The 68,422-nt window shown below is 36.4% G+C and overlaps 2 protein-coding genes across 3 annotated transcripts; one reads left to right on the top strand and one right to left on the bottom strand.

Moving 5' to 3' along the window:
• Window positions 1–15,800: 15,800 nt before the first annotated feature.
• On the top strand, window positions 15,801–23,546 carry LOC136201506 (protein LAZ1 homolog 1). Of its 2 annotated transcripts, none has more exons than XM_065992186.1 (9): window positions 15,801–16,004; window positions 16,680–17,185; window positions 17,395–17,451; window positions 20,849–20,957; window positions 21,068–21,252; window positions 21,333–21,421; window positions 21,632–21,887; window positions 22,513–22,758; window positions 22,913–23,546. In XM_065992186.1, the coding sequence occupies exons 2-9, from the start codon at window positions 16,892–16,894 to the stop codon at window positions 23,192–23,194; spliced, it is 1,518 nt and encodes a 505-aa protein (XP_065848258.1). In that variant the 5' UTR covers window positions 15,801–16,004; window positions 16,680–16,891; the 3' UTR covers window positions 23,195–23,546. The 2 variants fall into 2 exon arrangements, with proteins under 2 accessions (XP_065848258.1, XP_065848257.1); XM_065992185.1 differs by having other exon boundaries at window positions 15,801–16,105.
• An 11,296-nt stretch (window positions 23,547–34,842) lies between these two features.
• Window positions 34,843–36,064, bottom strand: LOC136201366 (acyl-CoA--sterol O-acyltransferase 1-like). The gene has a single exon (XM_065992027.1). The coding sequence runs from the start codon at window positions 36,033–36,035 to the stop codon at window positions 34,962–34,964; it is 1,074 nt and encodes a 357-aa protein (XP_065848099.1). The 5' UTR covers window positions 36,036–36,064; the 3' UTR covers window positions 34,843–34,961.
• Between the last annotated feature and the right edge of the window lie 32,358 nt (window positions 36,065–68,422).

Raw genomic sequence — 68,422 nt, 5'->3', positions numbered from 1 at the left:
GAGTATATTAAAAAAGGTTACGTACAATTTTTTATATTAAAAGACACTTATCTCTTCTAGAGCTTATCAATTATTCGAACTAGTGAGAATCCTCACTTAGATGAGGACATTTTGACGACGTAGTTTTGGTGCTTTTAATTAAAGATTAAATAAGAAAATGAGAGTAGAGGGATTCGAACCTGGGACTAGGGCATAGAAAGAGAGACACGCGCACACCATCTGCCGCTGAGCCACTTATTTAGTTTATTTATTGTATAATTCATTTATTTATATTATTAAGTGGCTCTGATACTAAAAAAAATCCAATACTATATTTTTTAAATAAAAATACATTTGCTTTAGTTTGTTCATTATACAATTCTTTTATTTATATATTATTAAGTGCTTTTGATGCTAAAAAAAATCTAATACTATAATTTTTAAATAAAAATACGTTTGCTTTAGTTTGTTCGTTATACAATTCTTATTTATATATTATTAAGTGCATCTGATGCTAAAAAAAATCCAATACTATATTTTTTAAATAAAAATATATTATATATTTTAATAAAATTTAATATTAATATTTTATTTATATAAGAAAATTTATTTTTTTAAACATACGTTCGAACATATATTTTAACTTTTAAAACACGAACTATGAAGTTTAGAACATACGACATATTTTTTAGAACATACGTTATGTTTTTTAGAACATGCGTTATGTTTTTTCGAACATGAATTATAAATTATATTATAGAACAAATGCAAAAATGATCCAGATATCTACTAATTTTTTTAGAACATTATACTTAATTTTTAGAACACAAACTATAAACTTTAGAACATACGCTATGTTATTTAGAATATGAGTTATATATTATATTATAGAACAAATGCAAAAATGGTCCATATAATATTTTTTAAGTAAAAATATATTATATATTTTAATAATAAGAAAATATATTTTTTTAAACATACGTTAGAACATATATTTTAACTTTTAAAACACGAACTATGAAGTTTAGAACATACGACATATTTTTTAGAACATACGTTATATTTTTTAGAACATGCGTCATGTTTTTTCGAATATTAGTTATAAATTATATTATAGAACAAATGCAAAAATGATCCAGATATCTACTGATTTTTTTTAGAACATTATACTTAATTTTTAGAACACAAACTATAAACTTTAGAACATACGTTATGTTATTTAAAATATGAGTTATAAATTATATTATAGAACAAATGTAAAAATGGTCCATATATTTACTGATTTTTTTAAAACATTATACTTAATTTTTAGAACACAAATTATAAAGGTTAGAACGTATGTAACAATATTTAGAACATCGTCCTTAACATTTAAAAACATAAATTACAAAAAATATAGAGGAATTAAATAAATAAAAAATTGGAGCATGTTTTTGGATTTTTTGTTCTATTAATAATTCATTATTATGCACATTTTTTTTTTCTATTAATTATGCACATTTAATCAATATTAATAAGTGCATGTGTCAAATATTAAACAATAGAAGCTACATGGATAATGGTATATTAATCAGCGCGCTCCATAATAAACAAGGGAAACAATTAGCTCAGTGGTAAGTAGCATGGAGTATGTGTGAAGTGGCTAGGGTTCAAACCCCACCAACAGTATTCCATTTTTTTTAATTTTTCTACTCAAAACGACGTAGTTTTGAGTGGTTCTAACCTAAGGAAGTGTCCTCACCTAAAAAAGGGTTCTCACAAGAGCCATCTCCTATATATATATATATATATATATATATTACATCTTAGGGGAGGAATCAAGTGAGAACCCTCCCTTAGGTGAGAACACTCCTTAGGTGAGAACCACCTAAAACTACGTAGTTTTGACTGAAAATTTTAATAAAAAAACGTTAATACTACTAGGGTTCGAACCCTGACCTTCTCACTTACACTCCACACTGCTTACCAAAAAGCCATTTACTTTCCTTGTGTATTTTGTCGCGCGCTGATTAATATACCAATGCCCTTGTAGCTTCTTGTTTAATATTTGATGCATGCACTTATTAATATTGATTAAATTCGCATGATAATTATTAATAGAAAAAAACAAATATGCATAATAATTAATTATTAATAGAAAAAAAACCAAGAACATGCTCTAATTTCTTATTTATTTAATTCCTCTATATTTTTGTAATTTATGTTTTAAATTGTTAAGGACGATGTTCTAAATATTGTTACATATGTTCTAAACTTTATAATTTGTGTTCTAAAAATTAAGATAATTTTTTAAAAAAATAGTAAATATATGGGCCATTTTTTTTGTTCAAAAAAAAAAAACTCACATTCTAAATAACATAACGTATGTTCTAAAAAAACATAACATATGTTATAAAGTTTATAGTTTGTGTTCCAAAAATTAAGTATAATTTTCTAAAAAAAGCAGTAGATATCTGGATCGTTTTTTCACTTGTTCTATAATATAATTTATAACTCATGTTCGAAAAAACATAACATGTGTTCTAAAAAACATAACGTATGTTCTAAAAAATATGTCGTACGTTCTAACTTCATAATTCGTGTTTTAAAAGTTAAAATATATGTTATAACGTATGTTTTAAAAAATATATAGTCTGTGTTCTAAAAATTAAGTATAATGTTCTAAAAAATCAGTAGATATCTCGATCGTTTTTTCATTTGTTCCATAATATAATTTATAACTCATGTTCGAAAAAACATAACACATGTTCTAAAAAAACATAACGTATGTTCTAAAAAATATGCCGTACGTTCTAAACTTCATAGTTCGTGTTTTAAAAGTTAAAATATATGTTCTAATGTATGTTTAAAAAAATATATTTTCTTATATAACATAAATTATAAAAATATAAAGGAATTAAATAAATAAGAAATTGGAGCATGTTTTTGGATTTTTTTCTATTAATAATTCATTATTATAGACATTTTCTTTCTTTCTTTTTTTGACATTTTCTTTCTATTAATAATTCATTATTATGCAAATTTCTTTTTTTTTTCTATTAATAATTTATTATTATGCACATTTAATCAATATTAATAAGTGGATGCATCAAATATTAAACAATAGAAGCTACAATGACATTGATGTATTAAGCAGTGCGCAACATAATACACAAGAAAAGCAAATGGTTCAGTAGTAAGGAGTGTGGAGTGTAAGTAAGGAGGCCAGGATTCGAACCCCAGTAGCATCAGCGTTTTTTATTAATTTTTACACTCAAAACTACGTAGTTTTGAGTGGTTCTCACCTAAAAAATGGTTCTCACAGGAACCCTCTCCTTACATCTTATACATCAAAATTTTGTATTACAAATTGTAAAATAAAGCAAAAATTATATCATATTCGATGTAAGCATAAAATTTCTAATTATCATATTTAGATTTAAATAATAAATAAATAACAGCAAAATTGGTTATATATTGATAAGGCGCAACAATGCCCTCAACTTCCCCTCTTTTGAATAAAAGAAAAAATAAGGAAAGTGTTTGTTTTTTTTAATATCCATGATCAGTGGCTCAATTAATCCAGATTCATGTAAAGAAACTTGAAGAAAAGGAAAAATACAAAGAAAAAAAAAATGCAAAATGAAATTGATAAAAGAAAAGGTATTTTTGTAATAATGTAAAGCTACTAGACATGATATTATGGATCCATAGAGATAAAAAAAAATTGGGATCTCCAGGTCATGAACAAAAATGATCCAAGAATTAAATTCTAAAAACCCTATTCGAGAGAAAAGAAGAATATAAGAAGTGAAAAAAATATAGGAGAAAGTTTTTCTTAAAATTTTATTTCTCTTTAACCTGTGCTTCTTCACTTTTAGCCTATACAAGATAATTATTTATAGTACATGAAAATGTAACTATTACAAACCTAATAAATAACTCTTAACAACTCTTAATGACTAATTAAGTATTTAACTTAACTTCACATAAGTTATTCTAAAACAATTTAAGTAACTCTAATTTATTTTGCTAACAAACCCCACCATCTTCATCTGGTTGTGCTAAAAAAAATAGAAGGAGAAGAAGAAGTAGTAGTGTTGTTGTTTTATAAGGAGATTTTGTTACAGTTGTTGGACATCCATTTAGACAGCATGAACTCAGTTGTTCTCCATGGAGGAATATGCAGTCCCTTCTCTTTAAGTGAGTCTTTAGCTGCTGAGCATAACAATGATATTATCTTGTTTAGTCTTTCTTCACTTCCAACAAATATTGAAGGTACTTTGCTTATTAGCTCTTTATATCTCTGTGTTGGCCTTGCTAACTTAAACTGTGACTTCAACTCCATTTCTACTATCAATCTTGTTGATTTGTTCATCACTTCTATGTACTCATGATCATCTTTAGCTGGCCCAAAACTGGTAACCCAACTAGTTAATTTACAAAGACAAGCTTTGTACCCATCCATTTGGAGTCTATTCAGCACCCATTTCAATTTCAATTTCAGACTGTTGGGTTGTTCCATCTTTGTAATATAGTCCATCACTTTTTCTAGAATCTCACTTTCAAAATCAGTTGCCTCCGAAAGAATATCCTGCTCATATCAAATTCCATATCTATATTATTGGAGAAAAGAATTTTAACAAAAATGAAATAGGTAGCTTACCTGTAACTGTAATATGGATTGATGATGGAGAGGTGGTGGTGGATGAGATTGAGATTGAGAAGGAGGAATGTTATTGGATTCGGATGATTCATAATAGTCTCTGACCATTTGGTCGAGTTCTTCATCTCCTATGCTGCTACCCATTTGGTTCTTAGGAAAATGGACTGCCTGGGATTTTATATTCAAAACAATTAAGTCAACAAAAAATGGCTTATCTTATCATTTTCATTTTTGTTAATCGGAAAATCAAACAAGATGTTGTCATTTTCTTATATATAATTTACATGCATGTTCTCTTTGTGCTCAAGACAAAGTTTAGGGGTATGGTTATTACTTTCTACTATACGAATTATGAAATTATATTATTATTTTTTTAGTTAAATCAATGTATATATAATACATCAACTAAAAATTTTAATTTTTTTAATTGTACAAATCATATTTTTTTTTATTGTTTTATATTTAACAAAGATAGAGAAACACAAATAATAAAATTACAATAAATTAAATATAATAAATCTTAATATGAATTAGATGAACGAAAGAAGAATATTTTGAAACCCGATGAGATCAATCTCCTTAGGACAAATTTTTCCGCAATGGACAATGGTCTTCCAAGATACAATAAAACGGTGAGTCAAACTCTAACCTCGTGTGTTGAATTATCACGAGAAAACCAACAAAATGAGATAAACGAATCGAAATAAAAGTTTTGAAACTGGCACAGAGGAAAGTTTTAAGATGAAATGTCTATTTGTTTCAAGTGAGCCAAAAATCTCTCTTATAAGAAGATAATTGAAGTGTTTTTTTCCCTCAATTAATTCATTTAATAAAGAATTAAACTTACTCATGTAAATGATAATTAATTCCAATGTAACTATTAAAACTTTTACAGAATTAATAATGAATATCAATTCCATTAATGAAATTTAATTCACTAGTAACCACCATTCAGTTTTTATATGTTGTTAATAGATTATCAAAGAGAAAAGGGTTAAGGTACAAAAATACCTCTAATATTTTGGGTCAGAAGCAATTTTACTCCTAACGTCTAAAATGGTGCAATTTTACCCCCCTAACGTTGGAAGACAAGAGCAATTTTACCCCCTAACGTTAATAAATTGGGTCAATTTGAGAAATAATTCATCAAACTGTTTTCTCGATCATGAATCTTGTCATCTATACTTCACATGTGCGTCATTTTATCAGTAACAAATCACAAACATATGTTGGGATGTGAAAAAAAAATATAATTAATGTCGTTTATACAAATTGGACAAAAAAATTCAAAAAATTCACCGAATTTATTAATATTAATCTCAAATTCTATTATTAAATTATAAAAAAATATAAAATCATTTTTTAGAACGAATTGATATGCAATTGGTGCAGAATAAGGAATAAAAATATTTGTGTTATATAATAGGGATAAAATTGACCAAAATTATCAACGTTATGGGAAAAATTGCTTTTGGCTACCAACGTTAGGGGAGTAAAATTGCACCATTTTAGACGTTAGAGGTAAAATTGCTCCTGACCCAAAACGTTAGGGGTATTTTTTCACCTTAACCTAAGAGAAAATGTTGATTTTTACTTTTTTTTTTTGACACATCAACATTTGCTAATTTGTCACTTTTAGAAATGATATATGGATTTTTATAATCTAATTATAAAAAACTTTAAGCAATTAATAGAAAAATAGAATAATAATTTTATTAAATTGAAAAATATAATAAAAACTACAATAAATTGGAATACAATAAACCTTTGAATGAACTGAATGAACAGAAAAAGAAAATTCTTATATCTGATGAAATCGGTCTCTTTAAGACAGATTTTGTCGCAATTGATAATCGTCTCCCAAAATACAATAGAAGTGTGAGTCAAATTTTATGTTCATTGAATTATCACTAGAACATCAACAAATATGACGAATAAAATGAAATAAAAGTTCTAAGAGCTGAACAAAATTTAGCATGCATGAAGAATTTTTTTAAGATAAACTGTTTATATGTTTCAAATTAGCAAAATATCACTGTTATAAACATACTATTGGAATGTTTTTTTCCTCAATTAATTCAAGAACCAATTCAATTAATGAGAAATTAATATTACTTAAATAATTCAGGTTAATAACAATTAAAATCATGTAACCACTAGTACATTTTACTTTACAGAATTAATAATGAACTAATATCATTTTTGTTACAATAAGCAAATTTTTTATAATTATACTAATTTTTTTCTTTATTTCACATATTATTTGGACAACATGACATGTTCATAGTTTTTTCAAACAAAAAGAAAATTTCAATAACGAAAGTCACAATACAATATAGAACAAATAAAATCAGGAGGTCTTAAGAACCATTCCATCAGTCCTAACATAGAGTAGGCAGCCCGAGCAAGCTCAGGAGCTACACTATTCACAGAACGACTAACGAAATTGACATTAATATCATTTAAAGAACTTAACATACACTCTTTTAATTTAGAACCATAAGCAGACCTAAAAGGTCATTCCTTAAGATCAACTACCGCAGTAGCATCAGATTCAATCTCACATCTTCTCAAACGTTTATTTTTTAACCAACTCAGTGCTCCCCTTATACCCACTGCTTCTCCATCTCTGACTTGATAGTTGACTGGAAGAAGTTTAGAAAACGCACCACAGAACTGGTCTTCACTATTGCGAAGCACATCCCCAATTTTTTTTAACATTGTTCGCAAACCAATCTGATATAGAGCAAGTCGCTTTGGCTAACACATTAGCAACATTGATTGCAAACCGTTTTATAAAAGATACATTACTATTCTCAAGATCCAATAATATGGATTTACAATTAGATACAATCACACCAAAACTAGAAACAGGCACATCTTGACAATGTAAGTTGACACATCATATTTGGATGACATGGCATGCTCATAAAACATTTTTAAGTTGAGTTTTATATAGATGCTAATCGAAGACCCATGCAATACACGAGATATGAAATTTTCTAATATTTTAAATAAAATTGGTCTCACGATTGAATCGAGGCAAGGAACAGTTGCGAGCAATGTTTCCAAACCCTCAACAATTATGATATGTAAGATGTTTCCTATGCTACTGCCCGGTTGATGAACTAGATGACTGAGATGAACCTGAATGGTGCCTGCCAACTAAAATAGATTGTTGTACAACTGAGAAGGGCTGCTGCTGCCCAAGAGAAGAAATTTTGCCTATAGCCATAATTAGGTTGCCCACCTCGGTTGGTGCGGCCACAACCTCGACCACCATGGGAAAATTGATGTCCAAAAGAAGTCTGGGATGAGTGTAATGTAGTTGGTTGAATAGATTCAATAGTTGTGTCATGAGCAGTCTGACGTTCCTAAAAAATTAATAGGCCATAAAGATCATCAAATGTAATAAATTCCATTTTACCTTAAATTACACGAATGAAAGGACGATAAGAATTCCCAAGTCCCATTAAAATAGCATCAATAAGAACGTTGTCACGTCCGTGTCTAACTTTTCAACCCAAAATAATAACAACAATAACCGCAACAGATTTCTCAATCCAAAAACAATTCGTAAGAAATCGTCAAATTCATTTTGTTCAATATAGATAAATATTGAAACCAAAAACATATATGTATATATGTAAATCAACCAAATTAAGCCTTAAATCAACATAATCAAGTAAAATCTGAAATTCACATAGAAGTATAATCAATAACTTCATTTGAACCGTAATTTCACAATAAAAAGCAAAATCATGAAAAACCTCAATTTTACAAAATTCCTGCATAACCCTAAAATATCAATTCGGAAACGTCTTTGATTATATATATATATATATACATAAAACTCAAAATATAGTTGATAGTTACTTACCTTGGTCACTAATTGAAGAAAACACACCCGTTCAATTCTCCTCTAAATTCTGTCTAAGACGTTTCCCCTCTAAACACTGCCGAAACTCAAAAACTCTTCGATTAGGACTTAGATCTATGTATAAAGATGCTAAGGTTTCAATTTTGAGTGATTCGGACAGTCGAATCTCCGTAAATCAAAGAAACGGTGGTAAAACGGTCGAAGAACGATGAACTGACAGAGAAAAGAAAAAAAAAGGAAAGGATAATCGTCAACCACCTCTTGGATTTGGATTATATATATCCAAATCCGGCAAAAATCTCATTTGATCCTCTATCTTTCTATAATCTTTTAAAATAACTCTAAACTTTTAATTTACACATAAAACCATCGAATTAACCCCAAACTTTTCCTATAGCACCAAATTAACCTCACACACCCAATAATTATCATATATACTAATATAAAAATATAAATTTTAAAAAGTTAGAAACGGACGTGACAATTCTGCCCACCTTAAAAAATTTCGTCCACGAAATTCATACTCTAATCTATCTTAATTTCCTTCCGAAACCATTTTCAAGATTACGAAGTTATTTCAAATTATCAAGATTCCTCATAATCATAATAAGACCACAAATTCTAATGTTTTCCTCCATTAACTTCATCATTTATCCATATCCACATCACTGTAACAATTATTTATACATAACTCTTAGTAACTCTAAATTTCAACCTAGTTAATTTCATCACCATAATCCACAATAAAACTTCAAATATCAGTCATATCTTCCTAACATACACCAAATCTCACTTTAATCAATTTAAATCACAATTGATTCCATCAATTGCATATATATCAAATATATTTCACCTATCTCCAAATTCTACAGACTTCAAAAAAAATCACGTTTGAACTCCTAATATGTACGATATTATATTTTTTTTAAACTTCAAATAATCTGAATCAATGATTTGCATCAACATATAATCTTACTTCATCATGATAATAATACTTATATCTATAATTTTTCACTCCAATCATGATGAATACGAACTCCAAGTCATCATCATCATTCAAATATAAACCTTATATCGATAACATATTTCCTCTATGAATATCACCTTGACTTATTTATTTTCGTAAAACCTCTATAATCAAATCCTTACAATAAGAAAAATCAATATAGATTATTCTTATACCCATCATCCTACATCCTATTAATAACTCCAAATAAATTTAAGTTTCTCATCAAACTATATAGATAACAAATACGATTTACTTAAATCACAATGTGAATTTTTTTGAAATCTCCAAGCAATATCCTCAAACACAATAAAAGCCTAAAATTTTCCTAATGTCATTCAATTTCTTTATTTGATCTATAACTACTCAATTTGATCTTTATGTAAATTTAGACTATAATCCTCGAAACTTCAATCTCTTCTCCAAACCATAAAACCGTATACCCAAGGAAGATAGAGTACCTAAATTAAGATAATCAATGTTTTTTTTTCCTCCAAACTCCAAATAATATCTTTACACCCATAAAAGTCAATAAATCTGTAAATCATTCAATTTTCTTATTTGACCTATAAACACTCAATTTGATCCTTATATAAACTTAAACTATAATCACACAAACTTATGATCTTTCTATTTCACGCCCGATGCCGATTGAGGTCGTCTAGGGTCGGGTGTGACAAACGTCTTCTGGAAGAAAATATTCATATGTTGCTAACTGATAAAATATGGATTTAACACAGAGCATGTAGGTGGAGATATCACCAGAACCCTAGAGAGAGCCTGTAACTAAGCACGAAGGTTACTTATGTGGGATCTAGAGCCAATAGAATAAGTTTTAATCAATTTGGTCTATGCTTCAAGAGTAGTTTTAACATTGGCAATATGTGGAAGAAGTCATTCAGAGACAAACTTAGCAGCACATTGAGCACTTGTTGATCTCCCTAGTCCCAACTCACAAAATTAGGTTTTCTCGAACCATCAAAAAGCAATTCAGTGGAGGCTGGTCTGTGGAATCAATGTGGTACGCTAATCCACTACCACAGATAGCAGATAATGTTTGAGCCTTACAAAGAACAAAGTTGGTAGCCGTCAATTTCACCGTAAGTTGAATATGGAGGTTTGGTGTATGAATAAGCGGAGGCGAATGTAGTGAAATGAAAGTAGGAGGTGGTTATGCATGCGGTATACTAGACATGGTGGAGGTTGCCGAGAAAGGATTAAGGAAGGTGTATGGTGCCGTAATGGACGACGAAGCAGGCAAGCAAACGGATGTCGGAGCAATCACAGAAGCAGACGTCGAAACAGTTGTTGAAGTATACGTTGAAGTAGTAGTAATAGACATATTAAATAAACGGTAATCAATAGATTGAAGATAATAGAAAGAACCAGGGCAACAAAATAGAGAAGAAGAGAGACAACAGAACCAAAAGATAGACGCATAACTAGATGACAAATGATAGTGCGATTTCAGTGGATGAAGAACCAGTAAGAGGCTGAAGATGATCGATAGGAGAAGCAATGATGAAATCAACGCGACGGAATTAGGGTAGTGGAGGCGGCGGTATAACTTAAGGTTTGGGTAAACCTGTCTCTGATACCATAAAGATAACTGTGAAACTTAATTATTTATTAATAAACATATGTATTTATAAAAATGTAGGCCAAACCCAAACCCTAACGCTAGAGTGTATAATTACAAATATAATCTTAATATATATACACCTGACATTTTCTTCTCATTAAAACTCAATTTTTTTGATAGTGTTTTCGTTCTTTGTAAAAGATACGTTCTTTCTCCTATTTCTATTATAAGAAAACATAAAAAAATTTCTTTCTACTCTTGGATATCTTCTTTGTGATTGCAAATCGAAGTTTCACTTCAGAGATTCTACAAGAAGTATTTATACCATGAAAACATTTTACGTAGTTTGTCAATTTATCTTTGATGCATTTATGTAATTTGATTAATGTTAATTATTTTTGGAGAAAATTACAAAATTGGGCCAAATTGAAGGCCTATTTACATATTTAACCCCATTACAAAAAAATTACATATCTAGACTCTTTCACTTAGGAATTACCCATAATATCCTTCATATATATATAACAACTTGGACATTTCCCTTCTTCATTAGGAATCATTCATTTTCATATATCAATCCAAGATCCAAGCTCTTTATGTAAGTGTTATGTACATTTAACATTCATAAATTCTTTTGGAACCATAGATTTTGTGTATTTGAAGTTAGTTTTGTGTATTGAACCTTTATTTGGAGTTTTAAGATTTTTCCCGGATAGCTTCGTGGTTTGCGATTTTACTTTGCAAATCGCAAACTGTGAAGCCTCGTAGGCTTCCGGATCATATAAAACCGCGAAGCCAGAGCATAAAACTGTGGATCTTTAATATGCTCTTCCTTCTGCTCTCCCATCATCATCTTTTGCACCATCTCCGCCATATCCCTCCTACGCTCCTCCCTTAACCAAATCATCTCCCTCATATGCTCTTCCCTCAACAATATCATCTCCATACTATGCTTCTCCCTCAACAATATAATCTCCCTCCTATGTGCATCATTCATCTTAGTCATCTTTCCCATCAACTCCGCAGTCACTTCCTCCGTCACTTCCGTCTTCAACTTTTGAAATTGACTCCGCGTCCTTGCCCGTCTCTATTCTTCATCCTTTTCTTGTTCAACTACCCTAACCTCTTCATTCTTCTTGGTCATCTTCTCACTTTTTATCCTCTCCTCATCTTCATCCTCATCCTCCTCCACCTCCACATCATGTCCTACGACCTCCTCCTCCTCCTCATCCACCAACTCAAACTCCTTGTACATCGCGAATAGTGCCTCAATATCTACGACTTTCCCATCTAAATAATCCTTGAGTGGCTTATACCATTCACACGTTTCTTCAAGATCCTCAACCATAAGTTCAGCTGTTGGCACATCGGATAACTGAAAAACACAAAACCGATAAATATTGAGCAACACATATTACTTACATCTAAAGTTACTTATGTAAACAAAACATATATACTTAAAATTAAAATGTCTGATTCTCCTTTAAAAGTTGGATTTTTGGAAGTTATCCATCTACTTAAAAGAGAGAGCACACTCTTGTCTTTCTTTATATAGAATTTACGAGGCGCACTCCGTAGCTCAAGTATCCAAACCTATAAAACATTCAATTCAAATCAATCCAGTTGAAATCTAACATCAAGTAGATCAAATAAATATATGAAGCATACCTGAAAAGTTGTCCTAGACCAACTAGCTGATATGGAATGACGTTGTTGTACGTACCCTTGTGGAACGCCTCGAATGTCGCCTTTTTTCTCTTAGCAGACACACCCTATTGCAACGTCTTGTACGTCTCTTCCTAAGCATACACCCCCAAGGAAACTCATTAAACAGCTTAGGAAAATCAGTGAACTCCATGATATTGGAATCAACCAAATGATTTAGATTAGTGGTGAATAAAAGCCTATATATAATGTACAACATAGCCATGAAGACCGCATCACCTACATCATTCCATTCTCTACTTTTGAAGGTCTCGTATATTTGTTTGTGAGTTAAGCTCGGACTACCTTCGAAGTACAAATTTCTCAATCTGTTTACCTTTTTGTAGCCACTCAATCGTTCACAATTGGTGCCAGATCACCAAATCTCAGTCGGGTGATGAGTCCGAATTCACGATCGCCGAATTTTAGTTCAACCCCTTTGATGTTGAACCACATCTCTCTATGGTTTGGATTTTCTCGAGAAATCTCTCTCGTAAGGACCCTATGGCATAGAGGCATGGATAACGTACGCACATCCATATCCAAAAAATGCCCAAAGCATGTTTTCTTAAACATAACCAATTGCTTTGTTGATAATCTAGTCTTCACTTTTTTCATCAATTCCCAGTCAGTCCTTACTGTGATTGATGCTTTTGTACTCAAGCTATATGGATACTTTAAAGTGATGCATTTGGTATTGTTATCACTTGATACCTTCTTCTTTTTCTTTGAATCAACCTTAGATGGATCAACCTTCAACAAAATGTAGCTCAAACTAGTCAAATAATGAAATAAAAAGGCTTCACGGTTCCCTTGTTTGCTTCGCGGTTTCTAAAAATGTGAAGCAAATTAAGTGTAATTCCCTTTGTAGATTGTCAAACCGTGAATCAGGAGAGAAATTTCAAATTCGCAAATCACTCATAGCTTTGCGATTTTTCCTAATCTGTGAAGATTTGGCTTCGCAGTTTGCGAAAAACGCGAAGCAAATTCATATCTATGAACTCGGTTTCTATGCAAAATGAACTCTTCACTATCATTTTGAACTATTTCTAAGTATCATTTCACAAAATATAGCCATAAATTAATGAAAAAACACAATAAAAGACTAAACCCTAACACTTAGATGCAAAAACCGAAAACGATAAGTGAAAACCCAAAAACCCAAGTCAAAAAAGCATAAATGCAATAGATATATACCTTCTTACCGCTTTTTGCCATTGAAATTGAAGAGAATAAACTAGAAGTAGGAAGAAAAATAGAGTTTGCAGATGTTGAAAAGCACAAGAAAATCGAGTTCGTAGATATGTAGAGGAAGAAGAAGGTAGAAAAACGTCTAAGTTGTTATATATATATATGAAGGGTATTATGGGTAATTCCTAAATGAAAAAGTAATGCGTTTTGTAATGAGTTTAAATATGAGCCTTCAATTTGGTCCAGTTTTATAACTTTTCCTTATTTTGGGTATGATTAAATACGTTTTAATCATTGTTGAATCAATACTCTGCAAATTCAGACTATCTAAGTTTCAGTATTATTCTCATTTTTTAGCTTTTCTGACTTAAATATCAAAATGGATCGCCAGTCCCCAATTCATTTTTTTATCATTTGTCTGGTTTATCTCAAGCATTAAAAAGATACTAGAAAGCTCACTTGAAATTATCCCACATAAATAATAATAATAATAATCATATGGAGTAGTTATTTATAATTCTTATAAGGGATAAGGTAACAAAATAGGCCTAACATTATTAGGGAAGTATCAATTTAGGCTCCACGTATAAAATATCACAAATGTAGGTCTAACATTTAAAAAAGAGTATCAATTTAGGTCTCGATTGTGAAATTTGATATGCCATTTATATTATTCCGTTAAGTTCTGATTTCTCCCTCCACATACAATTGAAAGAACTTAACGGAATAATATGAATAACGTCTCATGTTCCATTATTGAAGCCTAAATTGATACTCTTTTTTAAACGGTAAGCTTACATTTATGCTATTTTATATGTGGAACCTAAATTGATACTTACCTAGAAACCTTAAATCTATTTTGGTACCTTATCCATTCTTATAATTCATTATATCATTAATAAAATAAAGATAATTATAGATTTTTTTTTTGTGTGAAATGTGAGGGTTAGCATGCCAAAACAAAACAAGACTGCTAATCCGAACAATTCAGGAAGAAATAGTTCTACAATCATCGAAAATAAATAAATGGCTTAATGCATCACCAGTTCCATGAACTTGTTCAAAATAGCATATTAGCTTCCTGAACTTTACATGTGTCTCACCAGCTCCCTGAACTTGTTTATTTCGTATCACCGGCTCCATAAACTTGTCCATAAAAGTAGATTAGCTTCTTAAACTTTGCAAGTGTCTCACCAACTCCCTAAACTTGCTTATTCGGTAACAACTAAATACAAAAATTTATTAAATCTAAATTCTAAAAATATGTCTTCATCTATTCGAGAGGTAGTTTTTTCGTTTCTCCTATCTTTCAACCTATTATAAGAGTTAGTGTTGCAGGTTTGAGAGATTGAATGGATGAGGATCGAGAGTTAGTATTATGGTTTTTATATTTAGGTGTTCAGAAAGCTAATATACTTTTATGGACAAATTTAAAAAGTTGGTAATACGAAATAAACAAATTTAAGGAGCTGATTAGATACCTGCAAAGTTTAAGGAGCTAATTTACTATTTTGGACACATTGAAAATAAATCATTGCATGTCTTTGGGCGGGATATAAAAGTTTTTGGGAAGTTAACCAATGCTAATTTACGTGGAACCAATTTGGAAGAAGTAATTTGGTTTTGCGTTGATGATTAGGTAATGGCTTTCTCAACTCAGCTGCCTTCCGAGCTGCAAGTCATTGCCTACGTGGACAAACAAATACATACTATTCAGCATCGCAGCCACATATCACCGCCGATGCCTTAATGCTATAGACAAAATCCCAAAACTGGACCCATAACCAATTTCAGTTTAAGGGCTTGTCTCTTGCCTGTCATCTTCAATTCTGTAGTTCACAGTGAGATTAGCCTTTTCTTTTTCTACAATAATCCATAAGCTCTGCTATACGTTTTTTCAACCGCCTAAAACGACTGCGGTTTTTCTCAATTTTCTCCTTCCTTCATCAGAACAATCCTTTTTTCTTTTCTTTCTTTCAGAAAAATTTAGATTTCTCGAGAAAATATCGACCAACAGGTGTTAACTCTTTCATCATAGTTTTTTTAAGTTTTAACATCCTTTCTCACGTAGGTTAGCTCTGCGGTTTATTCATGGTTTCGCTCTCGTCTTTTAAGAAGGTAGATAATTAGCCTAGGGTTTTGTATGTCCTCTGCTTTGCGATTTTGTTATGATAGCATGTTCTGTTGAATGTGTGTTGTTGTTCGGTACTTTTTGATTTCGAAATTGAGTTAAGGAGTGGTTGAAATTTCGTTAGGCAAATTACTCTGAATCAACTATCGTTTACAATCATAAGAGTATAGTTCTTGAATGACCCTTTGCTTTCGTTCCGTAAATTTTTAGCTGGATTTTATGAGCTTTATTGGAGTGAATTGCTGATGGGTTTAGTGAGTTAAATATTTGCTATCCATTTCTTGAATTTGTGCTATTTATTTATACACAAGGATCGATTGGTCACTTGTGGGCTTATTATTTCTCCTCAAGTTCTTAAAAATACAATGTCGTTGATGTCTAAAATTGCAGTTGATTTAATTACTTAATGTTGCACTAGTGCTTATAAGTTAGCATAGCTTGCAGCTTTCCAGTTTTTTTCGAAAAGTTATTGATGGAGATTTATCTGGTGCATTCACCATTCTACTAATGCACCTTCTAATACTTTCTTATTGATTCCTATTGTTTGTGTTATCCTCATAGGCATTATAGTCCTTGTCTGGGAGCTTCTTTACTTGCTTCATATGAAGTAGACAGTTTCCCTTGAAGAGACGCAATAGTATTGACTGGTCACTGGCCCTTGCTGCAGCTGGAACTAAGACCAAGATCTAATGCATGGTGTTGTAATGAGATTGCAAGTATACATGCAGAAGCATACAATATGTTTCACTTACATTCCATTTAAATGAAGTAACATGTTTGCCTTTCATCAGGCAAGCTATTTATTGACTTCTGAAAAAAACATTTATTTTATAAGCTGCTCCATGGGATTGAAGGGAGCCTTTTGTTCTTTATTTTTTCTTTTCACACTGGTTGAGTCCACAAACAGTTCTGGGAAGTTTTGGACCGTAAGATTTGGTGCAGATTCTGTCAAAAATATCATCTGGCCAAGCTGGCCAATTTTCAGTGCTAGCATATTCGTGTTTGTTGCTCTTATCCTGTCCATGTATCTTCTCTTTGAGCATTTAGCTGCTTACAATCAGCCTGAGGTTTGTTCATGGATCTCTTCATTTCTTCTTAATTTTGGAGTTTTCTTTCATGTTCATGTACGATGCCACGTTTTATATTCGCTACCCGCGCTGCTATATATGATTTGGCCCAACTAGAAAAAATAATATTTATTTTTCCCCTTTTTTTTTTATGTCAGTTTATATTTTTCTTTGAACTTAACAGAGTTGAGTTTGGTTTTTAATTTCAGGAGCAGAAGTTCCTTATTGGACTCATTTTGATGGTTCCAGTCTATTCTCTTGAATCGGTATGGTGGAGCAATATGTCATATTAATTTTTCTCTTCTCCTTTTTGTCTTGTTCATAATCACATTTTAAAAATTTATAAGAATTTAGCTTTTTAGGTGGGATATTTTTTCCTGGATACAGCAGTGTTTATGTTGGATTGCGATATGCATTTCTTATTTGCTTTATGTTAAAAGTTACATACATTTTGTCATTACTTTTTTTTCTTTTCCGCGAAGTATATAAATGTTCCAAGGTTTTTTCCAAGATTTGTTGCTCTGTCATTGTTAAGGCCCAAGAATAGTTTTTATATTAATCTCTGACACACCCCCTCACGCGAGTGTCTCCTGGGCTTGAAGCGTGTACAACACAGGCCCATCTCACCATGTGTTTTTAGTTCCACCAATTAATGAGGCTGTCAGGATTCCATCCCTTAACCGCTTGGTTTAAGAGGCTCTGGTACCATGTCAATGAGCCAATTGAACTAAAAGCTTAAGATAGTTAAGGCCCAAGAATAGTTTTTATATTAATCTCTGACAAAACACAACACAATTGGAATCCATAATATCTTGTTCTAATGCTATAGTGGCATGGTAATGAGGGATTAATTATTTTCGTTTTCTTCTTTTCTTCTGCTACAAAACCATATTGATCGGAACTATTATTGGGGAAACAAATGATCTAATAAAGAATGAGTTAGATATGGCTGTGTGATGTTGCATGATGCTGCTTTAGGATTGGACCTATTATAACTTGAAATGGTGCTTCTTGTCTTTGTGTTCAGAATAAATCATCCCCTTTCTTTTCTTTTTTTTTTATTATGTTTTTTCTAAAGAAACTATGTTTATACTCTAGTAAGCAAATACGTCATGGTTATAGGAGTCTATACATCACATGTAAGGTTGGCATAACCATTGAGGTATGAGAATTGGGCAAGCCCTACCAGCTACTAAGTAGACTTTCTTAATTAACCAACAAATCTTACAAGACAGAAGTTGACTTAAATTGAATTCCCCTTGACTTCATGGTTAGAAACAAACCTCATATGACATCTATCTCTAATTGGAACTTTTCATCCAACTTTACGTGTTGGATACTGATGCTTAGATGGGGACTTGATTACTGCACACATTGTTAAGGAATATTTCTTATCCCTTTGAAGTTTTTTGTTTTGTTATGTTGACAGAAGTCATATTGTCAGGATGCCTTGTTACTTCTCACAGAGATGCTAATTTTTTGTATACCACAAAGCTTATTGTACTTTATTATACTATGTAGGGTATGTATCATATGTCAACAGGTCTTAATGTCTTATGGTCAAGATGCATTTCTTTCCTGCGCAGAGATGCTAACTTTTTGTATGCCAGAAAGGTTATTATATTTTCTTATACAATGTAGGATATGTATAACCACCTTTTAGTTCTTTGCAAATGGATGCTTATGCCATTTTTACGCAAACAATTTCCTATACATCATCATGAATAAAATTGGACTTCCTAAGTGTTGCTTTACTTGTTTATCTGTTACATGTTTTCAGGTACTAGAAATTATAATTGATTTACTTTTGGATCTTAGATTCAGAATGTGATTTTTCATCCAACTTAATGTGTTGGATACTACTGATGCTTAGATGGGGACTTGTTTGCTGCACACATTTTTAAGGAATATTTCTGATCCCCTTGAAGTTTTTTGTTTTGTTATGTTGACAGAAGCCATATGGTCAGGATGCCTTATTACTTGTCACAGAGATGCTAATTTTTTGTATACCTCAAAGCTTATTGTACTTTCTTATACTACGTAGGATATGTATCATATGTCAACAGGTCTTAATGTCTTATGGTCAAGATGCATTTTCTTTCCTGCACAGAGATGCTAACTTTTTGTATGCATAAACGTTATTATATTTTCTTATTCTATGTATAATATAACCATCTTTCAATTCTCTGCAAATGGATGCTTATGCTACTTTAACACAAACAATTTCCTATACATCATCATGAATAAAAATTGGAACTTCCTGAGTGTTGCTTTACTTGTTTATCTGTTACATATTTTCAGGTACTAGAAATTATAATTAATTTACTTTTGAATGTTAGATTCAAAGTGTGAAATTTCGTCCTACTTTACATGTTGGATACTGATGCTTATATGGGGACTCGATGGCTGCATACATTGTTAAGGAATATTTCTGATCCCTTTGAAGTTTTTTGTTTTGTTATGTTGACAGAAGTCATATGGTCAGGATGCCTTGTTACTTGTCACAGAGATGCTAATTTTTTTGTATACCACAGCTTATATTATACTTTCTTATACTATGTAGGATATGTATCATATGTCAACAGGTCTTAATGTCTTATGGTCAAGATGCATTTTCTTTCCTGCACAGAAATGCTAACAATTTCCTATACATCATCAGGAATCAAAATTGGAACTTCCTGAGCGTTCCTTTACTTGTTTATCTGTTACATGTTTTTAGGTACTAGAAATTATAATTAATTTACTTTTGGATCTTTGATTCAGAGTTTAGTAACCAAAAACGTTGTGAAGGAGCTAGGAAACTCTAATAACATCTTAGCAAATATTTTGCTCAAATTTGCTCAGAAATCTGGCTTATAGTTTCTAATATGGATTTAAATCATTGAAAATTTGGCTTATTGAATTTTTGTGTGTGTTCTGCATGTGTCTCAAGGGACATATTGGTGCTTGTTAGCTTTCGTTTTAGGTTTTAGTGCTCACTTTAGCTGCTATCAGCAAATCATTGTACATGGTATGAGGAGTCGTTGTGTATGGAAGTGGGAGATATTGTAGTGTAAAAGATATCTCACATGTTTAGGAGTAAAGACCAAATTTGGCCCTAAATATAGTGTAGATTTAGCCTATGGTGCAAATTTAACCCTAGCATTTCCAAGCAAGATCAATTTTAGTCCTACCTGTCACTTCAGACCTTCTAAATATTAATTATGTCTAAGATATTTAGTGTATTGTACTAACAAAATTACAAAAATTCTGTTAAAATACTAAAAACTAAATCTGCTACATATAAGTTAATCACAATTTTCTTTTGTCAAACTGTCTAAAATATTTGCTGCGTTATTAATATAGTTACAAGAAACCAACAAAAAATGTACAAACTACTTCAATTTATCGACAAACTTGTTTGGATGGTCCAATGTGACAGTTAAATAATAGTCAAACCAGTCTTTTCAAGTTTTTGATAGCGCAAGGCTAAATTGATCTTGCTTGGAGACGTTAGGGTTAAATTTGCAGCTTTTCATACGTTAGGGCTTAAATCTGCACTTTGCTTGAAATGCTAGGGTTAAATTTGGCCATTATCCCTTATGTTTACCATGTGGCACAGTAAAAGCTATATGCATTTGGCTGACTAATCGTGAACTTCTGGATTTAATTTCTCTTGGGCAGTTTTTATCTTTGTTGGATTCTGGTGCTGCTTTCAACTGTGAAGCAATTAGGGACTGTTATGAAGCTTTTGCGTTGTATTGCTTTGAGAGATATCTGATAGCCTGCTTAGGTATTACTTTTACTAATTTATTTACTTAGGCTTGATAGTCTTGCATTATTTATAAATTTTTGTACCATCTATTGTTTTTTCCTTTTGTCAATTTGGTTTGCTTCTTTAAGGTGGGGAAGAAAGTACAATTAAATTCATGGAAAGTCAAACTGAAGTGACTTCTAGTCTGCCACTTCTGGAGGAATCATATGCATATGGAGTTGTAGAGCATCCCTTTCCATTGAACTATTTTCTGAGGGATTGGCAACTTGGTGCTGACTTCTATCATGCTGTGAAAGTTGGCATTGTGCAATATGTATGTTGTTTTTATTAAACTGAAGCATTCTCATTGTTAAGAAATCAGCAACCAAAATGCTTATAATGTTTTCTGTGCAGATGATATTGAAAATGATCTGTGCACTCTTTGCAATGATTCTTGAGAGTTTTGGGGTTTATGAAGAGGGAAAATTTGATTGGAGATACGGGTAAGTTATCCTGAATCATTAACACTGTCTGCATCTTGAAGCTTGCGGAGTGTGACACTTCATTGTTGTTGTTGTTTTTGTTTACTGCAAATGCATCAGTTTATATACTTCCTTAGTACTTGTATCTGTTTTCCCCAATATGTAATCTTAACCATTGGAAGGAACCATCATTTTGTTTTCACTTGTAACCTGAATGAGAAATACTTGCAGCTATCCATACCTGGCAGTTGTTCTCAATTTCAGTCAAAGCTGGGCCCTCTATTGCCTTGTGCAGTTCTATTCTGTAATTAAAGACAAGCTGGCTCCAATTAAACCATTGGCGAAGTTTCTGACATTCAAATCAATTGTTTTCCTGACTTGGTGGCAAGGTCTTGCTGTTGCATTGCTTTTCTCTATGGGAGTTTTGAGAGGGTCTTTGGCCCAGGAGCTGAAAACACGCATACAAGACTACATTATCTGTATAGAGGTGCCTGGTCTTCTTTCATTTGTAAATATATACACAATCTTTTTTGCAATATGATACATGACAACAGTGGAATTTTGTTTACTAAGTTAAATTTAAAACAAATCGTTTTTGTGATGATTTGCCTTTTCTAGATGTGGGTAGAGGAGGATGTGCAAGATGCATGTTTGGAAAGGAGAATTAGACTTGATATTAATGTTAAATTATTCTTTTATTCAACTTTAGCAGGAAGCCTAATAATTATTTTAAACAGTGTGCTGAGATTGATAGGTTATTATCCTAAAACTAAATATGGGACTGAGACAAGCATGCCTTTTGATGGATATTTCTGCAATATGAGTAATCCTATCACTGAAACGATTAGTGTCCTTGGTAACTGTTTGTTTGATAGTTTTGCTTCTTTAAGGTGAATCTGAAACTCCTGAGGAACCCATCCAATGAGTTTGCCCCTCCCTTCTTAATAGGAGTCATATATTAATAAATATATATGTTGAATAACAAATGAGTAGCGCTGCAATATAATGCATTTCTTTAAGCAGTATAGTTTCTGATTGGTCCATATTGCAATGAAGTGTTACATTCATGTTTTAAAATTCGAGTCATCTGATCAGCAAATTTGGTGAAGCAGATGGGTATTGCAGCCATAGTGCATTTGTATGTCTTTCCAGCTGTACCGTACAAGCGTGGAGAAAGATGTGTTCGTAATGTAGCTGTGATGACTGACTATGCATCTATTGGTTCGCCTCCAGATCCTGAAGAGGTTCAGGATTGTGAAAGATTTAGTAAAATACGCCTAGCTAGGCACGATGAGAGAGAAAAAAGATTGAATTTCCCCCAGAGTGTTCGTGATGTGGTACTTGGTAGTGGTGAAATTGTGAGTCACTTGTTCCCTGCTCAAATGGACTCAATTCATTTCTAACTGTTCTTTTTCTTATGATTATGACATATAGGCTAGATGATCAAGTTATTAGTTATGACACATTACAGTTGCTTTGTTAGATGCTTATTCTTCCTTTACATGATTTCAGATTGTCGATGACATGAAATATACAGTTTCACATGTGGTAGAACCAGTCGAAAGGGGGTTTGCAAAATTAAATAGAACCATTCATCAGATATCTGAAAATGTGAAACGCCATGAGCAGGAAAGGAAGAGTACCAAGGATGACAATTATCTTGTCCCATTGAATTCGTGGACAGCGGAGTTTTCTGATGCTCGTGACAAGCTTCTTGAGGGGAGTGTCAGTGACAGCGGTTTGTCTAACAGCAAGAGACCTCTACAGCAATCCAAGTTAAGGTCTGGTAATTAATGTCCAAAAATATGGGATTGTATGAGAGACAATTCGTCATGGCCTTTTGAGCAAACATTGTTGGCGAGATTGTTAAAATCCCACGATTTTATGCATGCTGTCTTTGCAGATGAAGAGCTAACTAACCCTGACGAGTCTTCAAATTTTGTAACTGAAAATGTACAGAAAAGATGATACTAATTCTGTCATTGGTGGAAGCTCCTCTATACCTGGCTGGAGTTGAAACAAATGTACAGAAGTTTTAGATGGTGGTACATTACTAGGTTCAGAATCTCCTCATTGTAACCTCAAACTTACTGCAGCCCTTGTCCTGGAAATAAAAGAAAGAATTCAATTTATACATTTCAGTTTACGTCGATATGAAACTGAGCCGTTTAACTTGTATATATATATATATATATATATTATGTTCCGAATAGAACTAATGTAGTATGAAATGAAATTGTTGAAATTTAATGTTATTTGTTTGAGATTCAGATATGTTATTCTGTTTTGTTTCAAATAGCTAATAGAAGAATGTTTGTTTAGAATTTGGAAATAACTATTTTTAGCTGTTTTAAAGTAGATAATAGCTTTTCATAAAGTTCTAATTTGGAGGTTTTTTTTTCATTTTACAGATCCTGTTCATTTGAACTCCACCCTTGGGGTATTTTAAGCTGTTTTGGTTCAAATAGTTCGAGAAGGATGTTTGATTAGGATTTAGTTTTGATAAATTTATATTTTTCTTTTTGCTAACAAAAAAGGGGTAAAGTAAAAAAAAAAAAAAAACTCATGTATTCACGTATTGTCAATTGTTATTTATTTGTTTTTGGTGATACAGGAATACAAAAAACAGAAACAAAGCAAACAGCACAAAACTAAAAAAAACTAAACTAGAAAGCTAAAAAAACACAGAAACAGATGCATCAACACTATGTAGTTATACTTCTGGAGAGTCCAGCCTCATTCTTATCATCTTGCACCAAGGAATCCATCCCCTCAATTGGGACATTTAAAACCAATATCCCCAATGGCAGAGAGTGTGCTTGTCTGGCTAGAAAATCTACACTTTTGTTGCACTCTCTGTATATATGTTGAACCTGTATATTCTTGAAAATATGTTACCAGAGCTTTGATTGCTAGATCAAGGACTTAGAAGGATGATGGGGGGAGCATTTATTGTTGACAACTTTCACCGCTTCGATGCTGTCTGATTCCACAATCAAATTTAGCAATGTTATCAGGCTCGGACTGGTCCAACCGGAAACCGGCGAGGAAACCGGTCCGAGCCTGTCCGGTTATTTCAATGTTGAAATAACCGAAGAGATCCAGGGTTGGCCCGGGACCCGGTGTGACCCCGGGTCTCTTGAATAAAAAAAAAAAAATTCAGCGCTGGAATTGTTTAGGTGGGTGGGTTTTTTTGAAATCCGAAATGTAAAGGCGGGCTGCCTGGAAATGGGAGGCGGGCTTGGGTGGAATGAGATAATTTGGGCGGGATCTAGAATTAATTCAATTTTAACAATGAAATATGGGCTAGAATTAATTTTAAAACAATGAAATTAAAAATAAAAGGTGTGTCAAGTTATGGGATCTAATTTTGGTGCGGCATTCGCGTCACCCACGTCGTGCGGGTGCACCCCTAATCCAATGGTTAATCGATTGCACCCCTGCGCGTGAGAGAGCCTTTTCCCTAGTAATTGGTTAAAGGCTTGTAAAACCCATTTACTTATAAACCAGTTAAGTTTCTCATTTCTTTCCTATGTAGGATGTAAATGTTTAATTTCATTTTATCTTCTTCTAAACCATTTCAAATGGTTCACTTTGAACATCAATTTCTCGCTCATTATTTGTCCGTTTTGAGTATAATATATTTTTAAAAAGATCTTATGGCATAGAATACGTTGATATATTTCAATATATTCTGAATTTAATTTATTCGTTATATATTTAAGACTCAAATTAACAAAAAATAACAAACCAAAATTGTTTATAATTTATTTTGGATATATATAATGTATAAAAATAATTTTAAATTAATTATATATATTTAATGTATATAAATATATATTTATTTATTACGTCATCCGGTTCGAGCAATCCGAGCCATCCGGTCCGACCAAGTGACCCGTGACCCAGTCATCAATCCGGTTTGATGTCCGGTCCGGTTCTGATAACATTGTTATTTAGAATATTTTTTTGGGTAAATTCTAAAAAAATCCCCATGTGGTTTCATGTATTTCAAAAAAAAGCCCTTGTGGTTTGTTTTTACAAAAAAAAAAGGGATCGTGTGATACGCCGTTACCCGAAAAAACGGAAAATGGCTTAACACCGTTAGTTTAGATGATGTGGCAAGGGGTAAAACGGGGAAAACCAATTTTTTTATACGGTGTTAAGCCATTTTCCGTTTTTCGGGTAACGGCGTATAACACAGTCCTTTTTTTTTTTTGTAAAAACAAACCATATGGTTTTTTTTTAAATACATGAAACCACATGAGATTTTTTTGGAATTTACACTATTTTTTTCCAAACGGTCAATGAGTTTCTTTGTTTTGCTAAAAACGAGAATCTTTTAGTTTGACTCTATAAAAATGATCATTAATGACTTCAAAATAGAAAATTGTAAGAATTAAAGTTGTTTAGTGTCATATTTACAATGGAACCAAATGTTTTATCTTTCAAAATCATCATTTTTAGAGTTTTCTTTCTCTAAAATATTTATTTTTCTCTCTCACCAAACCACCTAAATGACCTTGAAATTAAAAAATTGAAGAATTAAAGTTGCTTAAGATACCATTAAGTCTATGATTTTTCAATTTTGAGAATAGTCAATGCACATTTTAATTTTAAGATCATTGTTTTAGTAAAACGAAAAGCCCCAGTCATCTCCTTTAGCAAAATGAAAAAGCTCAATCACCGTGGTTTGGATAATTTTTTTTCCAGATATCAGTTTGAAAATAGAGCTAATTACTAGCCCATTTGAAGGGGTTCATTTACATATCTAACCCACTTTGCTTCCATCTCACCAAATTAGATACTTTCATCCACTTTGGACAAGAATACCCTTATTTCAATTCACCTTCTTCTTCAAACTCTCGACGTCTTCTTCGCAATCCCAAACCGATGAAAAGACGGTGGTTTATAAAGAGAAGAGATTATGTTTCGTTCAACCTTTGAAGAATTAGTGTCTGCGGAAGAAGATTAGGATGGAAAGCTCAAAAAATGAGAAAAAAAATCTAACAATTCAAGTGTTGTGATGTTGCATTTATGACAAATTCCTCACAAATGCGACAAGAGTTGTTGCATTTGTGACGAAATGCGACCATTGTTGTTGCATTTGTGACGAGATGCGACAACTGTTGTCGCATTTGTGACGAGGTGTGACAAATTTCGTCATAAATGTGATAATAATGGAGGAAAATTGAGGAAAATTGAGGAAATTGAAACGATAGCGTTACAGATGAAGAAAGAGGGAAGACCAGCGAGAAAAGCAAGCGTATAAGCTAAAAACATACCATTTCTACGGAAAATTGAATATAATATTTCAATAATCTAAAAAATAGCTAATGATTGGTATCAGAAATCGAAGAAGATGAACCGAAGAAGAAGAAGGGGACGAAGCGGAAGAAGAAGAAGTTGGAACAGAAGCAGATGGATCGATCGATCGAATAGAACTAAGGATAATTTTATCCAAAATGGATGAAAGTGTCTAATTTGGTGAGATGGAAGCAAAATGAGTTAGATATGTAAATGGACCCCTTTAGCCGATCACAACAGTTTGGTAAGAAAACAAAAGTTTAAGTTAAATGATGATTTGAGGTCAAATTGAATGAAAATAAAGGAAGAATGATATTTCATAAAAAAGAGACTTAAAAGGATAGACATTTGATTTGGTTGAGTTATGTACTGTGTCGTTAGTTGGTCGATTGAAGGTGTAGAAGAAAGACAATGTCTTCTATTTGTAGGAAAAATGAGCTTGATGAGCAAGAAAATCAATATCCACTAACTCAAATCTCCCTAATAATTAGCTCACTTCACTCTCCACTAACTTAATTGGCATTACACTCTGTTTACGAGAAAAACATGGAAAAAAACATATGGAGAGTGATTGTAAAAATTCCTTAGAAATAGCTGATCTCGTAATGTCTTGTGTGTTTTCTGTTTCAACTTAAAAAATTCATATATTCTTCATCACTGAACGGTTGTAGTTCCATGAGTAGTTCTGGAAACCTTGAGATGTCTAGTTTTAGGGTTTTGTGGCCTCGATCCAAGATTCCAGTGTTTGATGCCTCAGAAAAATCATCAAAGTGATGGGCTGCACTTAGTTCAAAAATATAAACCAAACTAAACTTCTTTTCTTTTTATTATTTTTATGTATTCCTTATTGTTTTTTTCTCTTATATTTCAATTTCATTTTGAATAAAATCACATGATAAAAATTTCCATATGCTTTTAACATGTATAAATTAAAAATTTAGAACCATCCCAACACCATGTAAAGGGGTAAAGATGAGAAAGGATAATTAATTTGCGACCTGGTCAAATAAATATCAAAGGCTCTTTCATTTGGTAAACCTATAATTAAGTTTTTATATTTTTAAAGTATTAAAGATTTAGCTTCTAATCATTTATTTTTTCTAGATTAATCTTTTGAATTTTCACGATTTTAAAGATTTAGTGTAACAATCTGATCCGAAATAAATTACGTTGGGTGAAAGGTATGAGCAAAAAGCAACCTTAAAGGACACTGACGAGGACATGATTTGAATTGAATATTTCACATTACAGGTGAGGTTTTGGTTTTGGGGAAACTTTGTGTCCATTGGCTTCTTAACATTTTTCGTTCTGCAAGGATTTCGATCTTAACTAATGGCAATGTTAAAGGATACTTTCGTTGTTCCCGAGAGGTTAGGCATGGGGATCCCTTATCTCCCATCCTATTTTGCTTAATTGAAGATTTCTTTAGCAGGTTGCCCCTCAAGGCTATTCAGGATGGCTCTTTAGCTCCTATGTCGTACACGCGTTCCTCTCCCTTCCCATCACATCTGCTTTATGCTGATGATATTTTGATTTTTCTAAAAGTTTCTATTAGTAACATGAAAGCAATTGAGCGTATTTTCAGGTTCTATGGATCGTTGTCTAGCCAGTTGGTTAATTAGGATAAATCTGTGGTAGTTTTCGAGGACAAAGTGGGGCATAATCGTGCATCATCTTTCGTTGCTCTAACTGGCCTTCATGTTGGTAGCATCCCTTTTCGTGGGATTCCGTTATTTGCGGGCGCTCCTCGTGTCAATTTTTTATAGCCTATTACGGATAAAATCCTTACTAAGTCCAGTCTTTGGAAAGGGAGATCTTTATCTATGGCTGGCATACTTACTCTAATATCTTCTGTAATCAATAGTTATTGTCTTCACTCATTTGTTGTTTGATTAAACAGATGAGTAGGTGCATGCGTAATTTCCTTTGGACTGGTTCCATTGATAGTAAAAAATTGATTAGTGTTCCTTGGCTGGTCTGTTGTAAATCAAAGAAGGCTGATGGTTTGGGTATCAAAGATCTTGGGTTTATGAATATTTCTATGCTTAGGAAGTTAGCCTGAGATATTTTGGTTGCAAAAGATTTCACATTAACCGTGCTTCGCGGTCGTTTCTTTGATTCTTTTAGTCGGCCTAAATCATTGCCTATTAAATCATCCATTTGGAGCTCTTATAAGTAACTTTCGCATCGTATTCTATACGATTGTTTTTGGTATATTGCCTGTAACAGCAACCTTAATTTTTGGTATGATCGTTGGCTTGTTCCTCCCTTCGCTTCTCAAATGAACATTCCTTGGAACTCCTCGCCTTTTTCTGATGATTTGGTGCGTAATCATTTGTCCAATGGGATTTGGTCTGGTATTGAGCATCTTCCGAATGACATTAAATTACAAATATGAAACATGAATGGCGGACTGGATTTTGATGAACTGATATGAAATAAAATACTTGGGCAAGCTTTCTGTCAAGGAATTCTATACTAATTTGTCGGATGATGTTGCTCTGGCTGAATGGACGGACTAGTGTTCAATTATTTGGAAAGGCTTTGTGCCTCCTTCGCGGGCCCTAATCTGTTGGCGTTTACTCCAAAACAAGCTTCCTACGCATGATATTCTTCACCGCCATGGTGTTAATCTTTCCTCGCGTTGCTTTCTTTGCTGCTCTTGCTGTGAGTCAAGTGAGCATATTTTCCTCGCATGTCCTTTTGTTGATACGCTTTGGACAACTCTTGGTGGTTTGTTTCAGGTTCGACTTTCTCTCACCACAATTAAGTCTTTTTTTTTCTGAGTTTTGCCGTCTTCAGCTCAGCCTCCAATTGATGGATCTTTGGAAGCTTGGTGTAACTGGTCTCATTTGGACTACTCCTAATAGAGTATGCTTTAGATCAGACTCCCAACATTCATCTCATGCTTCGCCAGCTATGGAGTTTTCTTCGGGAGTCAAATCTATTAATTTCCAGCTCTTTCTTTAATCGATGGTCTGACATCCATGTTATCAGACAGCTTTGTATCAGGGGTAATCTCCTTCGTACGCCGCAGATTGTGGAGGTTCGTTAGCAAGCCCCTAGTCTTGGATGGATAAAAGTTAACTCAGATGGCCCGTCTAGTGGTCACGGGGTGGGAGCCGGGGGTGTATTTCGTAATGGATATGTGGTTTTCCTGAGGGATGCTTCGCTTTTCCTCTCTCTGATGCTCCTACTTTTATCGCTGAATTGCAGGGTGCGATGCGAGCAATTTCTCTTGCCTGGGAGAGAGGCTGGCATCAGCTTTGGCTTGAAGTGGATTCCATCTATGTGCTGAATCTCTTCAAAACCAAGTCAAAGGTGATTCCATGGAGTCTTAGACATGATTGGCTTCAGTGTTTATCATTAGTTTCCCGGATGGAGTTTTTCATCTCTCATGTTTTTCAGAGAGGGTAATCGAGTTGCGGATGCTTTGGCTAAATTCGGATCTTCATTGGACTCATTCATATAGTGGCATGGTGTTCCTGATTTTTATAATGAATTATTAAATAACGATTCTTGTAATAGGGTCTCCTACAGGCTTTCTTAGTTCCTAGTAATTGTGTTTTTGATTTGTTTCATTGAACTCTTTGTATTTTTTTTTATTTTTTATTATTTATATATTTTCAGGTGGTTTGGTTTGGTCTAGGTTCGGATTCCTAACCGGATTTTTCTTCCTATCGCCTTTCTGTTCCCCTGAGCTTTTAATAAAAAAAAAAGTTACTAGGATATATCAATAAAAGCAGGCGACTTAACCATAAAAACATAAATCAAAGTCTTTAGGCCTCGTATATTTTAAGGCTCCAATTTTTTTTTTTTAATCAAAATAGGTTTTTAATCCATAAAAAATCAACTGATAAATAATAAGTTACTGCAATGAATATTAACTTTATGTAAAAAACTCTTAATTATATAGTAATTACTATAAATTACTTAACATTGTTTTAGCTTGCCAATAAGGATTGGTCCGTGAATAATGATTATAATAAATGTTAGTAATATTTAGGGGAAAGTTCAAATAAAATCCCTGTGGTTTCACTAATTTTCAGATAAAGGACTGTGGTTTACTTTTTGTCAAAACGAGGACTGAGGTTTCACACTTTTAATAATGCTATTAAAACTATCTTTAACGACCTGAAAATGAAAATTTTCAAGAATTAAAGTTGTTCAATGTCATATTTTCTATGGAACTACATTTTCGATTTTAGAAAATCATCTTTTTTGGAACTTTCTCTCTCTAAACATTAACTTTCTCTCTCTTTACCAAACATCATCTAAATAATCTCGAAATAAAAAAGTTGAAGAATTAAAGTTGCTTAGAATATTAGTAGTTCTTAAAATATGTCATTTTTGAAGTTGTTAAGGGTGATTTTAATAGTATCAATCGAAAAAAGTAAACGACAGTCCTTATTTTTCTAAAGTTGAAAACCTCAGTCCTCGTTTTGACAAAAAGTAAACCACAGTCCTTTATCTGAAAATTAGTGAAACCACATGAGTTTTATTTAAACTTTACCCTAATATTTATTGAAAGTTAGATAAATTGATATTAGTCTTTTCATCTTAATTTTGATTTGATATAAATATAGCGTTGATTGTCATATCATTATGTAATCATTAGATATAATTTATAAAGGATGAGAGAGAGAGAGATGGGATTTTGAATTCATCACTTCTCTCCTTCATTATGATATGAAGGATGAGAGAGAGAGATGGAATTTTGAATTCATTCATCTCTAAATAAAGCAAGTTATTGATGAGTTGTATTTAATCTTTAATAACATATTTTGTTCACTCTTATATTTTACTATGTAAAGGTGAATTACTATACCTAGCCACTTATTCCTACCTCTAGCCTTGGGAATAGATCGAACTACCTTTTGCCCAAAATTTGAAAAAACACAAAACCTCTCAAAAACCCTATAGACTCTTCGATTAAATCTGGACTAATTTGTGAACCAAAACATGGATCGTGACAGAGGCTGTAAAGAGAAAGCACAAATGGTAAGATTTGCGGTTTTTTTTGTTGATTTACGCTTCGTTTTTGAATCTGTGGGAGTTTTTTGAAATTCACCGGAATCGCAGTCGGGCGTATGAACATCACGCTCCACTTGTGGTTCCGGCGTATGAACATCACGCCCGACCTGTGGTGCGGGCGTGATAGCCTCATGCCCGCACCATAAGTCGGGCGTGATGTTCAAACGCCCGAACCATAGGTCGGACGTGATGTTCAGTTTACCAAAAATTCCGGTGAGCGGAATCCGGGTGAGCGTTTTCCAGCGAGAAAGAATGTGCCCAGAAAATTCTCAAAAAATTTTAGAAAATGTAAAATATTATTTTGAGAAACTTTAATTCTTGGGTCGAAGCGGGATTTCTTACGGTTTAGTCCCAATAGAATTTTTTCTTTAATTTTATCTATTTTACATGCTTCAACAATTTGTTTGGTCAAAACCGTAACGAATCTCGTTTTGAGATAAGAATTAAAGTTTATTAAAATTATGTTTTACATATTTTGAAATTTTTCGATAATTTTCCGGGCACATTTTTTATCCTACTTACATTGTTACAAATCAGTGTACCATTTGTTCCAACATGATACTTATATTGTTCCAACAGAATATATCAACGTACCAATTTTTCCAATAAAATAGTTATATTATTCCAATATAATACTTATATTATTCCAACATAATAAATCAGTTTACCAATTGTTCTAAATCAATTTTATTATCTATCGTCTTCAATTTCATTTTTGTTTTTAGTATTTAATATAATATCTTCAAATTTATATTAGTTAAATTATTTAGAAAATAATTATAATTCTTATATTATTCCAATAGAATAAATCTGTGTAACAATTGTTCCAACAAAATAGTTATATTGTTCCAACAGAATTGTTATATTGTTCTAACAAAATATTCCAACACATAGTGCTGAAAGGTAATGCCAAAAATTGCCTAAAAAATTATCAAAAAATTTCAAAACATGTAAAACATTATTTTAAGAAACTTTAATTCTTGGCTCAAAATGAGATTTTTTACAGTTTTGACCCAATAAATTGTTGAAGCATGTAAAATGGATAAAATTAAGGAAAAAGTTTTATTGAGATTAAATCGTAAGAAATCATACTTCGACTCAAGAATTAAAGTTTCTCCGAATAATGTTTTACATTTTCTGGAATTGTTTGAGAATTTTCTGGGCATTTTCGGGTTTCTCACCGGAAAACACCCACCTAATCGCCGGATTCCATTGATTTGGGACTAAACTGTAAGGAATCTCACTTTGAGTCAAGAATTAAAGTTTCTCAGAATACCTTTTTACATTTTCTGAAATTTTTTGAAAATTTTCTGGATATTTTTTTTTCAAAGAAAAACAGATCACCGGATTCCGTTCAGCGGAATTTTTTTTACCCGAGCTTCTAGGATCTTAAAATGACCGTTTAATTAAGACGAGTCCAACGGTATAATTTTTTTTGGAAAACGAGATTGGAAAAGTCGGAAAAATGCATTTAAAAAAATAAAATAATTTTCTCTTTCATTTTATTTACAAATTTGCCACATTCCCCTACTTAATTACAAAATTGGTCATGTTCACACCATAAGATTTGTCTCACCATAAAAAAAATTGTCACACATGATCTCTATAAAACTTCTCAAAATTAAGCTAGAAAAATAAGATTGAGTCATTTTGAACTAACATAGAAAAGTTTATCGTATATCATATTTAATCAAGTTAGATTTTATATATAAATACAAACTCAATTAGTTAATTAAGTACCTTGACCCTTAATTTGTGGGAGCATGGAGCGAAACCATCCATAGTAGGGAAAGGTCCACCGACTAAAGAGCCGAAACCATCGTGTGGCCGGGAGGACCTGGCCCCTCTAAGCCTTCTCAGGGGGTGTTTGGTTGCTCCTTTTCAGCCTCCTTTTGCCTTTTCACTTCAAAAGGGGGAGTTTTAAGTGTTTGGTTAGTGATCTCCTGTTTGCCTTTAACAATTGAAAAGCAGCATTAGGTGTTTGGTTAGTAATCTCCTGTTTGCCTTTTACACCCGAAAAGCAGCATTTTACAAAAGCAGAGAATCTCTGCTTTTTGGAAAAGCAGTTTTTTCCAACAGCAAACAGCAAACCGTAACAGCAACCGCAAACAGCAACAGCAAACCTTAACAGCAAACAGCAAACCATAACAGTAAACAGCGAACAACAACAGCAAACAGTAGGTAAAACAAACGGGCCCCCAGTCTCCTTCCCTGACTCGCACTTGCAAACTAGAGTTAGTGCTTTACCAACTAAAAGATTTAATTATCCCATAAAAAAGTTAGTTATCTAAAAAAACTAAAAGAGTTAGAGCTGGTTTGATATTATTGTGGCCAAAAGCATCCACCGTTTTAAAATTCTGTGGAAGAATATATTATTATAAAAAGTTAAGAAATGTTTGATAAGTAAATGATAAAAAATTTAAAAGTATATTATATTAAAAGTTATGATAATATATATATATATATATATATATAAAATTAATATAAACGTTTCTAAATAAATTGTGAAAGACAATTTTCTAAAAAGCTATATAAATTTTCTAAATAACTTTAGGAGATGTTGTAACGAAAAAACAGTTTTAATTAGGATTTGTACAAGTAATGACAAACATCTCCCTTGTGTTTTGCTCTAATCCTAGAGAGATTTTATATTGATTAAGTAAATTAATTTATTAATTTAATTCAGGAATAACCTCTGGAAATTTATTTTATACTGATTTGGATCCTCTCCTGTTTAGTCAATAGGAAGGATTAGAATTTGTACTACATAAGTTTTTCTTAAAATAATAAACTAAGACATTAAATTTTTATTTGCTTCCATATATCTTTCGTCTCTCTCCCCACTCAATACCATCTCAGTTTTCTGAATTGAAGAAAATACACGCATAATAAAATCTGAAATCCTATTAAATTATTTTTTAGCTCATAGCCTGAAATACATGATCCGAAATGTTCTCTTTGATGTTTTTCTGGATCTTTGTCAAAGTTTACTTTGTTTGCTTCGGGTGGATTTAATAAAGTAAGTTGATGGTAAAAACAAAGTAAGCATGAACAGAATTGTTTTTTTTTTTTTTTAATCCCCTCATATTCCAAGAAGACCATGAAATGAATGAGCTTTACTTATACCATTGTAAGAAAAAGCAAAAGACTAAAAAAGAATTTATAGCAACAAATTCCCAAAGTTAAACAGCACAAGCAACTCAGAGATGAGGAAAGGAGATCACAAGTGTGGATGACCCGGGCACAAATTCAACACTCGTTCACTCGCTTGCCTCATAAACGCTCCTATCGCCGCGTAATCCTCAAACGCTCTAACATCAATCTGATACTCCGCAAACTTTGGAAAAAATAGCCAATTTGCAGTAGCAAAAACGAATACAACTGTGAACATTCCAGATAGTATGCCCGGCAACTGCAATTTTCCTTTAAAGGCCTTCTTTATAACAATCTCAGCCGTTACACAAAAACCATGCAAAAGGAAAAATGCAGTAATCTCCCACGTGGGTGTGACGCGCCCCAAGTAATAAAACATGAGCTCGTGCATAATAGCCGACGCCACAAATGTCGCAAAAACAGCTACAAGTGTGGCGCAATCTCGGCCACAAAGGCGTTTGAAGACATTTCGGATGGGATCGTATACGGTTGGTCGCAGGATACCAGTGACCATTAGGTTCCATCTTTTCCCCCAAAAGTCCTGAAGTGATGTTGCAAGATATGGGTGGTTGAACTGTGGTTCCAGCTCTATCCCCAAAAGGGTACGAGCCAAAGCGGCAGATATGGCTAGATTTATCTCAAGTAGAAAATAAATATGAAAGGCATAGAGGGCGAAGATGATTTTAGGATGGATGAAATCACTATATTTATAGATATTGACCAAAATGGCTACAATAAAACCCTTAAGTGCATAACTTAAGAACCCATCCTTAATTTTGGTGGAAGTGGAAGTGGAAGATGTGTGATTTAGGGTGGAATTAGGGGAGACTTTGATGGGTAAGCAAGCAACAGCCACAAAAAGAGGAAGAGAAATGGATGGATCAAGAGAAAGAGGGCCTTTTCCAAAAGCAAAGAGGAGAAGCTTGAAATTGGCGAGCCAAGCAATAAAAAAGGCAGTAGTACCTCCAAGATGAGGAGAGGAGAGATTGAGAGGGAGATACAGAAAAAGACAAACAACAGGGAAGACAAAAATGAGTTTTTTGATTCCCTTGTTTCTGATTCCATAACAGTAACATAAGGAAATAACAACTGTTGTCCATACCTTAATGAAATTAACAACTTCTCCTCCTCCCTCCTCCATCTCTCTGCTTCTGCTTTGTGCTTCTTACATGTGATGTTATTATAGTCACTAAGACGCCCATCTAGAATCTGCTTTTTCTTCTTCTAAAAGTTTTCCACTTTTGACTTGCATCATAAAAGCTAGACTATTCTTCCAGAAAGTGACATTCTCTGTTATTAAATTGGGAAATTTATGTAGAAATTCAGATTTGAAAAATTATTTAAAGTAATGATTTTGAATTATGTCAAACTAATAAAATCAGTCATTTTGATATATTTTAATGATTAGAATTTATAAATTAAGTGTCTAGGATATATTTTCTAGAGTTTAGAATTTATGATTTGGGTCTAGAATTTTTAAATTAAGATGTAAAATCATATTTTATTTATAGTATATAGAAAATAATGACATATTAAGAATTAAGTTTGGTAATATAATTTAGTTGTAATTTTATAGTTAATTATGATATTCATGTATTTCACCCTATTAAATTCCTTTATCTTGTAGGCAACGACTAAGAGGCCCCGTATTGAGTTGCAGGGCGGTGAAAGAAGGGCCAAAGCAGTTTGGAGGTAAAGATGTAAAAATAAAAGGGAACACTAGGGTTTGTTTTATTTGTATATAAATTCAATTAATTGTTGTCTTGCTGAAATTAGGGGGAACCACTCTGATTTCAAGTTTCTTGTTCAGTAACCAAATGATAGGGTCTTGTTGTTATGAGGCAAAGTTATTGTTCATTTTAATTAACCATTCTAATTGCTGAATTTGCGTCTTGTTCATTAGAGTATGTGTTTAGTTGGCCAGTCATTTTGCTTACAATTGTTATTGTTAGTTGCAAAAGAGAGAAAGGGAGAGACACGTGTATGGATGACTGTTGTGTTACAACTATATAGCCCTATGTGTTGAGCTCGTTATTTGCGAATGAAAACCACAAGAATCTCTCTCCTCTAACTGCTTTTCTCCTTCTCATTTTTATACTCGTTACCTTTCCCTGTAACATTTGGTATCAGAGCATCGTTCTTAACCTTTTATCTCCCACCAAATCCAAATTCACCATGAATGATATCACCAGATCACAATACCTCAAGAAGGTAGAAGAAAACTTGAAAAATATGATAAACAATATGCTTACTTAGCATAGTAAGCAGCAAGAGCAAGTGTTGAACGATCTAATCGCCAAAACCCAAAGCACATTCGCGATAAGATTAAACTATTACTCCTCAAAACCCCAATACCTCTGTGAATCTTAACTCAGAGCATTCCACTAAAACTCCTTACCAGCTTGCAACTGATGCACCTCCGAGCTGACGCTCCAAGAGACTCAAGTGTACCCTGTCATTATCAAGTAATAATCTGGACAAGTCCATGTATCGAATCCACAAACTACTAGGCTTCTAATGTTATCTAGGCTATTGGGGGTTTGAGATTGATGGTTTGTAAAATTAACCTGGAATGAGATGGGATGATACAATAATATCAATTCTAATCCTATTTTAACATTTAATTATTAACCTAATCCGAGTCACTTGTGCCTAAGGCGATTAACCCTACTTATCATTCTATGGTTCCTAGCGCGTGATTCCCTTGTAAGACCGAAACTAGCTCTAAGGCTCAGAAATTTGGGCTTAATCTTCCATGAGGTTGTCAATCTTATAGATTCTGACTTAGTCAGATTCAGCTCGCAATATGTGCCAAGATGATATTTAGATTTATGAATGAGTTAACCCAGAAAAGCAAAGCGTAAGACTCAGAATAATGATAACAATTAATTGCATAAAACAGAACTTAGATTAATATTAAAGATGAAGAAAGTATTGTCACGATGATACAATTAGCCTATGATTCATAGAATGGATTAGAGGCAACAGAATGTAAAAGAGAAAGAAATCTCTTTCAGGGAACCTGTCAACCAGTGCAAATGTCTTCCTAGGACTTGAAGGATGAAAGCCTTGAATAATCCTCTTTGAGCATGGAGGTTGGTGTTCTTCAATGGTAGACGGAGGAAGGAGGAGGATTCTTCAAGGGTGGAGGCTAGAGTTTCTTTACAAAACTAAAGATCTTCTAAAAACTAAAACTAAAAACTAAAAATTGATTACAAAATAATTCTCTACAAAACTGACTAACTTTACAAACTGTCTAACTGATTATTCCTAACTGATGGAAGTTATTATTAATGAAAGACTAATTAATAAAAAGCTATTTCTAATGAAGTACTAATTAATAAAAAGCTATACTAATGAAACACTGGTTAATGAAAAACTATTCTAATAAAAAATTAACTCTTCAAACATTATCTAATAAAAACTAATTAATCTAATTATTTAAATACAAAAAAACTCAAAGATAATCACTAAAAATCTGCCAAAATATTCTGCAGGATTTTTATTTGAATTTGAAATCTTGAGTAGGTTCAATGAATCTAGTCAGAAAGGCCGAGTCCAATGAATCTGGTCAGAAAAGCATCATGATTCCGATCCTTAAAAATCTTCACATTTATCTCTAAAAATCTGCACATAATCTCATAAAATATTATTTAGATAATTCATCCATAATTAATTAATTATCCTACCAAAAATCATTTTTTAATTACCAAGTCAAATTTGATTTATTTTTGGTAGATTAATTTCTTAATTTTGGGTTTAGGCTAAGTCCGTATTTCAATTAAAAAAATTTCTTAATTTTAGGTACAGATAAAGCTCAAAGTAACATATAGAGATTAATTCATTAAAAGTGATAAAATACTTGACAAAAATTAGGAATATTTAATAAAATGCTAAAAAGGTAATTCAAAACCTAAAACTAACAAAACAATAATAAATTATTATTAAAGCAAATAAAAAGATAATAAAAAATACAAAATAATCCCTAAAACCGTACTAAAGGGTTTTTTGACCCCTATCAACAATGCACTTTACCAAGGTCGAATTTCCCAATTTTGATGGTTCTGGTCTTGATAGGTGGCTATTCCGTTGTGAGCGATGTTCCCAAATTGATAGCACACCTCCTCATATCAAAGTGAAGCTAGCTTTATTACATCTCTCTAACCGTGCTCTGGAGTGGCACCAATCTTATTTGAAGAATCAAAGTGGAGCAGGGGAACCTCCATAGGAAGAATACATCAAGGTGATTAGGAATCATTTTGGGCATCACGTTTATGAAGATCCGATATCTGATCTTAAAACGCCTAATTCAAACAGGTTCACTAATGAAGTACACAGAAGCTTTTGATATCTGTTCTCATAAGGTCACATTATCATAAGATAATGTGCTCATATGCTTCTTAAGTGATTTGAAGTATGAAGTTGGGTATCCAGTGTTGATACAAGGACCCAAAACACTGAAATAAGCATATGCCCTATTTAGGATACATGTTGCTTATCTTACAACCATTAAGCAACCAAATCATTTTGAGCAATCGCCCCTCGTATCCTACCATTACCTTTCCAACCACTCTTACCCATGATACAACTAGGACCATACCTCCACCTACTCTAAATATCCCTAAACTTATTACAAATTCCAACAAACCATCTCCTCCTTCCCAAGCTAAAACCAGACGATTATATGAGGCTAAGCTGACAAAAGAGCTAAAAATCTGTGTTTTTGGTGTGATAAAAAGTTAGCTCTCGGTCAGCAATGTAAGAAAAAATACATGCATATGATTATGGTTTAAGAGTGGCACGATGATGAGGCAGATAGTAGATCTATTACAGCAGGATAAGAAGCACAAGAAGGGCCAATCATCTCTTTATGTGTTATGGGAGGATTGCATGAGCTCGTTCCCCAAACTGTGAGGCTGCAGGCCACATAGAAGAAGCAAACTATCCACATACTCGTGGACTTATGTAGCACCAACAATTGTCTAGATCTCATAATTGCTAAAGGAATAGGTTGTATGTTGACAACTATACCTCCAATTTGTATTACTGTGGAAAATTGACAAGTTGTTAAGTGACATTACTTGTGTGAGAGGTTTACCTGGGTTACGCATGCACAAATTTATATTGTTGATTTCTTAGTAATGACCTGATGGGGATGTGAAATGGTATTAATCATTCAGTGGTTATCCATATTGCGGGATATTATATGGAAGTTCAATTCCTTGTCTATGAATTTACTCTGGGCAATGACAAACACAGGGTTTAGTTCATACTTTAGTCAAGTTTGCTTCTGAGCAAAAAGTCCTTAAAATTCTTAACCATGGGCATACAACTTTCCTATATCAAATACATCCAGTGCCCCTCACACACACTTTAGGTGATGAGATACCCTCAGAATTGCTACCATTGTTGGAAGAATTTCATTTTATCTTCAATAGGATCACTTCCTTACTCTCACAAAGAACACATGACTACATAATCCTATTGATTAAAGAATCCACTCCTATCAATATCCGACCATATAACATTCCCCTCTACAAAAAGATGCTATTGAGAAAATGGTCCAAGATTTGATGGACAATGGTACCACACAGCACAATATGAGTCCATATTCCTCTCTAGTGGTGTTAGTGAATAAAAAAAGATAATACATGGTGTATGTGTATAGACTATAGGGAGTTGAACGAAAAAACAGTTAAAGATAGGTTCCCCATCCCTGTAATTGAGGAATTGTTTAATGAATTGCATAGTGCATGAGTTTTTACCAAGATTGACCTGGCCTCTAGGTATTACCAAATTAGAATGCACCCTAGTGACGTTCACAAAACAACCTTTAGAACAAATGAAGGCCATTACGAATTTATTGCTATGCTATTTGGCTTAACTAATGCCCCATCCACCATTCATAGCTTGATGAATGAGGTGGTTAAACCTATCTAAGGAACTTTGTTCTTATGTTTTTCAATGACATATTGGTGTATAGTCATGATTTAGCTACTCATATTGAGCATTTGAAGGAAATGTTTATTAGACTACAAGAAAACCAACTCCTAGATAAGAAGAGTAAATGTTCCTTTGGTAGAACCTCGGTGGAATATTTTAGCAACTGATCCTCACAAAATTGAAGTAGTAACACATTGGCTAGACTAATTAACTTGCACTAATTGAGAGGATTTTTTTAGGCTTAGCTAGATATTACAGACAGTTCATTAAGTAGTATGGAATTAAAAGCAAGCCACTCACTAACCTATTGAAGAAGGACAACTTTGTGTGGAGTGAGAAAGTGATTGAAGCCTTTGAATTACTTCAACAGTTAACTACATCCCCTGTCCTAACCTTACCTTCCCCTAATAAGAAGTTTATAGTGGAGACTGATGCTTGTGATATTCGAATTGAGGCAATGTTTATGCAAGAAGGACATCCTATAACATTCATTAGTAAGGCTCTCTCACCTAGACATCACATGTTGTCTGTGTAAGAGAAGGAGCTGCTGGCAGTGGTTCATGCTGTTAAAAAGTGGGATCATTACCTTACATATAGGAAGTTTGTCATTAATGCATAGAAGTTTGAAATTCCCACTTGAGAAAAAAAATTACTACTACAAATCAGTAGAGGTATAATGCGAAGCTTTTTTGTTATGATTTTAAAATAACCTACAAGCAAGGGAAGGAAAATCTAACTGCAAATGCCCTGTCAAGACTTCTAGTTGCAGAACTAGTAGCATTGGTAATTTCAACACCAATTGCCAGTTTAATTTCTGACATTGAAACTAGCTAGGTTACTGACCCTAGTTTATCATTCATTATTAAAGTTTTCAAGAGAACAACAACATGGATCATATTCTTGGCAAAGATCAATTCTTAGAAGGAAGGGTAAACTAGTAGTGGGAAACAATGCAGACTTAAAATACAAATTAATACAGCTCATGCATGACAATGCCATAGGAGGACATTCAGGGACACAACTAACTTATAAGAGATTGCACTTGTTGTTCTATTGGAAACTAATGAAAAAGGACATCCATAATTATATTAGAAACTTCCTTGTTTGCCAAACTTGCAAGTATGAGACTGTGAAGACTCTTGGATTACTACAACCTTTGCCAATTCCTGAAGGCATCTGGATGGATATTAATATCGATTTTATCAAAGGTCTTCCAAAATCCAATGGGAAAGAGATGATTATGGTGATAGACATGCTTAGTAAATATTCTCTTTTCATGAGCTTATCTCACCCATATACTACTCATTCCGTGGCTCAACTATTTTTATCAAACATCTACAAATTGCATGGGTTCCTAACCACCATTGTTAGTGATAGGGACCCAATTTTTCTAAGTCTATTTTAGACTGATGTTAGACAAGGTGCCGAACGGCCTCGCCCGGGCGGACCGGGGGTGGACACCTCATGGCGACGTAAGCGGTGATTGGCGCCGAAAGCAACCAATCGTGAAATCAAGCTGCTCGGTAGGACCAGAGCTCGGAGTATGGAAGAGTCGCCACCCACGAATGGGAAAATGAACACCGATCCCTTGCGGGAGACCAGTGAGGGTTCGGGAAACTTAGGTACGAGCCGAGAAGGCTAGCTCCTTTCCGGAGAAAGGCTACTAGGCACCCCGACATCGCCCGGTTATGAACCACCGGCCTCCTACTCAGCGTGTTAGGCGATAACGGACTAATCGCATATTTCTTTAAGTTTAAAATTCATTTGAAACCTTTTCTTTCTCGCTTTGAAAACCGTTTTGAGCATGTGATTAAAAGCCACTTGAGTAAAGAATCACCCATTTTGCATAAATTAAAAATACATAGGAGAGAGAGGGGGAGAAGAAAGAATTGATTTATTCACAGTGTGATTTTATGCTTTAGACTATACACTAATTCTAAGCTAATCTCATTTCCCAAAAACGAGTTAATTTACATGATTCGTACCTTAATCGCCGTTGGAACGATTTAGGTACGTTTCAAAACCCCGTTAATTTATATGACATCGACTCGAATCGCCGTTGGAACGACTCGAGCGTTTGAAAACGTGAGATAAGAAGTTTTTACAAAAAACGTGGTTAAGCATACAAGTCCATTTATTTTTGTACAAAATCATTTAGACAAGAAAACGATTCAAAACTCTATTATTTACAAATGGAAAACGATTTTAATTACAAGGTTTACTCAATCCGCCGTTGGAACGAATTAAGGTTTCAACACGTGATATTTTGGAAACGGTTTAAAAATGACAAAAAAAAGTTATTTACACTTTGGGAATATCTAGAAAAGCTTCTAATTTAAACAAACAACTTGAAATCTCTTTTTGTCTTTTATTTTCCCCTTTTCACTCAATTAGCCCTTACTTGAACATTATTACGATAATTAACAAATCAAAGCCAAGTTTACCCAATCAAATATATTTTAAAATATATACATATATACAAAAATAAAATAGAGATACATATATATACATAGTTTTATCTAAAAATAAGGATATATGTTAAAAAGGTAAGTAAAAGATACTAATTATATGCATAATAATAAGGATGAAAAATACTAAGTATAATACATTTTTATCCTACAAAAAAACATACGAGAATAATAAGCAAAAGTCATAAATAGAAAATAACCTTTATCTCAAAATAGTTTTAAATATATAGAAAATAACTTCCACTCTAAATAATAGCTAATATAACTTAAATGAGCCAAAAACCATATATATATATACAAATATAATGCTTTACAAAACCAAATCAAAACGGATTAAATTCCAAATGTGAAATATAAGCTATATAATACGTATTTAATAGTTAGAGGACTCAAGAATAATTTTTAGAATTATGTTACATAATTAAATATATATATATATATATACAAGCACAAATATCAAAAAGTTGAGAACAGAGGGTTAAAAGGGTAATTTTCGGATTCCAGTAGATTACCAATAGAAAATCCGTCTGTAATCTGCTGTTAGTGACAGAAAAGGCAGAATATCAACAGCAGTCCCTATACTTTCCAGATTTGTTCAAACACCTTAGATTAGATCTATTCTATCATTTTGGACCTCCGAAGTACCCAAATTGGATCATAGTCTATAACGGAGACTCCTAAAACGATACTTTCTTTTAAAACGTTATTTAGAAATATTTTCTAAAACTGATAATTACAACGTTTTTTAATCCCGAACTACCTTTGAATCGGATCACGGTTCGTATTGGGACGTTAAAACGAGGTTTTTATTTCAAAACAAAACAAAACGTTTATTTAATACAAGACAAAAATTAAATAAATACGGAAGATTAAATAAAACGTGATAAATAAATAATTAACTAAATAAATAAAATTATAACATAAAAATAAATAAATAAAGAAAATAAAATAAATAAAATAAAACGAGTTTAGTCCTCGGATAATACCTCAAAGTCGGTATTGACAGTTGAAGTCGGTTGATTCCACGAATCGTGATTTTCTGGTGTTTTTTGTGTTTTTGGTAAAATTTTAACTTTTAGGAAATTCGGATTTTTTAGGAAAAAAAAATGTTTTTTTCCCAAAAAAATAACTCTCTCTCTAAAAAATGTTTTAGAGTGAGAAGCTCCCCAAAAATCCCTCTTTCAAATGCATGGGGATCCGTGCCTTTTATGGGCATGGATCCCAAAAAATTTTGGGCGTAGCCCGAAGGGCGTCGGGCTAAGCCCAAAAATTTTGGGCCTACGCCCAAAATGGTTGGGCGGACGCCCAACTAGCATTGGGCGAACGCCCAACCAGCGTTGGGCGAACGCCCAACCAACGTTGGGCGTGCGCCCTACAGACGTTGGGCGTTCGCCCAACGATGTCGGGCGTTCGCCCCACGGACATCGGGCGTTCGCCCCACGGACATCGGGCGTTCACCCGACGGATGTTGGGCGCACGCCCAACGTAGGTTGGGCGTGCGCGCCCCGCTGCCGTTGGGCGTGCGCCCCGCGCTGCCGGGCGCGTGTCCAACTGCCGTCGGGCGCGTGCCGGCTGCCGCTAGGCGCTCGCCCAGCGCCGCTGAGCACCCGCGAGCCGTCCACTCGACGACCGCAACCCCTTCAGACCCTCTCGTGATTCTTATTATTATTTTTGCTTTAAATTATCGGAACCGACCGCTTCAACCGTCTTGTCATGGGTTTTCGTCACAGGTCCTCCGACTCGGTGTCTACAGTTGCCCCTACTTTCCTATGTTGACAGTGATGTGTGTGTTTTGAAAACGTTTTTTGCTAACGCAACACATGCAATGTAAATATATTAAAGTAAAAGACACGTATAGAGTAGGAGGAAGAATACCTGATCTCCATGCTGCATGTTCCGGCTTTGTCTTCGATCTTTGCCTCGTCTGCCCCGTCTTTGCCTTTAAATCAGCCGCGGACGGATGCTCTTTTTTGGGGAACCTAGTCTCTAACTCGACTGCTGGTCAAATGGCTCAATAGCAACCCTGGTCTCTAGATTGATCGTAGGTAAAATGGTTCAAAAGCAACCCTGGTCAACGGCGGCGGGTAAAATGGCTCAAAAGTAACCATGGTCTACGACCGTGGGTAAAATGGCTCAAAAGCAACCCTGGTCAACGACCGTGGGTAAAATGGCTCAAAAGCAACCCTGGTCTACGACCGTGGGTAAAATGGCTCAAAAGCAACCCCGGTCTGCGATCGTGGGTAAAAATGGCTCAAAAGCAACCCTGGTCTACGACCGTGGGTAAAATGGCTCAAAAGCAACCCTGGTCTACGACCGTGGGTAAAATGGCTCAAAAGCAACCCTAGTCTACGATCGTGGGTAAAATGGTTCAAAAGCAACCCCGGTCTGCGACCGTGGGTAAAAATGGCTCAAAAGCAACCCTAGTCTACGACCGTGGGTAAAATGGCTCAAAAGCAACCCTGGTCTACGACCGTGGGTAAAATGGCTCAAAAGCAACCCTGGTCTACGACCGTGGGTAAAATGGCTCAAAAGCAACCCTGGTCTACGACCGTGGGTAAAAAATGGCTCAAAAGCAACCCTGGTCTACGACCGTGGGTAAAAATGGCTCAAAAGCAACCCTGGTCTACGACCGTGGGTAAAATGGCTCAAAAGCAACTCTGGTCTACGATCGTGGGTAAAAATGGCTCAAAAGCAATTCTAAATTTTAAAACACTGTCGTCTGTATTTTTACTAGAGCTATCGTCTCGGGTATTTATTGATAGGAACGTGCTTATCCTTTTGTCTGGAACGCTTTTGACTAAAAATCATTTTTCTGCTGACTGTTGTCTGTATTTTGACTGGCGCCACTGTTTTGTAAAATTTCGGCTGTCGTCTGGAGTCATGTCCTTAGGGTACTGGTCGCCGCCTGATAGAAACGTAGGCTGAAACGGACTGCGAATCGGAGGTCTGTGTACTTGGTAATTAATTATTTACTTTTCACCTTTATGTCACATCGTATATTTTTCACTATTTACGAGAATGCCATTCCCTTCTCCTATATAAGGTGGTGGGGTTTCATTTCAACCCCACACCTTCTCTCTCCTCTCTCTCTCTAGCACTAAACTTAGAGCATTCTCGTGATGGATTCGGATAAATACGATGGCACGAAGGGTATGGACGCGGGTTTTGAGAACTTGGATAGAGTGGCTCCTTTTCAGCATCCTGCTTCTCATCTGAGCCAGACCAACATCAATCCGGTAAGTACCCCCTTAATCTTTATCCTTTGACAAGACTTCTAGGCCTTAGCAGCCCCATTTTGAACGTCATTTGCATGTTAACCTTTAAGCTGTTTAGAAGACTTTTAGTTAGAAAACGCGAATTTTTATGCACGTGAGCAATGCTTTATGCTTTTTGTTTGTTGAAAGAATATAAACTATATACATGTGAATAGTAAAAATATGAACAATGCATGCCCACAGTAAAAACGTGAATAGTGCACGTGAATAGTAAAAACATGAATAATGCATGCAAAAAACGTGAATAATGCACGTGAATAGTAAAAACGTGAATAGTGCACGTGAATAGTAAAAACGTGATTAGTGCACGTGAATAGTAAACGTGAAATAGTGCACATGAATAGTAAACGTGAATAATGCACGTGAATAGTAGAAACGTGAATAGTGGAAAAAGGTAAACAACTAAATTAAACGCTTTTAACCCAAGTTAGAATTAGATTAAGCTCCTCGCAAACACGCGGGAGAGTGGAACACCAAAGAATAAAGAATTAACCAAATCCTATACAAATGATCTTACGAACGAAATCTCACAGAGTAACGATCCTAACTGACGGGAACTTCTAGGTTAGATTTACACATAACCGAAAGAATAATTAGATTAACCAACTTTTATTAGACGTATGCATAGAAGCGAGGTTCTCGAGGAGTAATGACTTTAGTTTGGCCCTTTGCCTTACCCGTTCCGTTCTTTCCAGGTCATTGCTATTTCAGGGACCACCGAGGGTATTCACATCTGGCATGCCATGCTTAGCCCGGCGGCTAAAGCCCGGGTACGAGAGTTGGGCTTTGAGCCTTTCATCTTGGCGCTGCCTCGCGCCAACGGGGTGTGCGACCGGTTCGATCTGCGCGCCTTATGCGAGAGATGGGTAGACTCGACCCACACCTTTCACTTTTCTTTTAGGGAGATGACGATCTCGCCCCGCGACTTCTCCTTGCTGACTGGATTACGGGGTAGCGGCATCCCAGTCCCGCTTTTCTTCGATATGGTGCGTCCTCGGGTTGACCGCACCGAGATATCTGTTTTGATTGGACCTGGAGTCTATACCGGCGTCAAGTCTACCCCGGCGAAGTTTGTCACCACCTACGGATTATTGAGTCACAGGGACTTCTGTGACCGAGATGACACGGATCAGGCCACTCGCAGCTTTATTCTGTATGCTTTGGGCGAGACGATCTTCCGCACTAAGAGCGGGACCATACATGCGGGTCTCATCCAGGCTTTCCGTGATTTGGATGCGGTGTCGTCCTATGATTGGTCAGGAGCCGGCTTGGCCTTTCTATATAAATTCCTGGACCTGACTTGCCGGACGTGCAAGGATTTCGGCGGTTACACCTTTGCCCTCCTAGTACGCCTTCTATCATCGGCTTGTCCCTTTATTCTTTCTGCGATTTCTGTTTCTGACATACGTTTCTACGAGCAGGTTTGGGTCTATGAGAGGCGGATTCTTCCGTGCACTCGCAGGAGTAGACCACGTACGGTCAGGCTTCCACTTATGGCGAGGTGGAGTGACTTTGATTTGCGTACTGAGAGGAGGCGGACGGTGGCCCGACTCCTATCATGGATCGACACGCGGAGCTTGGGACAGGTGAGCATCTCTTAACCATAATGGATTTTGTTTGATCTTGTCTGACCTTTCTTTTGTTTTTTCAGATTTCCTTTAGATGGGATGACCTCGACTTCGATCCCGATTATGCCTACTTTACCCGCATTCAGGGGCAGTAGTGTGTGCTTACCGGCCCGTGCGTGCGAGCCTGGTATTTGGGGGACCAGGGTTTTACCGGGGTTAGTGCCACTCATTGGACGCCAGGTGAGATTCCTGTGTCCATGTTTGCGGTGAGGGTCATGCCCTTGTCGGACATCCATCGCGATTTGACCCGTCGATTTGCCCCTCGGGATATGTGGGATCATACAGGGGGTCGCGCCCTCTATTTATCGACTCTATTGACCCCGTTGGACCCTCTCGAGGTCGCGATGGATGTGGACCCTGCAGAAGACGTGTTTTTGGCGGAGGCTGTTGCCGCGGTCTTTGGTCAGGAGGAGATTCCGGTGAGTTCTTTGACCTATTTATTCTTTATTTACGAGGTGGTTATGGGTATTTATTGTGTCTTTACGTGCAGGAGGGTTCCTTGAGGAGCGCTCGGACGCAGACTTCTTCGATGGTACTCGGGCCCGGACTTCTGTGAGCGAGCCTCCCTATTATGCAGGAGAGTCCTCGGGCGTTGCCCAACCAGAGCAGCTTCACCTTGGCACACCCTTCCCGATCCCAGGGAGAGATTTTCCGGTGATTCGTTACGGTGAGGTGGGCGTGGCCTATTCCGATATCGAGACAGCCCCTTCGGTTTTTACCTCGAAGATGCCGTTCGATCCCCCTGATGCTCTCCATACTTCGAGGGAGACGTGTACTGATTATATGGGATTGTCCGGTTATTTCAGAGAGCAGCTCACTCTGCGCTGCGCCGACCACCTGATGAGTATTCTTATTCTGTTTTAGTGTAGTGAAATATATGCATGTGATGCACATATGTATGTATGACTTCTGTCGTTGTCTGTTTTGACGTTTTTTTTTGCAGAGCGATCTTCATACGAACGAGCAGCGGTTCAGTGAGTCGCAATGGGATGCCGATGCTAGAGTTGGGCATGTCTATCGAGAGAGAAATGCTCACTGGTCGGAGATGATGTGAGCAGAGACCGAGGGGCGTCTTGCCGCAGAGGAGATGACATGAGTGGAGACCGCGGGGCGCCTTGCTGCCGAGGAGGGTCATCGGGTTGCCGAGGAGGCCTTATCTGCGGAGCGGGCTTCTCATCTGAGGGACTTTGAGGACTTCTGGGATTTTCCTCCTCATTAGGCTCATTATTTGCAGTTTTCTCATTAGTATTACCCCGATGTATAGTTTGTATATAGGGAGAGGGGTGGATAGGACGTAGGCTTTTTATGTGAAAGAGGTAGGAAATGTATAACTCATGATTCATAATACAATGCATTCAGTAGATTATAATGATTCCAATCATCCTCTTCAAATATATTCATGCCTTTATTTATTTACAAACAATAGAAATACTTAGCCGCTTATACATTATTTTCATAATTGCTCAAGATATAACCACTGTTACCAGGACCCGCCTTTTTTTGGTTTTCCGATCCCAGCGATTTTTCACCTCTCCTTTTATTATCCCGGAATTTTCAAACGAGTGCCCTTTCAGGTTTTCACCCATTGGGATGTCCCTTATTGTTGCATAGGTCGCCCTTTGCGGGTTTTCAACCTATCGAGAATTTTCATTTCTTTCTCTTTTTTTTTACGAAAAGTATTTCTTAAGCCTATCCAGATTGGTAGGTTTGGAGAACTCCATGCCGTCCATAGTAGTTAGCTTCACCGCCCCTTTGCTTAGGATTTTCTTCATGAGGAATGGTCCTTCCCAGTTTGGCCTGAACTTGCCCCTAGGGTCGGTGTGCGTCATTCGGATCTGCTTCAGCACCAGGTCCCCTTCTTTGATAGGGCTGGCCTTGACCTTTTTGTTGAAGGCTCGGGCCATCCTTCTCTGATATAATTGCACGTGGTAAAGGGCCTCCATCCTTTTCTCGTCCACCAATGCTAACTGTTCATATCGCTTCTTCACCCATTCCGTCTCGGGAATCTCTGCTTCTGCTACGATTCTTAACGATCGCTTTTCAATCTCAATTGGGAGGACGGATTCGGCCCCATATACCAAGGAGAACAGCGTTGCCCCAGTCGATGTTCTAACGTCGTGCGATAAGCCCATAAAGCGAGCGGAAGCTGCTCGTGCCAATTCCGGTGCGATTCTACTGTCTTTACGAGAATCCTTTTAAGGTTCTTATTAGCCGCCTCTACTGCGCCATTAGCTTGTGGGCGATACGGAGAAGACCTATGATGCTCAATACCGTACTCTTGGAAGAGACTTCTCACCTCTCCCTGAAACTGGACCCCATTATCTGTGATCATGTGATGAGGCACTCCGAACCTGGTGATCAAGTGTTTTTCAATGAACTTCCTCATCTGCTTAGACCCCAACTTGCTAAACGATTCTGCCTCTACCCACTTGGTGAAGTAATCAATGGCGACTGCAATGAATTTGTGTCCGTTCGACGCATTAGGCCTCACCTCCCCGATGATATCAATGCCCCAAGCCGCAAACGGCCAAATGGGTGCTAACACATGCAGTTCCATAGCTGGTAAGTGATTATAATCTCCGTGGATTTGACAATCATGGCATTTCTTCGCATATTCGTTACAATCTCTTTCCATGGTGAGCCAATAGAAGCCTTGCCTTACGATTTTCTTTGCTAATACTGCTCCTCCCATATGGGCTCCATAAATTCCCGAGTGTACTGACTCCATTGCCTCACGGGCTTCTCCCTCATCCAAGCACCTCAATTGTAAACCATCGGCGTGTCTTTTGTAAAGCAAGTCATTGTGGATGATAAATTGCTGAGCTAACCTTCTGATCACAGCCTGATCCCTAAGTTCTGATTCTGCCGAGTATGTTCCACTTTTTATGAAGTTTACGATATCGAAATACCAAGGCTTTTCATCTGCCCCCAACAGCATTACATCTTCATAGCACGGTTTGTGGGACCTCCTCAGCACCAAAGGCTTCGAGGCAAGATTCCGAGGGTTATCCGATACTGACACCAAAGTGGCCAAAGCATCCGTTGCCTGATTCTGTGCTCGAGGAATGTGATAAAAACGACACTCGCTGAATCTCTGCGCCAGTCCCTCCAATTGGTCTAGGTATGGGCGCAACCTTTCTTCCCTTACTTCCCAGTTTCCCTGTGCTTGTCCGATAATCAGTTTTGAGTCGCCCCAAATTTCAACATATGATGCTCCCAGTGCTGCTAACGACTCTAACCCGTAAATGCACGCTTCATACTCGGCCATATTATTGGTGAGAGGGAAGGATAACTTCTTTGCCATTGGGACCCTTTCTCCTTCTGGTGAGATAAGTAGCACTCCTACCCCGGCTCCATTTGAGTTAACCGCTCCATCGAAGAACATTTTCCACGGTATAACTTCGATTGCGTTCAAGTGCTCATCGGGGAAATCATAGTTTATCTCTTCCTCTTCCGCATTCAGAGGCTGATTGGCCAGAAATTCCGCTACGGCTCTCCCCTTAATAACCTTTTTCGTTACATATTCGATGTCAAATTAGGACAAGAGCAACAACCATCGGGCTAGCTTCCCTGTTAGAGACGGAGTTCGGTACAGATACTTCACGGGATCCATCCGGGAAATAATGATCACTTTGTAGGATTGAAAATAGTGCCGTAGTTTCTTTGTTAACCATACTACTACCACGCACGTCTTTTCGATCATGTTATACTTAAGCTCGTATTCCAGGAACTTCTTACTCAGATAATACACCGCGTGCTCCACACCGGTGTCCCCTTCTTGGGCCAGCATTGCCCCAATAAATCGCTCCTCGATTGCTACATAGAGGAGCAGCGATTTTCCAAGTTTAGGTGGTTTAAAACCGGTGGATTAGACAGGTAGTTCCGGACACTCTCCAATGCTTGCTAGCACTTATCATTCCAAACCGTTGGTTGATCTTTCCGTAGCAGCTTAAAGATCCGCTCGCAGTGAGTCGTGCTATGAACCGACTGATATACTGAACCTGCCCCAGAAATCCTCTCACTTCTTTCTCATTCTTGGGTGCCGGCATTTTTTGTATGGCCTTTACTTTGTCGGGATCCACCTCAATCCCCTTGTTACTGATCACATAGCCTAAGATCTTCCCCGATGAAACGCCAAAGAAGCACTTCTTCGGGTTCAACCTTAGCTTGAATTCTGCGATTCGGGCCAAAAACTTCTCAAGTGCAGGGAAATGCCCTTCTCTCGTCTCCGACTTGACCATCATATCATCCACATAAACTTCCACCTCCTTGTGTATCATATCATGGAATAGTGCCGTAGCCATCCGTTGATAAGTTGCCCCGGCATTTTTCAAACCAAACGGCATTACTCTATAGCAGTATGTTCCCCACTCAGTTGTGAATGAGGTCTTTGCCTTGTGCTTTTCTGCCATCTGAACTTGCATGTAGCCCATGAAGCCGTCAACATTCGTGTGCAAGACGCTCGATGCTGCACTGTCGATTAATATGTCGATGTGAGGCAATGCGAATTCATCTTTGGGGAAAGCCTTGTTGAGATCTCTATAATCGACGCACATTCTCACTTTACCGTCCTTCTTCGCGATTGGCACTACATTTGCAACCCAAGGGGGATAGTCGATTACTTTGATGAACCCTGCTTCTAACTGTTTCTTCACTTCCTCTCTGATCTTATCTGCCCATTCCGGCCTCATGCGTCAGAGTTTCTGTTTCACGGGCTTAGCATCGGGGTATGTTGGAATACGATGAGTTACGATGGATTGATCGATCCCTGGCATGTCTTCGTACGTCCAAGCAAACACTATTTCGTATTTTTTAATTATTCTCTCAAATTCTCTCCTCTCTTCAGTAGTTAATTCTTGAGCAATTTGTATAAGTTTAGGATTTTCATCCGTGCCAAGATTGAAAGTTGACATTTCTATTGTATTGATTTCAAATGTAGGCATGTTATATGAATGAGAATGCATGGAATGATCAGAATCAACATCAAGCAAGTAAGCAAAATCAGAATTCATTTCATTGATAGTGTTGGCGAGTACATCATCGGATTCAAACAAAGTGGTACTCTAGTTGTCGTCATCGAGGTTCTTTGGGTTCTTATGGGCCTTGGAGGTGTTGGGCTCATCCACCGCTCCCACAGTGGCCTCAATAGTGATGACCTGCTCCTCGGCTTTCAGATCTAATATCATGATCTCCTCGATGAAGCAACTTGCCTCTCCTTTGCCCCAGCTGGTGACATCCACTACAAGAAATATGGCATTTTATGACGATTTTCTTTGCTACGAACATAATTTCGTCACTAATAATCACCTAAACATGACAAATTTTACCTTTCGTCATAGTTTCTATTTTTCTCATGACAATTTTTTTGAACGTCTGCATTGTTCTATCCTTTTGTCACTATAAGATATAGTTTATGACGATAAGCAAAATACCGTAACATATAGTTTTGGAGGAAAAATTTAGTAGAATAAATTTGGAGGGAAATTTTTTTTGCGACGAAATGAGAATAATTGGCTACGAATCTGTTGTCATTATAAGAAATATTTTTTATGACACTTTGTATTTGTGATATTTTAATTAGAACAAACGGCAACAAATTAAATTTTATCATTTATTATTATTTTTTGTGATATTATTTAAATATCGTCATGCATTGTGATATTATTATGACGATATATAAATGATCGTCACCATAATATCTTCAGAGAAATTTTAATAATATCAAATTGGAAAAAAAATTATTTATTGACGAAATATTTATAATAAATGACAATTAATGTTTCGTAGTTGCATATAATCATTTAATGACCATTGTAATACGTGATAAAATAATTAAAAAAATGCTACAAAATATATGTTGTCATATCTTGTTACGATATTATGACAGTACTAGTATATTGTTATTTATTTGAATGTTTATGTAACAATAAGTTAAATTGTCATAATTGAATATTAATTTATAACCTTTTTATATCGTCATTAAATATAACATTTTATATTTTACCCATAATATTGGCAGTCAATTAATAATTTTATCCTCAAAATTGACAAGTTTGGTCAATTTTGGACATTATTATAAAACATATACATTTTCTTCTTTATTCTGCACGAATTGCATATCAGTTTGTTTTAAAAAAATCATATTTTATGTGATTTAATAATAGAATTGGAGATTAATATTTATAAATTCGATAAAATATTTTGAATTTTTTTGTCCAACTCGTACAATAGACATATTTTTTTTAATTTTTTTCGTTAAAAAAATTCACGACTAATCATATGTATACGATCTGTTACTAATGAGTGATAAACTGACTCACATGTGAAGTGTTGATTACAAGATTCATGACCGAGAAGACAGTTTGATGAATTATTTCTCAAATTGACTCAACTTGACAACATTAGGTAAAATTGCTATTGGATGCCAGCGTTAGGGTAAAATTGCTCTTGGCTGCCAACGTCAGGGGTAAAATTGCACCATTTTAAAAGTCTTGGATAAAATTACTCATGACTGTAAATATTATGGGTATTTTTACATATTGTCCCTACAATATATTTATAAGTGCCATAAATTTAATACTATGACAAGCTAATATAAAATAACCTTTCGTAATTAAGCCTTTGTTGTTGTTGTAATAGTTATAACTAAAATTTAATATATGTAGTAATATTTTTATAATTATCGTACAACAAAATTTAATTGTTTAACCGTCTAATCTTTTCTATCACATATAATTTATTAATCTTGTCATAATAATTTTATTGAAATTGAAAAAAATATGATGAATTATTATTGTAATTAAAATTAAAAATATATAAGGATGTTGTTACACAATATTTTTTATCAACACAATCTTTTAATTTATTATAATAGTCGAAGAACTATCATAAATATTTTTTTTTATCACATATAACTATCATAAATATTTTTTATATTTTTAAACTCCTAAATAATTAAATAACAAAAAGTAGAATTTAATTTTGTATTTACTCTTCTACTAATTTTATTTTTCCCACTAACCCCACTAACCCCTATTTCATCATCCCTTAACCCACTAACGGAAAAAAAAACATCCCTTAACCCAAAACTCTAATTTCATTACTTTCTTTTATGGCGCCACTGATATCAAGCAGCCATGGCAAAGAAGAATTTTCGAGCCGGACGAAAAGCTTCCTCCAAGTCTCGATATGACATGGCACTTCCAGCAAACGATCTCGTGCCACTAGCAACCAAATCTACAGGTCCACCTTTTTCGTTGCTCTGCCGTCAACCGATTATAACTGCAATTTGGTGTTTATCGAGATCGGAATGAGATTTATTTGATGTATTTGATTATTTTGATTTAGGTGATGGGAGACCCGTATGGATTTAGTGCGCAGCTTAAGAAGAGACCTACTGAGTTCCGTCTTGACGGTGACTAGTTCAATTTCACTTCAATTTGACAGTCACTAGTTCAATTTCACTTCAATTTGGAGCCGATGAAGATGATGAGGTTCAGTTCTTCCCAAATACTCCAGTTGATGCTGAATTTTTTTTCCAATTCTGATTGCCATTAATGCAGGTTTTTGGTTTTCTCACTTTATACCTTTTTTTTATTAGGAAATGTTGTGATTATCGCAGTAGTTTTACACTGAATTTTTTGTCAGTTCTATTGTACAGATATTTGGTTAGCCTATTGAGTATGGTTTTGACAAATGACAAAAACGCAAGCAACACTAGGGAGAAGAACATTTTTTTTATCTTCGATTTTTGCGGGTGTCAGTCTTTATTCCTCGGTGCTTCCGCTTGATGATGGTAACTTTACAGTAAAATCAACAGCTGGTGACATCCACTCAATAATGGAATGGTGAACGACTTTGTTCAAGAATTTAAGAGGAAGAATATAAAAGATATCTCTCGAATTCCTTATTTATTAAATTGTTCAAAATGTATATTAAATGAGAATAAATATTTTACAATTCCATAGATTTTACGTAGCCAATAAAAAATTGTACATTTAATGACGAAATGATTATTATCAGTATTATTTCATTAAAAATCTACAATAGATATTCTGTCATTTTAACTATGTTTTTTTATGACAAAATGAGGTTTTGTTAGTTCAATATTTACTTTTTACAACAATATTATATTTTTAGTGACAAACAAATATCATAATTATAAGTTAATACAATTCTATAATTTCAATCCTGTATTGAAATTCGTCACTTTAACTATATATTTAGATGACGAAAAATAAATTATGTCATTTAAATATTAACTATTTATGACGAAAAATGAATTATGTCATTTAAATATTAACTATTCATGACGAAATAAAGTTTTATGTGACAAAATAGATGTAATAATAGTGACAAAATGAGCGTTACCAAAACAAAAAAGTACAGTGACACATCTTCTTATTCGTCATATAAAAATAAACAATTTATGACAAAGGTAGAATTTGTCATATATACATAATACCACGCTCCTACCATGACGATCACTATCACGATAATTTTTTTATCATTTATTGTATATTGTGACGAAAATTCATGTTTTCATGATAATTTTCGTGCGTCACAAAAGATCAAATTTCTTGTAGTGATCATTGAAGATCTCGAAGCCCGGCAGAATCTTTCCTTTGGTGCTAATAGCCATTTCCGACTCATCATCAGACTCTTCCCAGATGTTGATCGGAACCCTCTGATTGATACCTTTCTCGTCGGAAGAACTTCCCCAAATGTCCACGACCATCAGATCCATTATGTGAGGGACATTCGGATTTACGTAGGAAGGGTCCGACGATCCATATCGAGCCCAGCCTATCAAATCATCATAGTCCCTGAGGGACACTCTGTTCATCCTTCTTGCCACCATCGGAATAGCGCCTCTCTGTATGCACATGAGCTGCACCTTATCACTCATCGTTTTATGACACTGCTCGTAGCGATACCTCCACCTCTTAGCATAATCCACAAACGGTTCCTTTGGGAATTGTCTGATCCTATCCAGATCTTCCAGGGATCCCGTCCATGGAACATACATCTCATACCTCGACACAAATGCATCCCGAAGGGGTATCCAATGACCCATTTCTTCCTCTGATAGGCCTTGGTGCCACAACAAGGCTTCTCCCATGAGAGTTTCCAGGAAGTGTTCATGTAACTCACATTGAGGGAACCCATCGTCATACATATGGTTGCGGAATAACTTTGCGTGTTCAGCGGGATCCTGGTATCCGCCATACTTGGGCATTGCCAACACCGCCTCAGGTGTTTCATAAGAGGGTGAGTCTAGTGTTTGCTCAGCAAGCATCCATACTATATATTCCTTAATGAACCTCTTGGTCATTGCGGCCCAATCGCACTTGATACGCATCGGGAGAGACATATACCACATCAGCGGCTCCCCCATCAGTGAATTGCAAAACAGACTGGTGTAGACACCGAGTCGGAGGACCTATGACGAAAACCTGAAACAAGACGGTCGAAGCGATTGATTCCGGAAGTTTTGAAAAATATATAAAGAATAATAAGCTGAGGAAAATTAACGGCACGGTGCGGGCACACAACGGCATCCCGCACGCGGACGACGATGGTCGAACGCCCGCTTGACGGCTCGAGACGTGCGCGCGGTGTCCGTCGGACGCACCGCGAGTGGCACGCTCTCGACGCCCGAGCAATGCCTGGGACCGCTGGCGGTGCCCGCCCTAGTGGGCCGTTGAGCACACGTGCTTGGCAGCGCGAGGCGCGCGTTCGGCGGCCGCGACGTGCGAGCGTCTAGCTGCGCGGAACGCGCGCTCGGCGGCCACGGAGTGCACGCGTTCGACGGCACGGGGCACGCCCCGAGGTTCGCCGGGCGGGCATCCAACCACGTCAGGCGAACGCCCAACGCGTCGGGCGGACGCCCGACGAGGGTTGGGCGCGGGCGCCCAACCTCGCGTTGGGCGCTCGCCCAACGCCGTTGGGCGATCGCCCAACGAAAGTTGGGTGATCGCCCAACATTGTTGGGCGGCCGCCCAACTATTGTTGGGCGGCCGCCCAACTATTGTTGGGCGGCCGCCCAACCACAATGGGCGACGCCCAATTTTTTTTGGGTGTCGCCCATTGTTCCGAGATCCGTTTCCCTATATAAGGGCACGGATCCCAAGGTGAAAGGGGAGGATTTTTTGGGGAGAGCTTTCTCACACTAGATATTTTTCTAGAGAGAGAGGAAGTGGATTTTTTGGGAAAAAAAACATTTTTTTTTCCTAAAATTGAAAATCTCTAAATTTCCTAAGTTCAATTTTTACTAAATTTTTCATAAAAAAAACGGAAGTTCGCGGTTCGTGGAATCAATCGGTTTCGACGGTCAGATACTGAATTAAAGGTATTATCCGAGGACTAGACTCTTTATTTTATTTAATTTATGCTCTTTCTATTTATTTTTTTATGCTATAGTTTTTATTCCTTTAGTTATTTATTTATTTTGTCACGTTTTATTTAGTTAGCGTATTTATTTAATTTTCGTTTCGTGTTAAATAAAATTCGGTTTTGTTTTAAAATAAAAAACCTCGTTTTGGATATCCCAATACGAACCGTGATCCGATAAAAAGGTAGTTCGGGTATCGAAAATGTTGTAATTATAAGTTTTGTAATTTAAAAGAGGTTTCCAAATAACGTTTTAAAATGAAAACATCGTTTTAGGAACTTCCGTTTTCAACTATGATCCATCTTTGGTAGTTCGGAAGTGCAAAACGATTGAATTAGATTTAATTTAAAGCTTTTGAATAAATCTGGAAAATATTGGAGTGCTGCTGTAATTTGCCAATTCTGTCACTAAATGCTGTTTACCGACGGATTTTCCGTCGGTAAATCTGCTCAAATGTAAAAAATGTCATTTCGGTCCATTTTTCTTAACTTTTAGACTTTTAATCCTTAGTATACATATATATAGTTAGTTAATATATGATTTTCAAATTGTTTTAGAACTTTAACATATATGATTATTTTAGGAGATTGGTTTTTTCCATTTTTACTCTATTTTTATATATATGTATATATTATATTACCTTCCTTTTTATTGTTATCCATTCAAGTTACATTAAATTCTATTTTAAATGTTATTTACTTGGGCATTTTGGGGAGATAATTAGTAGATATTAGTATATATTATTTTTGATGTTTAAAACTATAATAATTATGTATATATATGTAGTTTTGGGATAGTTGAGTTATTTCATTGATTATTATTTTTGGATAAATGTTATTTTCCTAGTCATAAGATTCATTTGCTATTTTCAACACTTTTAAAATGTAAATGTACTATATATAGTATTTTCATATATGTATTATGTAGTCCCTTTTTATTATTTTTTATTCTCATAATCTCCTTTTGATTTAAAGGTATATGTATATGTTAAGTTATTTTCTTTATTCTTTTGGCCCATTCATGGGCCCATATTTCAAGTGGGCTTTGTTTAAGTATAAATGGTGGTTTAAATGGATTTGTTAATGTGATTATAATAAGTAGAGAGTCCATTAAATAAGTGGGGAAAATAAATCACAAAAAAGAGTTTTCAAATTGAATTATTTAAACTAATGTTTTTTTGTAATGTAAATAAATAGAGGCATTCTTGTTAATATTTCAAACCGTCTTCAAAATATCACGTTTTAAAACCTTAGCCCGTTCAAACGACGGATTAAGCGAACATTGTAATTAAAATCGTTTTCTTGGCAAATAATAGAGTTTTGAACCATTTCCTTAAAGAATTTGTACAAAGTAAAATTGACTTGTATGTTTAACCACGTTTTCTCATTAAAGGTTTTTATCTCAAACGTTTTCAAATATTCGAGTCAATCCAACGGCGATTCGAGTGAACTTCATCAAACGGGGTTTTGAAACGCACCCTAATCGTTCCAACGGCGATTAAGGTGCGAACCATGTAAATAAATCCGTTTTGGGGAAATAAGTTAATGTAGAATAAGCACACGACATAATATTTAACACGGTTGTAAATAAATCACTTCTTTCTTCCCCCTCTCTGTGTATGTATAAACATAAATGGGTGATTCTTTACTGGTGTGGCTTTTCAATATCATATGCTCAAAACGGTTTCTAAAAAGAGAAAGAAAAGGGTTTCAAATGAATTTTAAACTTAAAGAAGTATACGATTAGTCCGTTATCGCCTAACATGCTGAGTAGGAGGCCGGTGGTTCATAACCGGGCGATGTCGGGGTGCCTAGTAGCCTTTCTCCGGAAAGGAGCTAGCCTTCTCGGCTCGTACCTAAGTTTCCCGAACCCATACCGGTCTCTCGCAAAGGATCAGTGTTCATTTTCCCATTCGTGGGTGGCGACTCTTCCATATCTCCGAGCTCCGGTCCTGCCGAGCAGCTTGATTCCACGATTGGTTACTTTCGGCGCCAATCACCGCTTACGTCGCCATGAGGTTGTCCACCCCCCGGTCCGCCCGGGAGATTAGGCCGCGGCACCTCGTCTAACAAGTGGCGACTCTGCTGGGGAAGCGAGAAATTTGATTCCGGAAGGCATGCACTAAGCCCTTAACGGGGACGGATCGTTTTACTTCTTTTCGTATGCATTCACGAGCATTATTGCAAACCCTTTGGGTAATTTCTGCGAAACCTCTAGCGAGAGTCCATTCGTCGCTCGAAAGAGGCTAGCGTAAGTTCCCCCTTACAGTAAGGCGCCAGAGGGTCCCCATCCATTCGTTAGGGGCGAATCTGTGCGGTCCTGTGAGGTCCCGCGGTCAGCCGTGTCAGCATATATTAGCCTTAGAAGTTTCCATAGGATTACCTGTTACTATTTTTGATGTGATAAATGAATCAGTTCGTGTTTTCAAACCGCCATGATACGTGTCTAATCCTAAATTATGTAAAGAAAATGAGACGATGCGTTAATATATACTCATGAATCGACATACTAATTACCCTAAAACATCGAAACGATTTGAACTAAAGACGACTTAGTCATCTCATATGAATGAACATGTGCGACCCGCCTTGTCCCTTTCGGTGTCCCGACGAAGGCACGTGTTCAGGAAATACGTTATGACGTAAGCACGTATTAGTATTAATCGGTTCGGTGTTAAGGATAGTTACATTTCGATACAAAAGACTATATTAACGGTAGCCGTTATTCACATTCTTTAAATAAATTGGGATAAAACGAGATCACGACGAAACGAAAACAAAGAACATTTCTGTTTCGAACGACCTTGTTGTAACGTGAAAAGTTTCGCACAAGTAGCCCGTCCCTTCCGAATAAAAGACGAGCTTTTACGTTATGCCTTGTGTCATTCTTAAAAGAAATGGACGTGTCCGCAAAAGGTGACTAAGAAAATAAAAAGACAAAAAGGAACTAATCGACCAAAATCATTCTGAATCTACGATATATGTTAATCCCGCGAGTAGTTAAAGAAAATAAACCAATATCGTTGAATACGTGCCTCGGGCGAGAGTATACCCCGTTTAAAATCTCGAAGCCGAATTAAGCCAAACCATATAATTGCGCCATATGGACGAGACTGCGGGTTTTGACTAACGACTCGATCATTTCGACCGTTACCAAAACTGCAAGAAATATGGCCCGATATACGTGTTTGCTTAAATTTGCGCCTAAAGGAAGGAAAACGGTGATATCCTCGCTTCGAATAAACATGCGATTCAACGAAACGTTGATTTTCTATAACCACACTGAGATGATATATCCCGTGGATTGGGAGGAACAAAGAGTTGTAATTAGCCGAAAGATTATCGTGCGCTCAAATAAGACTCGTCGTCTTTTCATGTAGCAAAATGAGCAAACGGAATCTCAACGCTAAAAACAAACACGTTACGCAATGAATCCGTTCCCTAAAATAAATCCAAAAGTGATTCCATCACTAAACAAACGCATGGTTATGTTCTCGATAAAATCCCCATTGTAACCCAAAAATCGAGACATGAACCCACGCGAATAAAAGGGAACGAGTCATTGACAATAACGAACGATTGGACTAGAAGAATAACTCGAACCATATCCAAAAACCGAGATGCGCTCAAAGGGAGTCAAAACCCGAATTAACGCATCTCGCGAAAGGACAAAAGACTAGTTATTCCGAAAGGACAATCCAACTTGGTCGATTTCTTAGTCACTGAATATGGATACGTCAAAACGAACTGTATTGTCTGATGGTTGATTTACTTTCCCGCAATAATCGACGGCATCACGCGTCCCCTGGACCGCAATGTGAGCCAAAAAAACCAAAATCCTAGGAAAGAGACCTGGACCAACGAGTGTGTGGAGGAATAAGGATGGAAGAGAGATGTTGTGATACGTGTAATTAGAACTAACGTTTGTTCTTCTTATCTTATAATCGCAAATAAATAAACGCACACACCACGAATCATGCATATGAAATCATACATACATACTAATGGATACCGTTCGCGCAGACGTCATCATTAAGCGGTTGTGGTTTCGCGAGAGTAATCGGCTTGTCAGACAGTTTGATCAGTTGCGAGTAGACAGTCCCGAATCAGTAGTTGTGGCTTCTGAATCATCTTCATCCGAGTATACTCAGTCTTCCGTCAGTATGTCTGCAATCGACGAGAAGGTGGCTGAATTGGAGAATTCTGTGAACAATATCAACGACCAGCTGGCCGCAATCTTGGCCCAGCTAGCTGAGTTAGCACTGAAGGACAACAAGAGTGGTAGTAAGCGTGCTGAGAATGAGGTGAACGATGGCCCTCGCTTTGGGAATGAGGAGGATTATCAGGATTATGTCCGAAAACAGTTAGAGAAGGAGAAAGCTAAGGAAGAGGAGTGGAGGCAACACATCACACAGGAAGTGCAGGACTTGCGCGGAGGAAGCTACGGAAGTCAGGATTTCTATAACTTGAAGAATTGCTTGACAGCAACAGCTTTGCCTCTGAAATTCTGGCTCCCTGACATGAAAAAGTTCGATGGAACTGGAGATCCCACCGCTCACATGAATCAGTACGTTGCGGTAATGAAGCACACGATCCTGACCGAGGATCAAGTCTTGGGGCTGTTTAACACTTACCTGGAGGGGGCTGCCCTCACATGGTTCCATGCGCTGCCAATGGTGACAAAGAAGGATTGGAAGGAGTTAGCGAAGTCATTCATCGCTCAGTATAGTTTTAACACCATGTTGGAAGTCACTTTGAAAGAGTTAGAGAGCACTGAGCAGCAGACTGGGGAATCCCTTTCAGACTTCGTGAAGAGATGGAGGGCTAAGGCCGCGGTCATAAAACAGAAGCCGCTTGAGCAAGATCAGATCCGAATGGTGATTGGCAATACGTTGCCGTATATTAAGAATGAGTTGAGATATATGCCGTTCACAGATTTCAATCAGATGTATAGTTGTGCCTTGACTGTCGAAGGCGATGGGGAGCCGAAGAAAGCTTATACCAAGTGGACGAAGTCTGGATATAGTGCCGGAGGGCCTAGCGCGAGTACGGAATCTGCGACAGTGAAAGTGGTTGATCTTAATGCTATCGAAAAGAGGTGGTTCGCCAAGTTCGATCAGACCTATGCGAAAGTTTTTGAACGTCTGCAGAAGAAGGGGTTGTTGAAAGCCCTTACCCCGTATAACAAAGCTCAACCTACTCCGCAGATTCAGGCTAGAGGGTATTGTGAATTCCACAGCAGTTATGGACATACGATTGAGAATTGCGAGAGGCTGAAACACGAAATCCAAGATTTGATTGAGGAGAAGAAGATAGCTGATCCTTCGTCAGCAAACCCTTCCGTTAGTCTTAATCCATTGCCTAATCATAGGGTGAGCGTGATCGGAGTTGGTTTGACGGAAACTGTAGTGATGGAATCTTTTGAGGAAGATGTAGAGGAGTTGTTGGACTCCGTCGAAAGAAGCAATGTGGGAAATGGTTTGTATGTGTCCTTCTTGGGTGAGGAACAAGAGGAAGAACCAATGGAGGAGGGATCAGATGGTGGAGCACCATATGACGAGGATAGTGCCGAAGAGACCGGTGAAGGGGCGTCTCGGACTATCGTGCCAAATTTGGGTTTGTTCAGTGGAGGAAGGGATCTCGAAGTGCACTTGCGTGAGTATATGCACGACATGTTTATTGAATCCTTCGGGGTAGATGAAATTGCTCAGTGGTTCCACCATTCGCTGGTAGGTGAGCCTTTGCAATGGTTCCATTCATTGCCCGACTCTTGCAAGCACGATTGGGATCGGTTGTCGGATTTGTTTCTTGAAAAGTATCAGAGAGCTGAGGATAGAACCGCGGAGCACTTTGCAATGCAGATTGGACCCATCAAGCGTCCATTGCCAAGGGTGAGCAAGTATAACGGCAATAAGGACCCTATGGAGCACCTTCACTTCTATTTGTCGGCTATGACAGCCTTGAGTTTCAAAGAGGAAGAGATCACTAGCTTGTTTTGTAATTCATTGATGGGTGAACCGCTGATGTGGTACATGTTGCTGCCGATGTATGTTAAGACCGATTGGGCAGCTATGATGAAGAGATTTATCAAGGAATATACGGTATGGATGTTAGCAGACCAAACCCCTGATTCCCCGTCTTACCAAACACCTGATGCGGTGTTAGCGATGCCTAGGTATGGTGGATACCAGGATCCTGTGGAGCATGCAAGGATATTCCGCGATCATATGTATAACGCTGGATTTCCACAGTGTGAGTTGCATGAACATTTTCCGGAAACCTTGATGGGTGAAGCCTTATTGTGGCATCAGGGTCTGTCGGAGGAAGAGATGTGTCATTGGGTACCACTCAGAAATGCCTTTGTGGCAAGATACGAAATGTACATTCCGTGGACGGGATCCCTGGATGGTTTGGACAGGATTAGGCAATTCCCCGAGGAACATTTTGTGGATTATGCTAGGAGGTGGAGGCACCGTTATGAGCGGTGTAATGAGACAATGAGCGATAAGGTGCAGTTTATGTGCATACAACGAGGCGCTATTCCGTTGGCCGCAAGAAGGATGAGTAGAGTGTCCCTCCGTGACTATGATGAGTTGATAGGTTGGGCCTTGTATGGATCGGCGGATCCCTTTTTCCTGAATCCGAGTGTTCCTCACGTCATGGATTTAATGGTCGTAGACATTTGGGCGAGTTCCTCGGACGAGGAGGATGCCAATCGAAGGGTTCCTATTAACATTTGGGACGAGTCGGATGACGAGCCGGAAGTTGCGGTGATGACGAGATCAGGTCGTGTGGCCGAGGGAAAGGCACCAATGGTAGAGACTGAGATTGGAGAAGGTTCGGCTCCTAAGCCCGACGACCAAGTTCTTGAAAAGTTGAAGAAGACGCAAGCTAAGTCTACGGTCTGGGAAGTTTTATGCCACTCTAAGTACCATCGTGAGAACCTGATGAAGGAGTTGCAGAATTTGGTGATCTCCACCGACACTGAGCCGGCAGCGCTAGTAGGGGCAATAATGGCTCGAAAGAAGACTGAGATCACGTTTACCGACGAGGATCTCCCAAAAGAGGGGAAGGCTCACAACAAGCCATTGTATATCCGAGCGGAAATTAACGGGAAGAAGACTAGTTGTGTGAGGGTCGATGATGGATCGGCCATTAATGTTTGTCCATTGAAACTCTTGTCGAAGTTGGGAGTGGAGAGAGGAGACTTGACAGCTTCTGAAACAGTGATCAGAGCATACGATGACAGCCGTAGGCATATTGAAGGAGTCTTCAAGACCAAATTGAAAGTAGGGCCGCATGAGGAAGAGACTGAATTCACAGTGTTGGACATCCCGGTAACTTTTGCTGTGTTGTTAGGACGCCCTTGGTTCCACAAGCTGGGAGGTGTACCCTCCACGCTCCACCAAATGATCAAGTTCCCTTTCGGGGAGGAGATAGTAACAATTAGAGCTGAGAAATTGAGCTCGGTGGCAGCATTGGGAATTGAGCCTCAACTCTTCTCTGGATTCCAAGTCTCTGGGATTTACGAGTCGAGCATGACCACCGATGTGGTGAAGATGATGAAAGGAGGTTTCATCCCGGGAATGGGATTAGGAGCACACCATCAAGGGTTGTCGGAGTTTCCGGATTTTAAAAGTCAGAAAACCCGGAGGGGTTTGGGATATGAGCAGGGGAGTCCATCCAACATGAGTGCAGAAGGAAAAATAGGCTTGAGGAAGCATTTTGTAAGCGAGGGGCATGGAAAGCCATATTCGGGAACCTCCGAGTCGTGGACTAGCACGGAAGGAAAGATTCTGCCAGGGTTTGAAATCTTCAATGATGTCGCCGACTGGGGCAAAGGAAAGGCAAGCTGCTTTGTCGATGAGATCATGATGCTGGATTCAAATGCCGAGGAGCAGGTCATTACCATTGAAGCGGCTACAGGAGCTGAAATTGAGCCTATTACCTCAAGAGTATATGAGAAGTCCGAAGATATTGAGGATGAAAATTGTATTACTGCTTTGTTTGAGTCCGATGATGTAATCACCCACACTATCAATGAAATGAATTCTGATTTTGCTTACTTGCTTGATGTTGATCATGATCATTCCATGCATTCTCATTCATATAACATGCCTACATTTGAAATCAATACAATAGAAATGTCAACTTTCAATCTTGGTACGGATGAAAATCCTAAACTTATACAAATTGCTCAAGAATTAACTATTGAAGAGAGAAAAGAATTTGAGAGAATAATTAAAAAATACGAAATTGTATTCGCGTGGACATACGAAGACATGCCTGGAATCGATCAATCAATCGTAACTCACCGTATTCCAACATATCCCGAGGCGAGGCCCGTAAAGCAGAAGCTCCGACGTATGAGACCCGAATGGGCAGATAAGATCAGAGAGGAGGTGAAGAAGCAGTTAGAAGCAGGATTCATCGAAGTGATCGACTATCCCCCTTGGGTCGCAAATGTAGTGCCCATTGTGAAAAAGGATGGCAAAGTGAGGATGTGCGTGGATTACAGAGATCTTAACAAGGCATGCCCCAAGGATGAGTTCGCCTTGCCTCATATCGATGTATTGATCGACAGTGCAGCATCAAGCGTCTTACACACAAATGTGGATGGTTTCATGGGCTACATGCAAGTTCAGATGGCCGAAAAGCACAAAGCGAAAACCTCGTTCACAACAGAGTGGGGAACATACTGTTACAGAGTGATGCCATTTGGTTTGAAAAATGCCGGGGCAACCTACCAGTGAATGGCCACAGCCCTGTTCCATGACATGATACACAAGGAGGTAGAAGTCTACGTGGATGACATGATGGTCAAATCAGAGACAAGAGAAGGGCATTTTGCCGCACTCGAGAAGTTTTTGGCCCGAATTGCAGAATTCAAGCTAAGGTTAAACCCGAAGAAGTGCTTTTTCGGCGTTTCGTCGGGGAAAATCTTAGGCTATGTAATCGGAAATAAGGGAATTGAGGTGGATCCCGATAAAGTGAAGGCTATAAAGGAAATGCCAGCGCCGAGAAAAGAGAAGGAAGTGAGGGGGTTTCTGGGGCAAGTTCAGTATATCAGTCGGTTCATAGCAAGACTCACCACAATCTGCGAGCCAATCTTTAAGTTGTTAAGGAAAGACCAACCCGTCGTTTGGAATGATAAGTGTCAACAGGCGTTGGAGAGTGTCCGAAGTTACTTGTCTAATCCGCCAGTGTTGAGACCGCCTAAACTGGGAAAGCCACTTCTCCTCTATGTAGCAATTGAGGAGCGATCTATCGGAGCAATGTTAGCTCAAGAGGGAGACACCGGTGTGGAACACGCGGTGTATTATTTGAGTAAGAAGTTCCTAGAGTATGAGCTCAAATACAACATGATCGAAAAGACATGTGTGGCAGTGGTGTGGTTGACGAAGAAACTGCGGCACTATTTCCAATCGTATAAAGTGATCATTATTTCTCGGATGGACCCCGTGAAGTATCTATACCGAACTCCATCCTTGACGGGGAAGTTAGCCAGATGGTTGTTGCTTTTGTCTGAGTTTGACATTGAATATGTGACGAAAAAGGTTATCAAAGGAAGAGCCGTGGCAGAATTTTTGGCTAATCAACCCCAGAATACAGAAGAAGAAGAGATAAGCTATGATTTCCCCGATGAACATTTGAATGCAATCGAAGTTATACCGTGGAAAATGTTCTTCAACGGAGCAGTTAATTCGAATGGAGCCGGAGTAGGAGTACTACTTATCTCCCCGGAAGGAGAAAGAATCCCGATGGCGAAGAAGTTATCCTTCCCCCTTACCAACAATATGGCCGAATACGAAGCATGCATTT

This window comes from Euphorbia lathyris, chromosome 7 (genome assembly GCF_963576675.1).
Source record: "Euphorbia lathyris chromosome 7, ddEupLath1.1, whole genome shotgun sequence".
NCBI classification, from domain to species: domain Eukaryota; kingdom Viridiplantae; phylum Streptophyta; class Magnoliopsida; order Malpighiales; family Euphorbiaceae; genus Euphorbia; species Euphorbia lathyris.
The sequence above is the reverse complement of the archived record's forward strand: the minus strand, read 5'-3'. Positions and strand labels throughout refer to the sequence as shown.

Excerpts from the sequence above, each read along its gene's own strand:
- LOC136201506 (XM_065992186.1), top strand. The coding sequence starts at position 16,892 with ATGTTTGCCTTTCATCAGGCAAGCTATTTATTGACTTCTGAAAAAAAC. Across the intron at positions 21,888-22,512 it reads ACTACATTATCTGTATAGAG|ATGGGTATTGCAGCCATAGT; the intron begins GTGCCTGGTCTT and ends TTGGTGAAGCAG. Across the intron at positions 22,759-22,912 it reads TACTTGGTAGTGGTGAAATT|ATTGTCGATGACATGAAATA; the intron begins GTGAGTCACTTG and ends ACATGATTTCAG.
- LOC136201366 (XM_065992027.1), bottom strand. The coding sequence starts at position 36,035 with ATGGAGGAGGGAGGAGGAGAAGTTGTTAATTTCATTAAGGTATGGACA.